Source organism: Diceros bicornis, chromosome 17 (assembly GCF_020826845.1).
Source record: "Diceros bicornis minor isolate mBicDic1 chromosome 17, mDicBic1.mat.cur, whole genome shotgun sequence".
In the NCBI taxonomy this organism is placed as follows: Eukaryota; Metazoa; Chordata; class Mammalia; order Perissodactyla; family Rhinocerotidae; genus Diceros; species Diceros bicornis.
In genome coordinates, this window is record NC_080756.1 from 32,458,653 (window position 1) to 32,525,179 (window position 66,527).

General features: G+C 38.0%; 1 protein-coding gene across 16 annotated transcripts; it reads left to right on the plus strand.

The window, feature by feature from the left end:
* Nucleotides 1-15,188: 15,188 nt before the first annotated feature.
* Nucleotides 15,189-57,984, plus strand: CAPRIN2 (caprin family member 2). Of its 16 annotated transcripts, none has more exons than XM_058558562.1 (19): nt 15,189-15,285; nt 16,440-16,705; nt 18,678-18,740; nt 27,767-27,853; nt 31,741-31,979; nt 33,227-33,309; nt 35,348-35,515; nt 36,761-36,804; nt 37,701-38,378; nt 41,151-41,273; nt 42,300-42,381; nt 43,729-43,784; nt 46,227-46,331; nt 47,627-47,773; nt 50,525-50,693; nt 52,274-52,456; nt 53,244-53,344; nt 55,831-55,894; nt 57,018-57,188. In XM_058558562.1, the coding sequence occupies exons 2-19, from the start codon at nt 16,454-16,456 to the stop codon at nt 57,086-57,088; spliced, it is 2,715 nt and encodes a 904-aa protein (XP_058414545.1). In that variant the 5' UTR covers nt 15,189-15,285; nt 16,440-16,453; the 3' UTR covers nt 57,089-57,188. The 16 variants fall into 16 exon arrangements, with proteins under 16 accessions (XP_058414545.1, XP_058414546.1, XP_058414535.1 ...); XM_058558563.1 differs by having other exon boundaries at nt 52,334-52,456; XM_058558552.1 differs by having other exon boundaries at nt 15,190-15,285; nt 57,062-57,984.
* Nucleotides 57,985-66,527: the final 8,543 nt, after the last annotated feature.

Here is a 66,527-nt window from a genome sequence, read left to right on the forward strand (position 1 = left end):
ACTCAGAATTGAGTTTCTGATTGATAAAGCCCACTGAGTGCACCAAGGCACCTCCTCTTGAAATTTTAGAACCTTGGAGCTAAAAAGAGGATCATAAAAGCTTCCAGGTTGAAAAAAAAAGTCACGTGTAAAGGATTCAGAATCGTAATGGTGTTGGCTACTCAATAGCAATACTGGAAACTGGAAGACAGTAGAACAATGTCTTCAGAATTCTGAGAGAAAAGATATTATCAACCTGGAATTATAAAGTAGGCCCTCTGTCAATCACTTGTGAGGATAAAGTAAGTTTTTTTTTTTTTTTTTTTGTGAGGAAGATCAGCCCTGAGCTAACTTCCATGCTAATCCTCCTCTTTTTGCTGAGGAAGACCGGCTCTGAGCTAACATCTATTGCCAATCCACCTCCTTTTTTTTTCCCCCAAAGCCCCAGTAGATAGTTGTATGTCATAGCTGCACATCCTTCTAGGATAAAGAAAGTTTTAATCTCTAATAGTTCACCTCTCATGTTCCATTTTTCAAAAAGTTACAGAAAGGAACTCAAGAAAGGGATAACATAAGATACAGAAAACAGGAAATCCATCATAAAAAAAACAAAAAAAGAGGCAAAGGGAAGTCCCAGGATGTGGGTGAAGGTAAACCTCACATAACACCACCAGAGAGCCAGCAGTCCAGACTGGGGCTGGTTAGAAAGCTCTGACAGAGCGCTCCAGGAAAATGGAATCCTAGAGAACGTGTAGTGCTGACACGTATTGAAATAGAGGCAACTGGGTGAGAGTTTAGGGATGACATAGTGACTGAAAATTAAAGGAAGTCACCAAAGAAAAAGTGAAATATAAATTTCTTTCGTTTGCCTAGAAAACTAGACAAACAGAAACATTGGGCAGTTTTTAATTCCAGAGCAAACACACAGATATACAAGAAGAGAAATATAATAAAATTATAGTACATTACATGTAATTAGTCCACTACACGGCTCAGCTGTGCCTGGCATATAGTAAGTGCTTACAAGTTGAAACTTTGTATAAGGTGCTAAGTGATGTAATAGAGAAATGTAGAAAGTTGCATAAGAACACTGTTGAAAGTAGAACTTAATTCTGTCAGGAGGAGACAGGAAATGATTCATAGTAGTAGAAAGCCGCCGCTGGGCCCATCACTGAATAGAGTTTGGCAGGTGACAAGTGGGAAGGACATTCCAGGTGGAGAAAAGTGTAAGCTGAAACATAGAGGTCTGAAAGTTCATCATGTGTTAAGCAAAGAAAATGTGAGCCAATGATTTATATTCTGCCAAATTGACTTTTTTTTTTTTTAATTTTTATTTATTTATTTTTCCCCCAAAGCCCCAGTAGATAGTTGTATGTCATAGTGCACATCCTTCTAGTTGCTGTATGTGGGACGCGGCCTCAGCATGGCTGGACAAGCGGTGCATCGGTGCGCACCCGGGATCCGAACCTGGGCCGCCAGCAGCGGAGCGCACACACTTAACCGCTAAGCCACGGGGCCGGCCCTGCCAAATTGACTTTTAAGTATAAAGGCTACAGGCAAACTGTTATGAGCATTTAAAAACTCAGAGAATATTGTTCCCGTGAATTTTCCCTGAGGAGTATACTAGAAAATTAGCCTCACATAATCAAAATGACTAAAGAGCCCTGAGACAAGGACTGTGCCATAGATCATTACTAGCTCTAACCTCACACAGAGAGAGAATCATGTTACATGCTTCCTAATAGAAGAGCATGGCACTGCCTGTGAAGCAGCAGTGTCAAGAAAATAGAAACTAAGTCTAATCATGATGGAGACGCAAGGGAGGTGGAGACTAACTTAAGAGAAAATTTGGAAGGGAGAGGGAAAGTTAGTCAAGAATGACAGTGAGCTTTCTAGTGTAGGTCACTTCCGAGTATTTAGTGCAACACTTCTTATCTTTAGGCTGGTGACGCTTTATGATGTCTCCTGTGATCTCTGATTCACACAATTTTGTTTGGTCTTAATTCTGCTTCTCAGTTTCAGAAGATTGAATTAATCATGGAGCCCAATTCCTAGCACATTATCATCATTAGTTTGTGCAAGGTCCTTGTCTTGTTTTATTTATTCCCTCGTAACCTCTTTTCCTACTTTCATCTCCTTCCCCTCCTGTAGGAAAGTATCTAACCTATTTAATGTGGTTGTATTTGTTTGTATTGTTCTTATAAAATATGTATCTTTGTGTGCACAAATATTTTTGTTTACAAAAAATGTGCTTCTTATACATCTTAGTCTTGGGTACTATGCTTTCAGTCCAGCCATGTTTCAGTGTCTACACCTGATCTGTTGCTTGTAATTGCTGCACAGTACTCCATGTGTGCCTCTACCACATTATACTAATCTACTCTCCCAGCGACAGACACCCAGATTGTCTCCCACTCACTGTACCACAAATATTGTTTCAAAGAACATCTTTGCATATGTCCCTTTATGGACCTGAGATCATTTTAGCATGGATGGAGCTTAAATATTGCCCAATGCTCATTTAATGATAATTAACAAGTATTTTCTGAATATTACTATAGTACTAAGCACTGTTTTAGGTTCTAGACATACAGTGGGAAACAGGATAGACAAGGTCCTTGCTCTCAAATAGCTCACATTCTAGGGTAAGGAAACAGAATAAATAAATTTTTACAGGTAGTGAAAAGCTCTATGCAGAAAATTAAAACAGCATGATGTGCTAATGTCAGAGTGGCTACTTAGATAAGAATGAACATTAGATAAGAAGATAAGTAGATGATGAACTTTAGATAAGTAGATAAGAATGTACATTAGAACTAAGACCCGAATGACAAGAAAAAGTCAGCTAAGTGAAGAGTTGGGTTAAGAGCCTTCTAGGTAGAGGGCATGGCAGGTGTAAAAGTCCTTAGGAGGGAATAACCTTGACATATGGAGACAGTAGCCCAAAGGCCCAGTGTATAGACTGTAGAGGATGATGAATGTGATGGAAGATAAGAATTAGGTATTGCTGCATGACAATATTACCACAAATTTAGCAGCTTAAAATGACAGTTTCTGTGGATCAGGAGTCCAGGCACAGCTTAGGTAGGTCTTCTGCAAAGCTGCAGTCAAGGTGTTGGCAAGAGCTGGGTTCTCATCTGAGGCTCTTCTAAGGACCTACTTCCAAGCTCATGAAGCTGTTGGCAGAATTCAGTTCCTTGCAGGCTGTTGGACTGAGGGCCTCCATTTCTTATTGGCTGTCAGCTGGAGGCTGCCCTCAGTTCCTTGCTATGTGGGCCTTCCCAACGTGGCTGCTTGCTTCCTCAAATCCAATGAGGGAGAGAGTCTCCTAGCAAGGTGGGCTACAATCTTATGTAATGTTATTAGGGAAGTGACAGCCCATCATCTTTGCTGTATTCTATTGGGTAAAAACATGTCCAGGTCCCACCCACTCAAGCAGAGAGGATTATATAAGGTGTTAATTCCAGGAGGTGGGGACCACAGGGCCACCTTAGAGTCTGCCATCCACAATAAGGTAAGAGAGGTTCAGATGGGGGGGGGGCGGTTGGTATCATGATGGCCATCGTTAAGTAATACGGTTTTTTTTCTAAGTGGGGTGGGAAACCATTAAGAGTTTTGAGCTGTTTTAAAATTCTTAAATATTCCTCTGCTTCAGTGTTTAGGATAAATTGTAGTGGGGCCAGCAGGGAAATAAGAAATCCAGAGGAGGCTGTTGCTATAGCTTAGTGGTAGTATACACAGAGAAAAGTGGACAGAATTGAGATATGCTTTGGAGGTGGAGTTGACAGCACTTGCTGATGATTTATTGAAAGGCTGTTCTCAGACAGATTAAGTAGTTTGCCCAGGTTCACACACTCTGTCACAGGAAGAGCCAGAATTAGAACTCTGCCTGCCTGGGTCTTAGTCCAGCTCTCTTTCTACTATGCCACTATGCCACCTTAGATGCCGTGACATATACAGGACATATTCTCCCTGCTGACTCCCATTTCCTACCCTCTACCTCTCACCCCCAAATTTCACTTTTGACGAACAAACAAACATAGCACAGGTTGCTTTGCAGGAGAGGTGGTGTTGCTGCGACACTAAAAGATGTTTTAGGCATTGGTAACAATAATGCTAGTGGTAGGTAGGGGTTGCAAAAGCAATGGTCTTAGAGAGGAGGATATGCCTGCTCCAGTATTGGCAAGAGGCCTCATCTATTCCTATACGTTGCAACTCCTGTGATGCCCCCCACTACACATTCGTAGTAGAAGTCTGGACAACCTGAGCGAAGCAAAGTGTGGGAAAGGAGACTGTGCTGTCTTCTGATTTGCACTCTCCTGAGATGTGGGGTTTCTGTTGTATGAACACTTTGTGTAGTGCCCTACTTCCTTTCTCTAGGCTGTCCTCATGGTCAAGAACTCTCATCGGATGTGTTCTTCTGAATCCTTACTAGTCTTCTAGAGTAGACAATGGCATAAGAGTGGAAACTGTTTTCGTAGAATAACTACCAATAATTGAGTCTTTACTATGTGACAAGCAATGTGCTAAGTACTTTGCATCTATTAGCTCATTTAATCATCAAAACAACCCTGTGAATTACTTTCCCATTACTTTCTAAGAAGCTGACTTACACTTAGCTAGTGCTCTTACCTACCTGTGTCTGAAGAAAAAAAATTGCATCAATGGAGAAACATTTAAGTGAAGTTCACTTAGTCTCTTTTCCTCTGTGTTGTTTATCTTGTAGCTGTTAGGCATTTAAAAAAGCTATTAGGAAAGTTTTAAAAGTCTATATCTTCTTTAAAATTTCCTATTAAAATCAACATGTTTTTTTCTCTTTCTTCTCCATGGCCAAGAATCATGTCATTGCCAACCTCCAGGAAGAGAATATTCATTCTCTCAGGATTCCTCCTGAAATTAAGGTAAATATTCTTATTTTTAAAATAGGTAATTCACTGAATTTATTCTGGCACAGACATCTGCTTTAAAGCTTTCATTATAGCAGCATGGTTTTAAAGAGGCTGGTTTCCAATAGACTGAAAAATATCAACATTGTGATGAGTGTGAAACAGGTGTAGGAACATTCGGACCAAACGACAGGAAGTAGCTCAGTTGCCTTAGGGGAGTGGAGCTTGCTCACTCCACTTTTGCCCTATTTTAATTCCAAACGAAAAGAATCCAAGGAAGGCACTTCAAATGGGGCAGCTGGGAGAGGACACTGGAAAGGGGAGTAGGAAAGTGACACAGAAAAAGTAAGGCAGCTAATGAAAGGTACATTATTAAGCCAGCTACCTTGTGGGAAAACTCTGGAAGATAATGGAACATACAAACGTCAGAATGATCCCACCGGAGGGATGAAGCAGCTGAAAAGTCATGGGTTAAGCCTGCCCCTTGTGTGTGTGTGTGTGGGGGGGGTAATTTTCTGTGCTTTTGACCTCCCCCACAGAAAATCTTCTGCAACTGGGGGTGGGAAGGGTGGGCCCTCGGGCACCAGGATGCAGATATTGACAGTTGGAAGTCACAGGAACACACTGACAGGTCTGCAGAATGTGAGCCAGGCACAGGTGGCAGTGCTACATGTTGATGAGGGTGAGGATAATCTGGCCTCGTTGTATGTTGCTGATGGGAGTCTAAATGTTACTGCTTTTATGGAGGGCGGTTTGGAAACACCTATCAGAAACACAATTGATTCAGTAATTCCGCTTCTAGGGATTTCTCCTCCAGATACACTCACAAAAGTGCAAAATGATATATGAATAAGACTATTCATTGCAGCACTGTTTGTAACGGCAAAAGGTTGGAAATATCCTTCGCATTCTTTGCTAAAGGTGGTTAAACAAATTGATACAATGATACATTTATACTGTACAATACTATGCTGGTTCGAAAGAATGAGGAAGCTCCCTGCATAATGATATGGAATGATTGCAAAGATACACTGTTAGGAGGAAAAAGCAAGATGTAGCAGTGTTTGTATGCAAACATTTGGCTAAAAAAGATGGTGGTGGTGAGAGAATATATGTATTTGTTGTATGGGCATAAAAATCGATGGAAGGATACACAAGAAACAGTTAGCACTGGTTGCCTTGGAGGAAGGGAACTGAGGATAAGAGTGAGGGAGACTTTTTTCCTTCCGTAAAGTCGCTGTATTGCATTAGCTTTTCAAAAATAGAATTTAAATAATTTACAAAGAACATTTTATCTTGACGGCAGTTGTGAGCTACTAACATTTTGTTTTGACCTCTCATTGATGATAGAGGAGATGATCAGACCAGTTAGGACAGACTGGCAGTTAATTGGGAGGGATGTAGGGTTTCAGGGAGCCTGAAGGGGGAGAGAATGCCTGGATCAAGTAGGAACAGTTTAGTTCCCAGGGCCAAGGCTCCATACAATCAGGGAATATTATTTGGCTGTTAACCTCCCAGGCAGTGTACTTGAGTAGATATGGGACTCTATCTGAAGGTAAAAAGTAACAGGGTACTTGTTCTAACTGTGTTTTCTCAGATTCTATTATGAGAAAGTCTCACAGTAGACTTTTGGCATCCATTAATCACGGCCAAAGGGTTAAACTTTCTCCTGCAAGTCAGCTTGTCTGAAACTCACACACTTTCTGATCTAACTCTCACACACCAAGCCAATATTTCTCCTGCCCTAAATCATCCCACAGCAATGAGACTACCCCTACAGCACAGACCCCACTGAAATTATTCAAACCAGCCAATCCTAAACTGTTTATTCTGCTCTGCCTTGACTTTCCTGAAGAAACCCCAGTTAAGGCTCTGGCCTATGCCTTCCCCTCGCTAGTGCTTCTGCCTCCTTACCAAAATCTGTTGCTTCCCACGTGGCCCTGCATGGTGTGGCACGCCCCACCGCTTGGGAAATGTAAGTAATAAAAACCTTCTTTCAATGGCATTGACCTCTCCGTGTTGTCACTCAGTCACCCCCATAAATTAAAATCCCATGGTACAAATGAGACAGTATCCAATTTTGGATAATAAACATTATTTGGGGGAAATATGTCTTCCTAGGAAATCAGAGAATCTGTAATAAACTGAGAAAATAAGTGAAGTAAGAAAATGGAGAGAACCAGATTGCTTTATTTGTGGCCCAGTTACAGAAGTAAACACAGGTGGGAGAAGGGGTTCTGAGATAAGAAAGAATAAAACCCCAGGAACCACACTGAATTATACTGCCTGGCAGCTAAGACAGTTACATATGCATAAAACATAAGTTCATGTCCCCAGGGAGAAATCTGCACGGTTAGGGCCTTTCTTTTGTCTTCTAGACTTTCAATGCTCTCTGCCATGAGTATATAAATTTCCACTTATGACAGAACCAAACCAAGAGCCCTTAAAAAAACAAACAAGTAAAACAGTTTTATTAGGATATAATTCACATACCATATACGTTAGTTTCCTAGGGCTGCCGTAACAAATTACCACAAACTAGGTGGCTTAAAACAGAAATTTATTCTCTCACAGTTCTGGAGACTTAGAAGTTCAAAATCAAGGTGTCAGCAGGGCTGTGGTCCCTCCAAAGGCTCTGGGGAGGAATCACCCTCATCAGTATGACATCATCTTGACTTGATTACATCTGCAAAGACCTTGTTTCCAAATAAGGTTATTTTCACAGGCACTAGGGATTAGGACTTCAACGTATCATTTTGGTGGACACAAATCAACCCGCAACACCATACAATTCACCAATTTAAAGTGTACAATTTGAGACAGGCCCAGTGGCCTACTGGTTAAGTTCGGTGTGCTCTGCTTTGGTGGCCTGGGTTTGGTTCCGGGGCATGGACCTACACCACTTGTCTGTCTGTGGCCACGCTGTGGTGGCAGCTCACATACAAAAAAAAAAAGAGGAAGATTGGCAATGGATGTTAGCTCAGGCGAATCTTCCTCAGTGAAAAAAAAAAGTGTACAATTCAATGTTTTTTGGTATATTCACAGAGTTGTGCAACCATCACCACTATCAACTTTAGAACATTTTCATCACTCCACAAAAAAGCCCTGTGCACATTAGCAGTCACTCTCCATTTTCCCCTAAAACTTCCTCAAAGCCCTAGGCAACCACTAATCTACTTTCCGTCTCTATATGCTTGCCTAATCTGAACATGTCACATAAATGGAATAATACAGTATGTGGCCTTTTGTGTCTGGCTTTTCTCGTGCAGTATGTTTTCAAGTTCATCTATGCTGTAGCATGTTCATATTTCATTCCTTTTTATGGTTGAATAGTATTCTTTTGTATGGGTATACCACATTTTTATTTATCCACTCACCAGTTGATGGACATTTGGGTTGTTTCTACTTTTTGGTTATTTGAATAATGCTGCTATGAAAATTTGTGTTCAAATTTTTGTGTGGAGATATGTTTTCATTTCTCTTGCATATATACTTAGGAGTATATACTTGGAACTGCTGGGTCATATGGAAACTGTATGTTTGACTGTTTGAGGAACTGCCAGACTGTTTTCCAGAGTGGCTACACCATTTTACATTCTCACTAGCAGTATACCAGATTTCCAAATAATTTCTCCACATCCTCATCAACATTTGTTATTATCTGTCTTTTTGATTCTAGTCATCCTAATAGGTGTGATGTGGTATCTCACTGTGTTTTGATTTGCATTTCTCTGATGACTAGTGATGTTGAGCATCTTTTAATGGACTTATTAGCTATTTGTATATCTTCTTTGGAGAAATACCTAATCAGATTCTTTACCTATTTTTAAATTAGTTTACTTGTCTTTTTATTATTTAGTTTTAAGAGTTCTTCATATATATATATATGAAGAATATATATATATTTTTTGTGAGGAAGATTGTCCCTGAGCTAACATCTGTGCCAATCTTCCTCTATTTTTTGTATTTGGGACGCTGCCACAGCATTGCTTGATGAGTGGTGTATATGTTTGCACCTGGGATCTGATCCCGTGAACCCCAGGCCGCCGAAGCAGAGCACACAACCTTAACCACTTCGCCACCGGGCCGGCCCCCACATATTCTTATAATATATAAAAATGTATAACATATTGTATACATAATATATATTATTGATGAAACAAGTACTTTATCAGATATGTGATTTGCAAATATTTTCTCCAGTTCTGTAGATTGCCTTTTCTTTTTTTTTTTTTCTGAGGAGGGACCAGCCCTGAGCCAACATCCAATGCCAATCCTCCTCTTTTTTGCTGAGGAAGACCGGCCCTGGGCCAACATCCATGCCCATCTTCCTCCACCCTATATGGGACACTGCCACAGCATGGCTTAACAGGTGGTGCATTGGTGCACACGCGGGATCCGAAATGGTGAACCCTGGGCCACCGCAGCGGACCACGCGCACCCAACCACTTGCGCCACCCGGCCGGCCCCTAGATTGCCTTTTCATTTTCTTGATGGTGTCCTTTGAAGCACAAAAAGTTTTCAATTTTTTTTTTTGCTGGAGAAGATTCACCCTGAGCTAACATCTGTTGCCAATCTTCCTCTCTCTTTTTTTTTTTCCTCCCCAAAGCCCCAGTACATAGCTGTATATTCTAGTTGTAAGTCCTTCTAGTTCTTCTATGTGAGCCTCTGCCACAGCATGGTTGCGGACAGATGAGTGGTGTGGTTCCACACCCTGAAGTGGAGCGCCCTGAACTTTAACCACTGGGCCATCAGGGCTGGCTCAAAAGTTTTCAATTTTGATGAAATCCAATTTACCTATTTTTTCTTTCATTACCGTGCTCTTGGTGTCACATCTAAGAAACTGAACTCTTTCAAGATGTACGGGTTATTAAAAATGAGTAAATAATTTATGTGAGAAATTCTGGGGTAACAAAGTGATGGTAGATAAGTATTTTTTCAAATGACAAAATAACTGGTACTATATTACTTTTTCATCTTTCATTTAGGATTCTTAGCCTTTTATGGGAGAAAGAATTATGCAGATTACCTTTTTTTGGTGTGTGTGTGTGAGGAAGATTAGCCCTGAGCTAACATCTGTTGCCAATCCTCTTCTTTTTGCTGAGGAAGATCGGCCCTGGGTTAACATCTGTGCCCATATTCCTCTACTTTATATGGGATGCCACCACAGCATGGCTTGATAAGCAGTGTGTCGATCTGCGCCTGGGATCCAAACCCATGAACCTTGGGCTGCCGAAGTGGAGTGCAAGAACCCAACTGCTACACCACTGGGCCAGCCCTGCAGATTACCTTTTATTCAAATAATTACTATTATATATTATTGTTGTGGTTCCCATTTGGACAATTAACATTTCTGTTAAATAATGAGGTATCACTTAAAAGCATTATTTATTATTTTTCTAACACCTAACTTGTCCACAGGAAAGTAAAGATAATTAAAATCATATGAAATTCCATCTCCCAAAGCTAACTCAGAGTTAAAACTTGTTTTAATAGAAAGATGCTTACTAAGTTTTAGGTGAAAATTTGTTTTTCCAAATTACCAAATTACCAAATTACCAAATTACCAAATTACCAAATTACCAAATTAGTACATTCTCATTTTTTGTAAAAAAAGTTATATAGATATTTGGAAATAAGTCTGGAAGGATGTAAGCGAAAAATTAATAGTGGCTATCTCTGGAGAGAGTAGTTTTCATGTTTTGGGGAAAATTTTTTGTTTCATTTGTTATCTAAAATAAACATATGCTGTAAAAAATAAAGAGGAAAATATCTTCTAGCCTTTTTAATATATATTTAAAATTAAATTTTTACAAAATCACAATTGTACTAAATAATGTTTTCTATCATGTTATTATCCTGCCTTTTTTTTACTTCATATAATATCATGTCATTGAATATTCATTAAAAAACTTATTTGTACTGCCTGAATTATAATTCATGGGTTAGAGTCACCTTATTTAGCTATTTCTCTATTGTTGAATGCCTAGGTCGTTGTTTACAATTTTTCATCAGTTAAAAAAATGCTATGATTAGCATTTCCTTTTTTTTGTGGTGAGGAAGATTGGCCCTGAGCTAACATCTGTGCCAATCTTCCTCCGTTCTGTACGTGGGTTGCCGCCACAGCATAGCTTGATGAGTGGTGTAGGTCTGCCCTTGGGATCTGAACCTGTGAACCTGGGATCCGAACCTGTGAACCCTGGGCTGCTGAAGCAAAGAGCGCCAAACTTAACCGCTATGCCACCGGGCTGGCCCCATGATTAGCATTTTTATAAATAAATTATTGTCTGCATCACTGATTATTTCCATAGGGGAGATTCCTATAATAAGGACTATTGGGTCAAAAGATATGACTATGTTAAGATGTCTTATTGAATGAATTCCTTTGAAGATACAGTAACACTGAATTGTGTATTCTTTTTGGTTCCAATTCTGCCAGTGTAATTGCCTATCTCTACACTTTATGTATTCTCTATGGAAGCAACAAGGAAAAGGGTTGAAGCAGCTTGGAATGTACATAAGGAGACCTGGATTCTTTAGGTCCTCGGAAAACTCACAAATGTCCAGAAGCTTTATTTACCTTATCTTCAAAATAAGAGGAGGGGTTTCAGAGCCCTAAAATTTCTCTAGTTCTCCTCAGGCTACCAGGAGAAATGTTGGAAAAGAAGCAAATGAAGATACCTCAGTGGAGGATATGTTTTCATGGCTCATTATCCAGAGATAATAAGTCTGGAAGGATGTAAGCAAAAAATTAATAGTGGCTATCTCTGGAGAGAGTAGTTTTCATGTTTTGGGGAAAATTTTTTGTTTCATTTGTTATCTAAAATAAACATATGCTGTAAAAAATAAAGAGGAAAATATCTTCTAGCCTTTTTTAAAATAATTTTATTTATTTATTTATTTTTCCCCCAAGCCCCAGTAGATAGTTGTATGTCATAGTTGCACATCCTTCTAGTTGTTGTATGTGGGATGCGGCCTCAGCATGGCTGGAGAAGCGGTATGTTGGTGCGCGCCCGGGATCGGAACCCGGGCCGCCAGCAGCGGAGCGCGCACACTTAACCGCTAAGCCACGGGGCTGGTCCTCTTCTAGCCTTTTTAATATGTATTTAAAATTAAATTTTTACAAAATCACAATTTACAAAAAGCTTTTTCATAAGTGAAATGAAGTCCTTCTCAACACTGTTAAGCAGGTATTATGTCTGTCTGTCTTTTAGCTGAAGGAGCTGAAGCCCAGAGAATTTAGGTCACTTGCCCAAGGTCACTCAGCTAGTAAGGGGCAGAAGTAAGAATCAAATCCATGTGTGTGTGGCTCCAACATCTGTGCTCTTGACACTTTACAATACTTCAAAGTTGGACGGAAATCATATTTTTATGGGCTTGCTATTATTAACCACACACACATTCACAAGTTCTACACTGACCATTTCTCTCCTAAGAACTTTTATTTCAAAGGGACTCCATGGTGAAGCACTATTAATGCAGTAATTCCCATACCAGAAGAACAGTATAAACAAAATCACTGGGAATAGGGTACTATAATTTTATGAAAAAAATAAGCCCACAAAAATATTAATCTTAGAAATTATAGGAATTCTTTCAAAAATGCTTCAAACTATTATGGCAACTTTTTTTTCTACCTGAAGTCTATATTATTTAATCCTTTACTTTCATAAGTTTCTCTCCTCAAATATTTGAAGAGACACCCTATGCATCTGAAAGTATGTGAAGGTGCAATATTTTTAAACAACTTTATTATGTTCACTCTTCCCTGGGAATCTCTCTCTTTTTCAGCCTTCTTGTTATTTTTCTTGGTCTCTTGTCTTTTTTTGTGGCAACACTCCATAAAGATTTGTAGAGCCACTGAGAAGCAGATTTCTATCACCCATAACAAAATATCGAAGATAATTTCTCATATCTTTACTCATATGCTACTAGCTTCAAAATCCTTTGGTGAATTAATCTTTCCAGTTTCAACAACATGAAGCTACATTAATTTTAAGTGACTACAGCATAACCATCCCTGCAGGAACCATACATTTGCCAGACAATGCATATTTAAAGGCTTCACATTTTCAAGGGATGTAAAGTTTGGCTGTTTTTACAGAAATCAAACCATCCATTATAAGTCTTAAGTATTTTTGTTTTTCTATTTTACTGAGTTGGTTGTTTTTGCTATTTATTCCTGCAGTTTTATTGAATTCCCACTCAGCTCCGTGATGGCAGGGGCTATGTTTGTCTCCCTCACCATTATATTTCTGTCACCCAACACATAGTGTGACCAATAAATATTTGTTCCCACTAGCTTTATTGAGATATAACTGCCATATAATAATATTTGTCGAATGAATGAATGAATGAATGTATTCTTTTCTCTTGATTTGAAACAACACTTCTTATCATATTTTAAATATAGCAATTCCTTGCTAAGCTTGGAGGTGGCTTTCCACAAATACTGCCTCACAGTCGGCAAGACAGTCAGGTGTTGGGGGAAATAGTGAGTAGGGGAGGGGAAAATAAACAAAACCTCTGACAAATAAAAATTTGGAGGCCATGTGCTTTCAAAATAAGCCAGATTCATTAGCTTTAAAGATCTTTTCTAGCAGGAAAGCTTTTTTCTGAATCATCTTTTTCATTTTTTCAGAAGACATTGCTGCAATATTATCTACTGAGGTACAATCTCCTACAGATGTTACACTATGCTTATACAGACTGGATCCTACCGGACTCGAAATTTAATTATTTTTGCTTTTACATTCTTTCCTGATTCATTTTCTGAATCCATGTTGAGAAATAATTCTGTATAGATTTATTCCGCATTATTCCATTTGGTGGAATATTTAGGCTCTACGGCCAGATCTATATGACCCAAGGGATAGTTTTTTCTTAGTTAGAAGGCAAACATTTCAAGATTAATATGACTGAAATAACATTCTCAGGTTCATTATTAGCTCAGGCTACAACAAGTGCTGTAACTTGGTGCCTACTTATTGATCCACATTTTTTTATTTCAGTTTTTTTTTTTTTTACTAAGTTCACTGTTTTTTGTTTCATCAAGGTTGAAGGCATAGCCCTCCTCCCCTCATGTTCGGCCGTTTCTGTTCTTTCTCTGGTTATAAACAGTGAAACAAATGGACACTCTAATATTTGTCTGACACTCAAGGTCATACATGGGATTGAGAGATTCAAAGCTAAAATGCAACATTAAGGTACATTATGTCACCAGGGACTGAAAAGAACACAGATAATAACTGGCAAATTACTGTATCAAAAAGTGTTAAAAATCAAGATAATTTTTGTGTGGGCTCCACCAACACTTTTTAAACTGAAACTTTGATTCCTTGAGTATACTTCTAATTTTTCTCTGTTCTTAGTCTAGATAACTTTTATCAGAGCTTCAGGGCCAATGCTATTTGGTGTAATAGCTGGACACGTGTTGGGGCTGAGGTATTGCTGGGTGTTTTGTGTTTTTTTCTTTCTCTTAGTCGTTTGGGATGAGAAACACCGTCCTTTCCTTCAGAAACATTGATGTATTTTCACCTTTTTCCCTTAATTTTATACAACCTGACCAAGATTTTTATCAGCTTTTTCTCTGAGTACTAACGAATTCATTTGTGTCAAAGCAACAAATAACAGCCCAAACAAACACAATCTTATTATTGAAGGTTGCGGAGTCACCCACTCCGTTTTGATGGCAACGCTGATTTGGGGCATTCTGCTCTTACAGGCTGAGTCCTTTCTGAGGAAACGGTGATTTTCCTCATCCTACTGTGAAGGATGGAATCTGGGGGGCAAAGGCACCCCTGCGTTTCAAGAGTGCCCACTTACACCACCAGAGGCTCAAGCTCGGTTTAACTGGCAATTCCACAAAGGGTGCGCTGCCCTTTTCGAGTGATGGAAATCACCTGTTCAAGGTGGCACATCCAATTGCAAACGGATGCAATCAGCAAGGTCGGGCAGCGCTGCGGGGTCCACAGCGCTCGGCTCTTCGCGTCACACCCGGCCCACCTGGTGCCCCGCCATCTGCGCAATCGCGGGGAGAACGCGCCCTCTCGCGACCGATTTCCCGCCGCAGCTGGGCCTGGAACATACGCCCCCCTGGCCGGAGCCCGCGGAGGCCGGGGCACCGGAAGGGGGCGGTGTGGGGCGGCCCGAGGCTGCGCGCGCGGGGGGAGGGGAGCGAGCCTACATAAGCCAGGCGCGGCGGAAAGGGCGGGCCTGGGCGAGAGCGGCTGAGTCGGCGGAGCGCCCGGCGCCGCAGACGCCGCCTGCGGGGCCAGGGAGGGGAGAGGGGGGGAGACGGGAGGAGGAGACGCAAGTGCGGGGTGGCGCCGGTCCACCTCCGCAGCTCTCCTGGCTCCCGCCGGCTTTCGAGGGCGGGCCTGGGCTGCGGCAGCGGCAGCGGCCTCGGTGGCCTGCGGAGGTGAAGCCGGGCTGCGGCGGCGGCGGCGGCGGCGGCGGGGGGAGGCGACCGGCCCGGCGAGGGCGAGGGCGGGCAGGGCTGGGCGGCCGGCGCGGCGGGGAGGTGGAGGGGCGGCTCAGCATCCCCGGGGAGGGGCGGGGCCTCGAGGGCCGGTGGGCCGTGCGTTTTCCTCCGGTCGGCCTCCCCTGCGGCACCTGCGGTAGTGGTCCAGGCCCGGTGGCTCGGCGTCCGGAGGGCGCCGGGAAGGGCGGGGGTCAGTGCCCTCCGGGGCCTTAGTGACCGCCGCGGAGAGGAGCCTCTCGCGCGGGCCCCTGCGGGGACTCGGCATCCGCGCTGGGGTGCACGGGGCCTGTTATGCCCTTGCTTTGGGGCGCTCCCAAGGGGAGTGGGATGGATACCTCCGATGTGAGGGCCGCTGACTAGGGCGTGTAAGGCTCCCTAGCATGAGCCCTTAAACCAGTGGGGTTATAAGTGGTTACGGGTTAGTCTAACACAACAGAAACCCAACTCGGGGCGCTCGCATCTTCCGAGAGTGCCTCACTGCAAATGTCCAGTAGTGACGGAGTGGCGTTGTAGGCCCCAGAGCAATCAAAGGGAAGTTAGCCTTCTTCACGAAGCTACCCTTCAGTTAGTGAATCAGAGCTCTAGAATTGTGTGTGTTCAGGATTTTTTTGTAAATGTTGTTGTTAATGATTGGGGTTGGGCCTGGTGGTGAGGGGTAATGTACAGAGGTTCGAGTGGCTGCCTCAAGGTCCCAATGTGGAAAGCTTATTTTTGTGTGTCATCACTTGACAATAGAAATTATTCGGAATGTGGATTGCCCTCATGAGAAGAGAGGAGCTGTAAAGCCATTGCTTGATTGGTAGTTCCTTCTCCCCGTGTGGAAAACTGAATTTCTGGAAACGTCTCCCGTGTTATAGATTTTGGCTACGTAAAGGCCGTAAAGGCGCTAGTGCTTGGCACTAATTGCCTTAAAAAGTAGGGAGATGGAAGCACGGTGTCTAAAGCACCATTGGGGTTTGAGCTCACTTCTGTGGAAGAGAATTTTGAGGGAGAGGGTCTAGACTTTCCAGCGAAGTTAAAGCCCCAGTGTGTCCCTCTAGACCTAATTTACTTCTATGTTTACAAACTTCTTTTTTTCTTCCCTCCTTCAGCCTCATCTGTTTCAATGGTGCAACTCTCTTCATCTCCTTTTGGTTACCAGTCACCTTCAGGCGGTTCAGAGGAGGGAAGAGAGGGGAATATGAAGTCAGCCAAGCCCCAAGTGAACCACAGTCAGCATGGGGAAAGTCAGCGGGCCATGAGCCCCTTGCAGTCTGCTCTCAGTTCCGCTGCTTCTCCTTCCCAAGCATATGAGACCTATATTGATAATGGACTCATATGCCTTAAACACAAAATTAGAAACATCGAGAAAAAGAAGGTAACTTTTTTTGTTCTCCCGGCCGTCTATATGCACCATCTTAAAGGGTTAAGGAACTGATGTTTTTGCTTTCTAGCTGGCTCATAGGTTTTCCTTCCTAAAGATTTAACTAACCGTGGGATTTAGCTGGCTGAAAACATACAAGCAGACTAAATCTTGGATATATTAAACATTTTCTGTTTGATTTGTCAGCATAACTGAATAAAAATATTCTTCATAGTAAAATTATTATACATGCTACTGTTGAAATACTTGAAAAGTATTGATACTTGGGGTCAGATGAATTCCTTGGGTGTAATATTAATGTTTCTTTTCAGAGATGAGTAATAGCCTGATTTTTTAGCTTGTTTTCCTTGTGACTCTGCAGCAGTTGATAATGCAGTATAGCTGCTGCAGTCATTGGAAGCTTTAATGATGGTAGAGCCAGAAAATGTTTTAGCACTAATTTTTGTGTTGCTAGGTGATCATTTAAGATTGGAAGGTGAAAGCATTGTAGAGAGCCTTGTAAAGAGACTCGGGGTTATAATCAACCTAACATTACAGTAAATGCTGATGTAAAGATCCAAATCATTCCTCATTTCCTGAGTCATGTAGCCTGTGAGACAGTATTGCACCTTGCTTTGTTGTGTCATGATTCTCTTTTGCTTGTGAGTGTAAGTTGAGTGATTAACTATCTGGACCTAGGAACTCTTCAATATTTTTATGCCAAGACCTAGTTAAACCTTAGGAAAGTTGCTTTTAGTGGAGGAATGTGAAGAGATTTTTTTAAGAGTCTAGTTGATTCTGTTTCTTTTCCTTTTTTTTTTTTTTTATACAGTAGGAAGGTAGTGAAGAAGGGCTAGTAACTAGTAGCTTCTCTCTAGCCCTAGCTCTCATCAGTTGTCTTTTGAATGCTTGCAGTTGATCACAAGTATGATAAGGTGAGTGTGCCTTGGTCAGCACAAATTCCCTGCCACTGTGGGAAACTAGTCAAAGCAGGATCTATTCAAAGCAGGGTCTATTGATGGAGGCTCATTGATGTCTTTCCCCAGCTGGAGAAGCTATATGTATATGTATACTTAAACTCACTGGCTTAACTATAGTACATCTTTAGTTTTGAATACCTATCTGACAGTAGCAATGCTTTTGTTTCAAGCATCTGAGATAGTGTTTTAAAGCTATAAAGCATATGGAAGGAGCCTAAACATTAATTTTATAATACCATAGTGGGTGATGTCATTATTATGGAGACAATAAATGCAATTTATTTGTCATGTATTTACTTAAACATCAAATTTAATATGAAAAATAGCTTCAAGTTGGGGCTAGTATAATGCTAGAAAAGAAATGCTTGACATTTCTGTACTTCATTAGGAGGTTTCCTATTGGACAAATGCCGCATAATTCAACAGGTAACAGTTTAAGCATGAGGTTAGAGCAGGATTTCTCAGCCTCAGCACTATTGACATTTTATGCTGGATAGTTTTTTCTTCTGGGGAAGTGTCCTGTGCATTGTAGGATGTTTAGCAGCATCCCTGGCCTCTATGCACAAGATCCAGTAGCATTCTCCACCTCTCTTCCATCTCCCAAGTTGTAATTTGGAGGTAACCAAAAATATCTTCACACATTGCCAGATATCCCTGGGAGACAAAATTGCCCCTGATTGAGAACCCCTGGGTGAGGAGCATATGATTGATTAGTTAAGTCCCTATGTGTTAAGTAGTCTAATTATAAATAGAGGCCAGTAAGAGACAAGGGTTTTATTACTGTGTAACTTTTCTAGTTCCAGACTAATGTTGATTGTGTTTAATATTTTTTCCCCTGACTAGAACTCACCGACAGTTGCTGCCTGCCTTGTACTAAGATGTTATTCTTACAATTTGGTAGCTTACTTCAAGAACTTTGTTTTCATAAGAAACAAGGACTGGTATTTGTTTTTTTTGCTTCAGAATTTTATATCAGACTATGGTAGATACAAGTGTCTTTTTTGTAGCTCAAACTGGAAGATTACAAGGATCGCCTGAAAAATGGAGAGCACCTTAATCCAGACCAGTTGGTAAGTGGTTTATGATCCTTTGGTCAGACTTGCTGGTTTCCTTTTCTCAATAAAACTCTAGATGGATTTGGTGAGATCAAAGATTTGATAGGCCAGAAAAGAAGAGTGAGAATCCACTGGATTTTCCAAAAGACTTTGTCTTCTTTGCCTGTTAGATCTCACAAATTTGACTCTACTTCTTTTACACTAGGAGATGGTATGGTTGGGGGTGCAGGTTGTTAAATACGAGTGAAAATGTAGACTATCACTAAGAGTTAACATATGGATTTAAATTAAACTTTTGCTAGAGTGAACTGAAGGAGAAGAGGGAATACCTTAGATTTCTGCTGTTCTCTGGTATATTCTAAACCTGACATCTTTCTGCTCTAAAATGTAAAAGAATATTTACTCTAGCTTGCCTTGGTTTTCTCCAGTTGCTTCCCCTTTATTCCTTTCATGGTTTCTCCCAAGTTTTCTGTTGTGGATTGCCGTGTCCCCTCGTAGGAGGCATGTTTATCTGATAGATATCTGGCCTTTTATTTTTTTAAACCTTACTATAAATATTAGACTATTTACAACTTTTTAAAATATTGTTCAGCTTGTCCATGGTATACCTGATAATGCAAATTTTATCTAATTTGGTGAAGGAGAGTTTTTGCAATATGGAATTAAAAAAATGCTTCATTGATGTTTGACATTTTGGCCTGATCACATCTTCTGGCTAAGAAGGGACAAAATTAATCTAAAAGTTATTTGATCTAGCTTGTAGATCTCTTGTCTTGCATCTTTTCCAACTAAGATTTTTAGTTGTGTATCATAGATACTGGCATTCAAGGACTTGTCCCTTGCTGTATTGGCTCTTCTTCACTGACCTAGAATTTTTGTGATGTAGTAAATTATAATTTTGCTGAGGCACAGATTTGAATTGTGTGAGCTCTGAGCATGATGTGCTCACATAGCTGGTGAGAGGACTTAGCTGGATATCCAGCATTTCAACGTGGCTTTGTTTTCAAGTAGTCATGGTATTTTCAATAACTTTTAAAGTGATAAAACTTTTGTATGTGTAAATATTCTTGAAGGAAGTGTTCTATTATAGTAGTGTTTTGATTTTTGGGAAATATGGGGGATGGGGTGGGAAGGTTGATGGTTCTCATGGTAACTCTCTAAAAAATGTCAAGGACACGCTATATTTTAGAGCTCCAGCCAGGCAAACTTTTAATCTCAATATTTCATTGCTGTCTTCATGAACCACATGTTTCTTCTATAGTATTAACTCTGATTTCTCGAGTAATGTGCTGACAACTGCAGAATGTATATTGCAGTAGATCAGTCCTCTGAACTCGAGATTCCTGAGTCCAGCTGCCTAGTTGACATCTCGTGACTTCACCCTGACCCCCAAACCTGTTCCTCCCTTCATCTTAGCTATGTCAGTTAAAGGCTTGATGAAATAGAAAGATGGAGTTGCCAGAAACCTTGGAGAATTTCTCATCATACGTCACATCTAGCCCGTCAGCAGGTCTGGTCAGTTCTACCTTCAAAATAAATCTAGAAACTGACCATTTTTCATAAATTCCATTTCTGCTATCCTGGTCTAAGCCACATCTTTCATCTGCATTCCTGTAATAGCTTCCTCACAGGTTTTTCTGTTACTGTGCTCTCTCTCTCCCCCTCCCTCCCCAACATAGTATGTAGCCTCAGTAATCCTGTTCAAATGTAAGTCAGATGGTCATTCCTCTGCTCAAAAGTTCCCATTGGTTCCCATCAAGGTGGCACAATGTCCTTACTATGGCCTATAAAAAGCCCTACAAAATATGCTCCCCACTTCCTTTTACATCTTTATTGCTTTTCCTACACTTCTCTCTGTTGCTAGCTTCATTCCAGCTACACTGGCCGCCTCGCTGTTCTTCAAACATCGCAGACACAGATCTACTTCAGGGCTTTTGTACATGTTGTTCCTACTGCCTGGGATGCTTTTTTTCCCAGATGTCTAAATGGCTCAATTCCCAACCTCCTTCAGCTTTTTATTTGAAGGTCATCTCAGTGAGGCTTGTTCTGACAACACTATACCTCCATTTCCGCATTCACACTCTTTAGCTGCTTTCCTTGTTTTAATTTTCTTAATAGAAGTACTTCTCTGACAAACTGTAAAGTTTTATTTTGTCTCTCCTTCCCTTACAATGTAAGTTCCATTAAAGTAGAAATTTTGTCTGTTCACTGCTGTTTTCCTAGTACTTAGAATAGTGTATAGCATATAGTAGGAATGTAAAATATTTATTACATTTAGATTTACTAAATATAAAACGATTGAATATTAGGTTTTTAGATGTGGTTAAGCATATAATTTGTGGTACTTTTGAGAAATAACATCTCATACAAACAATATATGTTTAAGGTAGAAATTTAGAAAATGCAGCTATGTCAGAAGAAAGAAAATCTATAATCTGTCCCCTCAGAGAACTGTTGTCAATAGTATAGTATTTAATTAAAAAGCTCTAAGTTTAGTTTTTAAAATTGGTAATCATTCACATAGTTCAGAAATTAGGAAATACTAAAAAAGATGAAACTTTTCTTTCACCTTGTTCTTCTTCTGTTCATTTCTCATCTTACAAAATAATAATTGCTAATAGAGTCTTGTATATCCATCCAGAATTTCTTTAACCTATATAAACAAATATTCTTCTCTCTGCCTCCTCTCTCTCCATTTTCCATACAGCTTAGCTTAATATAGATACTTTTTGAGCCTTTATTTTTGCCCCTTCCTATTTTTTGAGCAGGTATAGGTTCACAGCAAAATTAAGCAGAAAGATAGTGAGTTCCCATATACCCCCAGACTCCACACATGCACACCCTCCTCCGCTAACAACATTCCTTACCAGAGTGGGACATTTGTTACAATCAAACCTACATTGACATATCATCATCACCCAAAGTCCATAGTGTACATTAGGGTTCACTCTTGGTGGTGTACATTCTGTGGGTTTTGACAAATGTATAATGATGTGTATCCACCATTATGGTATCATATAGAACAGCTTCATTGCCCTAAAAATCCTCTGTGCTCTGCCTTTTCATCCACCCCTTCCTTTTTTAATATCATGTCAGTGTTTCCATAATACATGGTCTTTAAAGTTTGGTGGAATTGTTTTGTGAAACTATGTGAGCCTAGTTCTTTTTTGGTGGGAGCTCTTTGAAAATATTCTCTATTTTTTTCTTTGGAAATTGATTTGTTGAGTTTTTTTTTCTTTTTTTGAAGTCAAACTTTTCAGACTTTTCCCTAAAACACTTATTTCATCTAGTTTTAAAAATTTATTTGCATAGATTGGGGCAAAGTAATTTTTTATAAAAGTCTGTGGGTTACTTCTGTTTATTTATAATTTTGTGTGGTCGTATTTCCTCAATTTACTCTTTTTTTTTTATAATTTTATTTATTTTTTCCCCCAAAGCCCCAGCAGATAGTTGTAGGTCATAGCTGTACATCCTTCTAGTTGCTGTATGTGGGACGCGGCCTCAGCATGGCCGGAGAAGCAGTGTGTTGGTGCAAGCCCGGGATCGAACCGGGCCGCCAGCAGCAGGGCGCGCGCACCCAACCGCTAAGCCACGGGGCCGGCCCTCAATTTACTCTTGTTAGTGGGTTTTTGTTTTCGTGTTTTTTTTAAGCCAGCTTTTGGATTTATTTTTTTTCTCTTCCATTCCTTCTATCTTTCTGCTTTCCTTTGGTTTATTTGCTTCATTTTCTAACTTGGGGTTGAGGGCTTAATTTATCCCCCCCTCCCCTGCTGTGAATTTTCCTGCAAGCACTGCTTTGGCTGTATACTATAAGTTTGATATTGTATTTTCAATATTCTTGGCTGGAAATTTTGTGATTTCAGTTTGTATTTCTTCTTTAATCCAACAGATATTTGTAATATTGTAAATAAGCTTTCTATGATCTGCTTGGCTATTGTAACCTCTTTTAGTAATAACTCTTAAGTAACCTGTTAAGACTAAGCTACAGACTTGTAAGATTTCACTAAGATTGCTAACATAAACCTAGATTTCTTCTTTGAAATAGTAAAAAGAATGTCTTAATGAAGTTTTTTTAGAGTCCCATTTGTAACTTCAGCATCTGTTTTGGTTCAAATCTGGATTTGAAGTGGAGACCTGAGATTCAAGTGAGTGCTTGAGCAAAAGGCTAGGGGCACTTGATGATTTCAGCTCCACTGAAGTTTTCATCCTTAAAGAATTAGGATTTGGGCCAGCCCGTTGGCGTAGTGGTAAAGTTCACGTGCTCCACTTCGGCGGCCCGGGGTTCACAGGTTTGGATCCTGGGTGCAGACCTATGTGCTGCTTATCAAGCCATGCTGTGGCAGGCGTCGCACATATAAAGTAGAGGAAGATGGGCACGGATGTTAGCCCAGGGCCAGTCTTCCTCAGCAAAAAGAGGAGGACTGGCAATAGATGTTAGCTCAGGGCTAATCTTCCTCACACACACACACAAAAAAGAAATTGGTACCCATCCCTTGTTGTTCAACTCTGAGCTATGTTATTTAATGCATAATGCTAAACTCATTACATAATACAGAATCTTTTTTCCTTTGTAGTCCCACTGCTGTTGGCCTAGTCAGGGCAAGCCACTTAAATGTTACATAAGCTTCCTAATTAATCTTGTTGTGAGACCTTCCTTTCTAATTCACCAGTCCTATTCCCTCTAGTGTTTTTTTCTTGAAACAGAAATCTCAGTGTATGATTCTATTCAAATGTTTTAAATTCTGTTCAGAATCTTGAGGATATTTGAGGCTCTCTAAGATCATTTTCTGAACTACCTTTTATTTGTTCAACAAAAATACGTTAAGTACCTACTCTGGGAGGTGCTGTGCTTAATGCTAGGGTTATAGTACCTAAGGGACAAATGTGATCCTTGCCTTCGTGAATATAATGTGATGAGGAAGAGAGGCAGGAAATAAGCAAATGTGATGGTTGCTAAGGTGAAGTACAGAATGATAATGGATTGTAATGAGGAATCTAACCTTGTCTGGAGAGTTGAGGACAGCTTCCTTGCGAAAGAAGGGGTTTAGTTACGACCTAAAAGATGAGTAAGACTTAGCCAGTTAAAGTGGGGAAGGAGGAAGAGTAGTAGGCCTGGCAGGTGCTAGCATGTGTGAAGGCCCTGAAGAAGAAAAGAATGTTTTTACAAAAAGCCTTTCTAAGAAACTGGAAAAAAGACCAGTATGGATGGAGTGATGAAGCTGGAGGGGGAAGCCACATTATGCAGATCTTTGTATGCCATTTAAAGACTTTGCTTTTTTGCCTAAGGGCATCAGAAATCATATAGATATGTTTTAAGTGGAGAATAACTACAGATTTATAGTTAAGAAAATCACTTTGCAGTGTGAAGAGTGGTTTGGAGATGGTAAATCTGGATATAAAGAGACTAGGTAAGGGTTGGCTGTAGTTTAGCTCAGAGATTACGGGAGCTGGTACCGAGGTAGCGGCAGAGAGGTTTGAGTAAAGTAGCTGGATTTGAGAGGTAAAGTCAACATAGCTTGGTAACTGGATGTAAGAGTAGAGGGAAGAGCCAAGAGTGGTTTCCAGGTTTCTGGCTTGGGTGGTTGGCAAAACCATTTATTGAGCTTGGAAACACTGGGGGAGAGGAAGGCTTTGAGGGGATGGGATAAAGAGCTCAATTTTCGACCAATGATTTTAATGTGCCTGTGAGATACTAGGGGTGATGTCTAGGAAGTATTTAAGATACCGGTCTGGAACATAGAGAAGTTTAGTGTATAGATATATTACCTATATGGCTGCTAATTGAAGCCATGAGAAATGATGAGACTGTCTTGGGTGAGAGTATAGAAAGCAGAAAAGAAGCCTAGGACAGAGTCCTGAGGAACTCTGACACTTAATGTTTGGATAATAATGGCTAAAAATATTTATAGTGAACTTACTTTAGGGTCAGGCATCATTCTGAGTGATTTATACATATGAAATCACTTAAATTGCACAACATCTTTGTGATGTTGGTCCTTATCTTTATTTTATGAGTGCTAAAAACTGGGGTGAGAGAAATTAATGGAAAAATTATTATTGCAGCTGGAGAAATGGGAGAAAATGGAAGTTTAGTGTTATAAAAACAAGAGATATTTGTAGAGCAGGAGGGTGCCTTTATGTTGAAGTCTGAGACGTGACCTAAAATGAGAGCTATAAAAATCCATAGGTTTAAAGGATGGGATTGACTTTGCTGACTTCATCCGGGACAGTTCTGGTGGAATGGTGCAAACAGAATCCAGGTTGATAAGGGCTGGAGAGGGAATGGAGACTGTGTAGACATTTTTGAAATTTGTTTGAGACTGGAAGGAGGTGATTGCCAGAAAGGCACTTTTAATTTTTCTTGGTTAGGGGAGACTTGAACTTTTTAAATGCAGGTTTAAGCATCAATGGAGAGGGAGAAGTTCAAGACATTCGAGAAAGAATCATAGAGTAAGATTTCCTATGAAGACAGAATGAAATAGGATCCAGGGCACAGGTAGAAGGATATCTCCTCCACTATGTAAAGAAAGGATGGATCCACATTTGATGATGGGAAGTTGAGGTAGTTCCCATTCCATCCTGCTTTTCTGGAGTCAAAGTTAATACCATTTGGGAGTAGATGTGGAGGGGTATTCCTTTCTAGTTTTACATCCCTCCGAGGACTGTATATTATGGTTATGTTATCTGTGCATTCTTGGTTGTGTATTTGGAAGGCCTCTCTGTGTTTTTTATAATGAAATATATAGTGCAAACAAAATGTTGCATGTAAGTTATAATGCCTAATAAAGTAAGCATCAGAACCCATCACTTAACTCAAATATTGCATTACCAACAGCGTTGAAGCTCCTTCCTAGTACTTTCTTGTTCTTATAACTTGACCTGAACTTTTTTCCCCTTGTTCCCTTGCTTTTATTTTAATAGCCCTTGTTTGTTGCCTTTAAATCCGTTAGAGTTGCTTTTTTGTACCTTATAATAAATGTTACCATACTATATGTTCTGTATTTTTGTCTTTTTCACTCATTATGTTTAGGATTTTTAGTGATGCAAGTAGCTGTATTTCGTTTGCTTTTCTCTACTCTGGAGTTGTCTGTAAATAGATGGGTGTTTGCATTGCTAGCTGTTTTTTGGTATTCTACTTTGATCAATTGTATATGTGTTATTGAGACACAGGTGCAAGATTTTTTCAGGGTATATACCTATTATTGGGCTGTAGGGTATGCCCATAGTCAACTTTGTAGGTAAAAATGCCAAACTCTTTTCCAAAATTATTGTACCAATTTATGCTAATACTGATAGTACATAGGAGTTCTCTTTGCTCTATACCTTTGTAAAGACTTGTTATTATCAGACTATTTTTAAAAACAGTTTTATTGAGGTATCACATACATACAAAATTAACCCATTGTAAGTGTACAGTTCAGTGATTTATAGTAAATTTGTAGAGTTATGAAACTATCATGACAATCCAGTTTTCGAACATTTCCATAACCCCTCCAAGTTCCCTTTTATGTCCTTCTTTGCTTTCTAGCTCTATAAATTTGTCTTTTCTGGATATTTCATATAAAATAGTCTTTTGTGGGGCTGGCCCGGTGGCTCAAGCAGTTACGTGCACGCGCTCCACTGGGGCGGCCCAGGGTTCGCCAGTTCGGATCCCGGGCACGCACCGATGCACTGCTTGTCGAGCTATGCTGTGGCGGCGTCCCGTATAAAATGGAGGAGGATGGGCGCAGATGTTAGCTCAGGGCCAAGCTTCCTCAGAAGAAAGAAGAGGATTGGCATCAGATGTTAGCTCAGAGCTGATCTTCCTCACAGAAAAAAAAAAAATAGTCTTTCGCATCTGGCTTCTTTGACTTAGCCTTACGTTTTTGAAGTTCATCCTTGTTATAGCATGTATCAGTAATTCATTTCTTTTTATTGCTGACTAGTATTCCTTTGTATGGTTATACCACATTTTGTTTATCCATTTACCAGTTGCTGATATTTGGATTTTTAAAAATTTTGGGCTTTAATGAAGAATGCTGCTATATGCATTTGCATACAAGTCTTTATGTGGATATATGTTTTCATTTCTTTTGGATAGATACCTAGAAGTGGAATACTATACTAATTTAGTTATGGAGGCTTCATAATATGTATTTATCTGGTTGGACAAGTTCTCCACCTTGTTCTATTTCATATTGGCCCTTTGTTCTTCTGTGTAGATTTGAGTTAGTGTAAGTCCCATAAAAAAACCACCCCTTCTCTGGCTGTTGACTTTGTTTGTCTGTGAAATCTTAAAAAAATTTGCCCCTTTAAATTTGCAATATTTCTGTTACAATACTTAATTTTATCTGTTGTAGGTAATTGTTTACAAGTCTTTTCTACCATAGTGTAAACTTCTTGTTGTTTTTTGTGAGGAAGATCAGCCCTGAGCTAACATCCGATGCCAATCTTCCTCTTTTTTGCTGAGGAAGATTGGCCCTGGGCTAACATCTGTGCCCATCTTGCCTCTACTGTATATGGGATGCTGCCACAGCATGGCCTGACAAGCGGTGCGCCAGTGCATGCCTGGGATCCGAACCTGTGAACCCTGGGCTGCCGAAGTGGAGCGTGCGCACTTAACCGCTGTGCCACCGGATCGGCCCCTATAGTGTAAACTTCTTGAAGTTGCTTCTTCATCTGTGTGGTCCTCACTATGCTACTTGTGTAATACCTTTGAGTAGTGAATGAATATTGACAGAGGAATCCTATCGGCTCACTGCTGTTAAAACCCAGAGGCCTGTCTGACATTAGACTTTATAGATAAGGACTTAGCCCTATTATTATTATTGTTATTATTATTATTATTACTACTACTCAGATTTCTAGTATAAAAATTGAATTTTTAAATTTACCTTTATATAACTTTTACTAAATACTTTTCTCCCTACTTTTTTGAGTATGTATAGTAATTGGCTAGTTCATAAATCTTAAATCTCCTCTACTATTTTTAAGGAACACTTATTTGACATATTTTTACTTAGAAGTTCACAGAATTGATGTTTTCTTATCTTATGTGTCAGGAAGCAGTAGAGAAATATGAAGAAGTGCTACATAACTTAGAATTTGCCAAGGAGCTTCAGAAAACCTTTTCTGGACTGAGCCAAGATGTAAGTATGTTTTCTGTGCTTTTCCTGAAACAAGTTTAACCACTGATGTTGCAGAAAGTGTCCATGTCTAATAGTGGTGCTTGGTTACCATCCAGCTAATTCCTGCTGATATTTTATTGGGGATAGGAGGTTGAGGATAGTTACTGATGAACTAGTGTTTTCAGATTTCTGGAGTCTCAAGAGAATACAAATGGTATCTGAATATGAGACATTGTGCATGAACTATTAGTTATCTAATATATATTATTTCACTGTGGAATTATAGAAACCGTCAAGAAGGAGAATAAAAAATATTTGATAGATACATTTATTAAAGATATTTTAGAATATAGGCTTATAAATTTATATAATATAGGCTTATAAGTTTAGCATTATTTAACATATTAGGAAACAGAATTGGCAGACTCTTCTTGAGACCATAACAGTTATTAGGAAAACTTAACGATTCATGTTAAATAGAATTAAGTCTGGTCTCACTGCCTGTCAGGTTCTCTATGTTGGGAATTCAAATTTTATCTTTGCCAGATTTAATCAGTAGTAAATATGAGGTCTTAAACGTTCATTAATGAAGTATTCTTCACTTTTTCTGAATCATAGTATTAGAAAGCCTTTTCAAGACCGTGTTTTAACAATTGAGGAAATATTTTTGTAAATTCCTTTCTGGGATGGGGACCATGCCTCATAAGGTTGTCTCTTCTACTTTTTGGATATTTTCTTCTTGTATGGTGAACTGAAATTTTCTTCTCCATTCCTTTGGCATCAAACAAACCAAAACAAACCAAAACATCATTTCTAGGCTAAAAACATTTGCCATCTTAATCCTTATAATATAGTTCTGAGTTGCTCTCTTCTGGATGTCTGATGTAATTAAGTCTTAACAGATTGTGTGTAAATCTAAAATAGCCTAGTATAGCGCCACTACCTTCTGTTTTCTGGGTACTTCTCTGAATGCAAGTCTAAGATGATATTAGCTCTTTTTGTCAGTCATAGCATATTTTAACTCATTCATGCATTTATCACTTAATTTTGGTAGTTTCTGTTAATTCCACAGTTATTAAATACTTTTAGACTATTTTAGATATAATAGTTTTAAGTCAATGTTTTTCTTATAGTTGTATGATTGATTCCCCCCTCCTGCCTTGCTTATGTTTGTTTAGTTTTGGTGCATTTTACTATGAAAAGATCTTTCATATCTTCCATCTGGTTGGAAATATACTCCTATAATACTTAAAATTTTCCATCAACTCTCTTTACTCCAAGTTACTCTATCAAATTTTATTTTTCCATTCAGGTGTTTATTTTTTCAATATATGGTGTTCTTTTCTTCTTCTTTTTAGATTTAAATCTTTTTTAAAACACCTTCCGTGTGCCAGGCGCCTGTGTAAGTCCACTTGATTTTTACAGCAATCTAGAAAGTGGATATGAATAGCCCCATTTTACAGATAAGAAATTTGAAGCTCAGAACAAAAGGAACTTCTTCAAAGTCATATGGCCAATAAGTGGTAGTGTGAAGATAGGGCCCTAGCTACTTTTTGCCCCTAAAAACTGTGTTCTTTTCTTTATACCATGGATACGGTATCTCTGTATTTACATGGTCTTCCACTGCTGTAGTCTAGTGGTAGCTCCCAACCCACCAAATTTTGTTGGTATCCATGAGGTTATTTTTCCTTATTTGTGCTGTAGATTTACTTTCACTTTAGGTGAGGTACTAAAGGACTTGGAGCTTGTCTTGATGAATCAAGACCCCAGAAGTGCTTGCCAGTACCTTCCAGCCTAGTAATTTTTGGACTCTTCTTTTACTACAGTCTTTTGTCAAACCTCTTCTTTGATAGCCAGTTTTGCAGTTTGTGTAACATTTTCTTCTTTCCCTTCAAATTAAAGTTGGAAGCCTTCCTATTCAGCCCAGCCACATCTCTCTTTGTCTTTATAATATGAGCTCTGTGCCTTGGAGAGGATTTATCTTTCTAAGGCAAGGTTCAGAAAAATAAACTTATTCGGTACTGTTGGTTGATAGTGGTTTACTTCATATGTTCTCCTTTTTTCCAATCTGGTCCTTCCAGACTGGAAAAAGAGGAGATGTAACTTGACTTCTTAAGTTCCACATAAATAAGGAGAAATAGGCTGTTGTCAGTGGTTTTCATGACATCTGAATATGATCTAGGAGACACTATACTTTCTTACTTGATACTTGATTGATTCAACAAATATTTCAGGTCCTGTTGTGTGTCAGGCTGTATGCTGGGCGCTAGTGATATATTGGTGAACAACAGAGATCTAGTCCCTGTCATCGTGGAGCTGCAGTCTAAAGGGGATGCAGATAAATAAAAGGATAACCATTTAATAGATACTTTGATAGGGGAAGTTCAGGGTAGCATGGGCCCGTAGGAACACCCAAGCCAATCTTGGGAAGTGGCTAAGGAGAGATCTGAGGAGTCGTGTGATAAAGTTCTGAAGATGCCCTCAGCATCAGGTGCCTTGCCCTATACCATCGTGAAACTGTGTCCAAGAGAATCCCACTGTCTCGGAGAGCAGTTGTCACCTTTCTCCTTTCCTCTTCTCAAGCAGAAACTGAGAATCCTGTAGTTTTGGTAAGTGTTATTGGTGTAAGTCCCTATTGAGGTCTTGGAAAAAGCTTTTCTGATCCTTTGCCATCTTGAAGAAAACATCCTACCCACATAACCCTCAACCAGTCTTTTTCACATTCTCCAAATTTTATCTTTACCATTGTCTCTTGTCCGTGGTGGTAGCACAAGTAAATTTACGACGTTGCTTTCATACCCCCTAGAAAGAAAGTAATAATGCCGTAACGAATCTTTTTCTTGAGGTTTTTTCCCCCCAATCTTAACCTACTAGGATTTATGAACTAGAGTTTTAAATATTGATGCTATATGGCTCAGAGTACTTTAACCTATCTATAGGAAAAATCTTTTAGATTTTTTTTTTTGTTCTCAGTCTTCATGCCTTAGAAACTATCCAATATGATGGAAACATTACAATCAGAACAAAAGCTATGGGGAAAAAAACGTTTTAGGTTTCTTAGTGGAAATGGATGGTACTTTTTATTATTGGTATTTTATAAATGGGAAGCCACTTCTGGGACCCATGTATTATGTGAGACTTTAAGGTATTGTAGTTCTGAGCTTTAGAGTAGACTTCAGTGCTGCTCACTTTACACACACACATTTATTTGAGGGAAACCTTAGATTCCACTAATTTTCCTTATGTGTTTTGTGAGCTAAATATTGGAAGATACAGCTGCATCCAGACTGACAAACTATTATGAAAATATCTGTTAATTTTACTCAAAAAACCCCACAAAACCTGTTTGTCATGGCTGTTTCTTGGCGTTACATTTATAAGACATTTTATTTCTATTTGGTTTTCAATGCCTTATGCCTTAGGCCAGTCTTCTTTGCTTAGTTGAAAACGGACCATTTTAGTTTAAATATTCTTCCCCTGGAACATGAGATTTAAAAAAACCCCAAAACTAAACTAAAGCGTTTTCTTAAAATATTTGGCCTAAAAAGGCTTGATATGCGTAAATATGGAAAAGTAAAACCTTGGAATTAATATGGACATCAGTGATAGGTACTTTGCTTCTCATCATGGTGTTATCAGAGGTACTAGATTCAGCCTGGAGTTGGGAGTCAGATATTTGGACTCCCTCGGTTCTGGTTACCTGAGACAAACCAGTGTATTACTCAGTGACTTCTTTAGCTGAACGAGGAAGCAGGGCTTAAATGAATTGGTCAGTTTCATAGTCAGTGTTTTGTATCTGAGATTTATCATCTAGTCTCAACACTTTGGGATGAGACTTTTGTAGACTGTCAGTTGCTAATACGGGGTGGTGGAGAGTTGTCAACCTTAATTAGCATTTGTTTTAACAGCTCCTTAAAGCGCAGAAGAAGGCCCAGAGAAGGGAGCACATGCTAAAACTTGAGGCCGAGAAGAAAAAGCTTCGCACTATACTTCAAGTTCAGTATGTATTACAGAATTTGACACAGGAACATGTACAGAAAGACTTCAAAGGGGGCTTGAATGGTGCAGTGTATTTGCCTTTAAAAGAACTTGACTACCTCATTAAATTTTCAAAACTGACCTGCCCTGAAAGAAATGAAAGTCTGAGGTAAGCTAATGAAAATATTTTCCTGAAATAGAACACATAACACTTTAGTCTAGCTTTGTAATTATATGTATATTTAGTAATTAACTAAGAAAACCTTAATTTGATTCAACATAGGAAATGTTGGCCAGCACAGACCTCTTACAGGGTTGATAGACTGTCTAGAAGGAAAGGGAATTCGAATGACTTCATTAACATGCTTCTTTATTGTAACGCTGATTTTTAAAAATAATGTCTGAATATCAAATTTTAATCTTATTCAAGTATTAACCATAATACCAATTAGATATATTCTTAAAATTTTTCTTTATAATTATCTCAGGCTCTTTATTACCTGAGAGTCTTTGCCTTCTTACTACTGTTGTACTTAAGTGGAGGTAAATAAAATTTAACTTGGCCAGTATCATTAAACGTGCAAAGTCAGAATTATTTGGTGTTCTTATGCTGTGAATAAATACTGAGAAACAAATCTGATAATTTAACATACAAAACCAGCAAATTGAGTCTACTCAGTTTTTTTCCCCTATAATTATCCATTTGCTGTTTTTGGTCTGATGGAGTAAATCAGCTAATGAACAGGTAGATCCCTATGCTTTTGCTTTGTTAGGTACAGGTTGTTCCAATGTTGTGTTCGTTAGCTGAGGTAGAGCAGAGTCAGATTTCAGCTGTTATTAGAAATAAGCCCTGTATCAGGAAGAAACCTATAAAACTCTTTATTACCTATATATAGCCATGTGTATATTTTTTATTCCCATTCTGATAGTCTGCTCTATCATCATTACCTATTTGGTTGCTTGCTTCTCCTACTTCACTTTAGTGGATTCAGGGAATGTAGCTTACTTTGATATGTGAAATGTAAGTGAAACATAATTTGAAAAATAAGCTGCTCTCTTTAAAGTCAAATGCAGCTCTTAATATTTCCATTCCACTGTTCTTTCATCTAGAACATATACTTGATAATAAATGATACTGCATTGACAGCTTTAAACTCTTTTTGGCCTATTCTTTAATAGCTGCATTTGGTAAAATCTTTATTTTAGTAGTTTTAAGGAAAAATGCTTATATTTGAAATCCATAAATGGGCATTTAGTCGTCTTTTAGAAAATTTCAATTTTTCTAGTAAAAGGACAGAATTAACATTGAACGTCTTGACTGTTGATGGGTTATACTGTATAAATTGTACTGCTCCATATACATGTATATATGTACGTCTAAAGCCACTTTGTTCTGCTGCTGCTTTTCCTTGTCAGTGTTGAAGACCAGATGGAGCAGTCATCCTTGTACTTTTGGGACCTTTTGGAAGGTAGTGAGAAAGCAGTGGTAGGAACGACATGTGAGTTTTCTCTACTCTGGACTTATGCAGTGAATACTAAACTTTATGTTAGAAGTTTAGTATGATATTGAGGGCTGAAACTGTGTCAGTCCATCAGAACTTACATGTCTGACAATAATATATTCATCGGGAGAATGATCTCTTTGTTTAGTTCTGTTAAAAGCAGCTATTGTATAATTATACTCACTAAAATGGAACCTAGGGAGAATTTTGAAGTGGCATGTCACTATGATTTGGGAACAAGAGCTAAGGACTAGTGCTAGCTTCAACACTAGCGTGACCATTTTGGGGTTCAGTACTCTATTCTGCATAATAGAACCTACTCTATTTCGGAATCATAAATCCACACGTTGTTAATATCAAGGCTTATCTACCAGATCTGCCTAAGAAAATATGAATGGTTTGGCGTATAGTCTGAAGCATTGTTGTCTAGCCATCTGGAAATGATCTGGAGAGAAAGAGTCCTTTTGGCTTCCTAAATAGACTGTGGCCAAATGACCAAGTACAAATGGCCGGACGTGAAGTACATCGTTATGTGTACTAGCTTAGGATAGTGAAAACTCACTAGAAGCTGGTAAACATTTTTGTTACTAGTTATTGCTTCCTTTTAAAAAATATCTGAGTATGTATAATTGCAAAATTTCTAAGTCCTTTAAATCACAGAAATTTATTTCTTGGTTAGAATGCAAAATAATACAAATACTTTGGAAAATAGTTTGGCAGTTTCTTACAAAATTAAGTGTACACTTACTAGACAACCAAGCAATTACATTTCCAGTACCCAAGAGAATTGAAAACATATGTTCACATAGGTACTTGTATATGAATGTTCATACTGGCTTTATTCATAATAGCCCCGAGTGAACCCAGCTCAGATGTACATCAACTGATAATTGATAAATAAGATATGGTATATCCATACAATGGAATCTGCTCAGCTATAAAAAAAGGAATGAACTATTGATACATGCAACAACATGGATGAATCTCAAAATAATTATGCTGAGTGAAAGAAGCTAGACAAAAAATGAGTACATATTGTATCATTACATTTATGTGAAATTCTAGAAAAGACAACTAAAATGATAGCAGGTTAGTGGTTGCTAGGGAATAGGGTGAGGGAATTAATTACAAAAGGGACATGAGGGAACTTTTTGAGTTGTTGAAAATGTTCTGTATCGTGGTTCTGTTGGAAGTAACACGACTGTGCATCTCTTAAAACTGTACCCTTAAAATAGGTGAATTTTATTGTTTGTAAATTATATCTCAAAGTTGATTTTTTTTTTAAAAGACAAAATCTATGTCATAGTACTCTGTGAAAGGAATAATAGACCCAAATCAAGTATGGGAACTCTGCTTGATTTGGGAATTATATTTTTAGTGGGTATTAAAAATGAAATAGACCTTAGACCTATTTATGGTGCAGCAACTTTAACATCATTTTAAGATTTTTCTTGATCATCAAATAATGATGTGCTAGGAGTGACGTATGGCATAACTCAAGAGTAAAATCTTCATCATGGAATTTTGTAGTTTAAAAATCCTTTAGAGATTGTTGAAGATAGGGTTTTCTAATGGTTATGTTTGGGGAACTGTTACTTCTCTAAAGCCTTAATTACTTGGGGGAGATAGAGTAATTATTGCTAGTTGTGATGTCTTGGGGATAGATGGGAGAAATGACTTTCCTCTCAGCTTGGGGAATAGGTGTGTGCTTTTGTAACATATTAGAGTCTTTGATTAGTGATTCTGAGTTTTAGTCGTTTTTCAAATGGTGGAAATGGAGGCCCACAGAAACTTAAGAAACTTGTTAAACTTTGGGATTCTCATCTTTAAAATTTGTATCGATTCAGCATGACATAAAGATGGACTGCATGTTTACTTTTCATGGTGCTGACTAGTTCTTTGAATCCTCCCTAATGTGGAATACTATAATGACATACTATAACTAGGATAAAATCGTATTAGGATTTCTATTTCAAATAATTTTCCATGAACTATTAGTTTATGTGATAACTAAGTCTTAATTACTCTTTCTTAGACAAACACATGAAAGATCTGCTGTCTAAATTGCTGAACTCAGGCTATTTTGAAAGTATCCCAGTTCCAAAAAATGCTAAGGAAAAAGAAGTATCATTGGAGGAAGAAATGCTAATAAAATCAGAGAAGAAAAAACAATTGTTGAAGACTGAATCTGTCAAAGAGTCAGGTTTGTTGTGACCTCTGAAATTCTTTACAGTGGTTGCATTTTTAACACTTAACCAAATGAGTCAAATCGTTGTGTTGGGCCGGCCCCATGGCTTAGCGGTTAAGTGTGCGTGCTCCGCTGCTGGCGGCCCGGGTTCGGATCCCGGGTGCGCACCGACACACCGCTTGTCTGGCCATGCTGAGGCTGCGTCCCACATACAGCAACTAGAAGGATGTGCAGCTATGACATACGACTATCTACTGGGGCTTTGGGGGAAAAAAATAAAATAAAAATAATTAAAAAAAAAAATCGTTGTGAAATGATTACCTTTTTTTAATTTGTTAGATTCTACATGCATGGAAATCTTGTTGCAGGATAAGTCTAGGTGTGGAAAACATCTCTAGGCTTTATCACCATGATTTATAGAGTGAAGCTTAATAGAAACATTAGGTTATACTTTGTTGCAAGATAGTACACTGGAATTTGAACGAACCTCTTTGTTAAACTATAAGATAGTTCCACTTAAAATTGTTATTTAAAATGTAAGTTCCAGTAGAATCCAATACTGTAGTAGAACGAGAACGTAAACAACTTAAGGTTAACATATTGACTCGGGAAAAATTGCCAAAATCAGTAAAAGAAATATACTTTTCAAAATTCTACTTTCTTGGGGAAGAAATACTTTTGTTTTTGTTTGTTGAGGCTGGATTGATTTAAGAACTATCACTTCTAAGGAGGTGGTCCATGCAGGGTTTTGATATCTGCTAGCAAGATTCAAGTCACTTTTCATGTTCACTTCCTCTTAGTTCCTAATACTTTAAGTCCAGTGCTTCAGTATCTCCGCTCCCCTACCCTGCTCCCAGCCGTAAACTGGCTTGCTGGAGAAGCCTTTATGGGCTCTATTTCAAGCTGAGATGACTAATTTTTACCCCATGGGACCGCAGCTATAATTCCAACTTAAAAGAAGCTGTATTTTTGGATAAGAGGAGATAGTCTTGTTTTCAATCAGAAATCAGGTTTTAACTGCAACTTGACTTTAGAAAAGTGTCTTATATAAGGAGAGCTACTGGCTTCAGTTGGCCTCGGACTACATGCTTTGACCAACAAGCAGTAGTGAGAATTACTCCTGCCATAAATACACTTAATTGTACTATCCTTTTTCTATTACTCTTCTGAAATATGTTGCTAAAATGAATTATGGTTGTATTCAGTCTACAGACTTATAGTTTACCTAGTATTTATTTAATATTCCCTTTATCTTCCCAGAGTCTCTTATGGAACTTGCACAGCCAGAGATACAACCACAAGAGGTAAGATACTGAAAGGTAATTTGCTGAATTGTTTTTTGAGACTTGCGTATAGTGTTGTGGTGAGGAGCTGAGGCTCTGAAGCTAGATCGCTTATGCTTGAATCCTGGCACTGCACCTTACTAGCTTAGTGACTTTGGGCAAGCTATCTAGCCCAGCTGTGTCTGTTATCCTCATCCATAAAATGGGGATAATAATGTGGTTATTGTGGTTATTGTGGGGATTAAAGGAGTCAAATTCTAAATTACTTAGAATTTGACCTGGCAGACAATCACTGCTCAGGTGTTAGCTGTTATTGTTATTTTTGGCCCCTGTGTTAGAATTTAAGATGGGTATGATTTTGCTCTTGCCAGAATTTACTCACATTGGTAATTGAAGAGGGTATTTGTTCTCTTTCTAATTGACATTGAAATTCATGGAAGCTGAAAAGAATGGAAGAGGCAAAACCACAGTATGATTGATATACAGTGGAAATAAAGAAAAGGCTGGTAATTCAGGAAACATGAGGCTTAAGGTTAAACAGTATAACTTTGTGTGGTTGAACTACCCGGTGCTTTAACACTTAAGCAAATCAGGTGGGTACACTGGTCCTAAGGCTGGCAGAGGGGGAACAACCTTGGTAAAAGAGCTTGGATCAAGCAAAGGTGGCACCGTGACGTGCAGTTCTGAACAGTCTTAGGTGAGTCAAGTATAGATTGCTACTTCTGAAGTGTTGAAGTTTGTATTCCATTAATTTGAGGGGAAAGGAATAGACAAAAAGGACGGTCTTTTCAGGTAGAATAAGGACAGAAGTTAGCACAGGGGCTCAGACCAATGGACGTAGGAATATTAATAAAGTTCAGTGTTCCCCTCAAGGTCTACAAATTTTATGACTCAAGCACATTTTTTCTCTGATCTAGTTTCTTAACAGACGCTACATGACAGAAGTCGATTATTCAAGCAAACAAGATGAAGAGCAATCTTGGGAAGCAGATTATGCTAGAAAACCAAATCTCCCCAAATGTTGGGATATGCCTACTGAACCAGATGGTCAGGAGAAGAAACAGGAATCCTTCAAGACCTGGGAGTCTTCTGTTAAGCACCAGGAGGTATCAAAGCCTGCAGTTTCCTTAGAACAGAGGAAACAAGAGATTCCAAAACTCAGGTCCACTCTGCAGGAAGAACAGAAGAAGCAGGATGTCTCCAAACCTAAGCCAAGTCCCAGCCAGTGGAAGCAAGAAAATCCTAAATCCAAAGCAGGATACATTCAAGAGGAACAGAAGAAGCAGGAGACACCAAAGCCTTGGCCAGTTCAGCTGCAGAAAGAACAAGATCCAAAGAAGCAAACCCAAAAGTCTTGGACGTCTTCTACGCAGAGTGAACAAGACATCACCAAGTCATGGACCACTCCCATCTGTGAAGAACAGGGTTCAAGACAACCAGAGACTCCAAAATCCTGGGAAAACAATGTTGAGAGTCAAAAACACCCTTTAACACCACAGTCACAGATTTCTCCAAAGTCTTGGGGAGTAGCTACAGCAAGCCTCATACCAAATGACCAGCTCCTGCCCAGGAAGTTTAATACAGAACCCAAAGATGTGAGTTGATCTGTATCAGTCTGCTTCTGTCAGTGTAGGCATAAATAAGGAGTTGTGGTAATGATAACCTTTTAGTTATCTTTGAAAAAAAACCTACAAAACCCTTGTAAATTAATGTATAAAGTATTTCACTTAACTCTTTAATGTATAATTTATTCTTTTCCTAGAAACTTGGAAGTAAACGTAGTTGGTCTTTTGAGCCTAACCTGAGATGAAATTTCCACAATTAGAGAATATTGTTTTAATGGCAAAAATTTTTTTTTTCCTTATTTTTTTTTTTTGTGAGGAGGACTAGCCCTGAGCTAACATCCGATGCCAATCCTCCCCTTTTTTTTGAGGAAGAGTGGCCCTGAGCTAACATCCATGCCCATCTTCCTCTCCTTTATATGGGACGCTGCCACAGCATGGCTTACCAAGCGGTGCGTCGGTGCGCGCCCAGGATCCGAACCTGCGAACCCCGGGCCGCCGAAGCAGAGTGTGTGCACTTAACCGCTTGCGCCACCTGGCCAGCCCCTTAATGGCAAAATTTTAATGACATATGACATCAAAATAGTGGATAGTTCAGGCAAGACCATAATGTGAGCAAGTGAGAAATGTGAACGCATGTCACAGGGTAGGAGACTTGTTAGACTGTATCTCGTGTTATCTTCCACCTGGCACATGTGTGACTTTTTCTGACAGACTTCACATTTTTCTGTATTGTCTTGCTTCCCTCACACTCATTTGTAGTCACTGTGATTAGTGTGTACTCTTTGAAGAAGGTACATGGTGGTTGCAGACATTCCAGTAGTCAGGGAAGGATCTGAATTAGTTCTCTATTTTTGTTTCAAAATAAGAATTTTCTGGAGATGGAAACTATAGACATTAGATATTCTGTAATTAGGTTTTAGAGTATGAGATTTAGTTCAAATATAAGGCCTTATTCTGTTAATGACAAACAACCTATTTCAGGAAGACAAGAAGGCTTATGATGAATAATTTTTGGATGTGATGCTAGTTAGTGTTGCCTTTTATTAAATTATAAATTATTTACCACCATTTAAATGCAAACTTGTTACCACGTTGTTTGCTGAGAAATGTGAACGTCTTTTCCTCCCAGTGTTCTCCATCTCTGTCTGGTAGTGTTCCTTGCACTTCCATGCCTTTTTAGCTAAAGGCCTTCTGATAAGTCTTTGGTCCTCTAACAGTGTGAAAAACATTTTGCTTGGGGAAGTCAAAGCATTGCATTTTATAAATAAATTACCCCTACTTCAGTTCTACCTTATGGGAAGAGAATTGAAGAGTTATTTGTCTCCTTTTGCTCTCCTTTCTTTCTCTTTTCTTCAAGTGCTAATATTAATTTTAGCTTCTTCCTGACCCTGCGGAAGATTGATAGCCTTATTTCATTAACCAAATATCACACAACAGTAATTGTAGTATGACAACTATTTTGACAAGCTTACACTTAAAAACCCAATTTAGAGGCCAGCCCCGTGGCTTAGCGGTTAAGTGCGCACGCTCCGCTGCTGGCGGCCCGGTTTCAGATCCCGGGAGTGCACCGACACACCGCTTCTCCTGCCATGCTGAGGCCGCGTCCCACATACAACAACTAGAAGGATGTGCAGCTATGACATACAACTGTCTACTGGGGCTTTGGGGGAAAAATAAATAAATAAAATTATTTAAAAAAAAAAAACCAATTTAATACCTCAATAAAACTTTTTAAAAAACCCAATTTGAAATTCCACTAGGTATAGCAATGCTGAGCCTTTACCATACCAGAATTTTGATGCCACGCTATTTGTTGAATGGTATTTAAAATCAGAGGTGCTTAGTTGGAAAGGTCGGAACTCATATTTAATTTGCTTTTATGTCACAGACAGCATTATTTTAAAGTTGCAAGTTCTTTCAGTGACTGAGAAGACACTTCTCTGTATAATACAGTATTTGTCTTACAATCTCAGCTGTCTGGAACATAACTAAGTACAGTCAAGGGCAAAATAAGGTTCAAAGCCTAAAGACTAGATAACATGAAATTAATCACTGAAGCTTGTGCTTTTCTCCTAAAAGAGCTTTTCATGTATTAATTTAGGGTCTGTTAACTCTTATTTTATATGACACTCTTGACAAGCTTAACTTAGGATTTCCCAGTGAATTAGAAGGTGGAGAAGAGGAGCTGGTAGTGACGGGCACGTTGACAACTGTAAGAAGTAAACATGAGGTCTAATTCAGGGTGGACAGCAATCTTAAGCAATTTAGCCTGAGGGTTAACCACTTTATAAACATCAGTAGTCCCCTGAAGTATACTTTCTTTATGACAAAATATAATAGTGTATTTTCTCAGTATTTACATCTTAATGTTTCTGAAATCAGACACATCTTAAAAATGGGATGTATGTTTAATATGGTAGTAGTAATTTTTCCCCTGGAAAAAACCCACATCATTGGTGTGTCTTACAATCAGTGGCATCTTATCATAGAGGACATATGGTAACTGATGTTTATAATGAAACAACTTCCTATCGAGGAAATGCTGTTATTCTGGGTCTTCCCTTTAAAAAGAGGGTGTTTTAGAAAGATTTCCATTAAAGTTGTTCTGAAGGAAAAAAAGTGCTTAAAGTTTATTTAAATTATGTAGAAAATGTATCTATGTGGATATTCTTTACCTGAGATAAATCTGATAAATGAGCATTGCTGTGTTTTGATTTCATTAAGATGTAGTTATAAGCTGAGTTTCCTGTATAGGCTGTTGAATTTGAACTTCACTCTTATGCCTTATGGTTTATCTTGTAGGTGCCTAAGCCTCTGCATCAGCCTGTAGGTTCTTCCTCTACCCTTCCAAAGGATCCAGTGTTGAGGAAAGAAAAACTGCAGGATCTGATGACCCAGATTCAAGGAACTTGTAACTTTATGCAAGTATGAGTCGTTCTTAAGTGAATCTTAAATGATATTCATGGAGCTACTAGTTTCTGATCTGAAGCATTATAATAAAGTTGTTGTTAGCTGTGTCACTTCCTAGCTCTGAGAATTTAGGAAGCTACTTAACTCTCTACCTCAGTTTCTTTTTTGAAAAATGAGGGTAATAGTTCCTTTCCTAAGTTTTTGGTAAGGAATAAAGTGAATTAAACATATAAAAAACTTAAAGTGCTCAAATATTACTGCTGTAGATCATCAGTAGTTTCTGCTTAGATTGTGAGACCCTACTCTATGCCTGGTATTTCGGTAGGTGCAATTTCATTCATGAAATTCTGTTACAGAATTTCAGAATAGTGTAATATTACTGAGAGATGAAGTAGACAAATAAGATATTTTTGTGTACTAAAAGAAATCTTGAGCTTTGGAATTAGACCTGTGTTTAAATCACATTTCTACCATTTACCGTCTGTATAATTTGTGACAAGTTATTTAGCCTCCAACCCTCTACTTGTTTGTAAAATGAGGGAACTGTTTACCCATTCAGATTATTTGAAGATAAATAAAAGAACTAAAATGATCACTACAAGTGTGTGGTTTAAGTACTCAAAATGTTGGAAACATTTCTGGAAGAACCAAGATAGGCAGATGGGAGAAGAGAATGGCTTCTCATCATGAAAGTGTTTCAAAGCATGAGCTAGTTTAGTGGTTGAGATAAAATAATTAGACCCTCTCATTGGTTGGGTATAATAAAATAAGAGTTTAGTCTACACCAGGATTAATGTTTATGTTTAAGACCTCAAGTCAGGAGTTTTCCAAGTTAGGCCTTACAGTTACTGTTATAGTTTAACACGAGGCAACCTTTAAGTTTGACAATTACTTTAGATTTTATTTTTAACTCTTAATTTCTTCTCCTATAAAGACTAAGTTATTAACATCTTGAGTTAGTTATTAGCTAGATTTCTATAGCTTATAAGCTATGGACATTATTATGAATAATCTTTGTTTCTACTCGTTTAAAATCTCTAGGAATCTATTCTGGATTTTGACAAACCTTCAAGTGCAATTCCATCGTCACAGCCGCCTTCAGCTACTCCAGGTAGCCCAGTAGGTATGTAATCATTCTTAAGACTTGGAACAAACAGCTGTAGGTCTAACAGTTGTTTCTTTCACAGATAAGTTTACTCTAGATATTTTAAGGATTGAACTATATCTGTGTTAATTTATTCTGAATGTATCCGTATGTTATCAGTTACCCATATCATATATGGGTAAATTACCATTGGGATATTAGTGTACTTAACTGACCTGTTTGCATTTTAGAGTAAGTTTCCAGATGGGTGAATGGAAATGTCCAATAGCTGTTTTTGCAACTTTTTATGTTCTACTTGGAGTGAATTCTGACTAGAACTTGCTTGACTCCTTTCCACTCTATAAATCTAGCACCGAGGCTTTTGGATCCTATGAGTGAAATTACCTCAGTGATATTTAGCACACTGATTAACACAGTGGCTAACGCTGGAGCTTAGATTTGAATCTGATCTGATGCTTTGAACTTTAGGCTTTTGCTCTACACTAGTTTATCTCAGGAGAGGAGTGACATAATCAAAGCTGTAGTCCAGCTGTAGTGAGCAGTGCTCACCAGCTGGAAGATTGGTGTAGTGATACCTGAGTGCAGTAAGGAGAATAAATACAGAGTAATTAACAAAAGTGGTAGACATTAATTAGAAGAAACCAAACTGAAACTATGTAATTGAAAAGTATATTAATAAATACATGATCAAAGAGGAAAAAAACACCCAAGAGACAGATGACCCAACTAAGACTTACTTTGAAATTTGAAACTTAAGTATATCAGTTAATTACTATTCATGATAGCTCAGATTTTATCTTCTGGATGACTATTACCACTTTTTTTTTTTTTTTTTTTGGTGAGGAGATCAGCCCTGTGCTAACATCTGCCAATCCTCCTCTTTTTTTGCTGAGGAAGACGGCCCTGGGCTAACATCTATGCCCATCTTCCTCCACTTTATATGGGACGCCGCCACAGCATGGCTTGCCAAGCAGTGCGTTGGTGCGCGCCCGGGATCCGAACCAGTGAACCCCGGGCCGCCGCAGCAGAGCGCGCGCACTTAACCGCTTGCGCCACCGGGCCGGCCCCTATTACCACTTGTTTTTAAAAGTCATAGTTCCTTTATTTTGGAAGCCTTGAAATGCTGCTTTTCCCTGTTTACCCTTAAGAAGTCATTATGTATCACAGACGAAACTAGTATCCTATTCTTCTACAATTCTCTCTGACTCTTTTTAGAGCTCTAAGAGAAAGTTCGTGATGGACTTGAGACCTAGTCCTTCCAGCTACTGCTTTTTTGTAAAGTATAAACTTTAGTTTCCACTCAGTTGATGTGCATAAACTTTTCTCCTTCCTTAGTGATTTTACTGTTGATTTCACTCTCTGCAGCATCTACAGAACAAAATGTATCCAGTCAAAGTGATTTTCTTCAAGAGCCATTACAGGTAACTTGTCCAAAGTAATCTTTCATTTATTCTTCTTTGCTCATCAGGGAAGAAACTCTTGCTTTGGCAAGGAGGATCAGACTTACTGATTCTAATATACCTAACTGAATTATTGAAGATGTTCTAAGGTTATCTAGTTTTTTAGATTAAGTACAACTGGTCCTCAAAAGATTCTTTAATGACCATAGAGAGGATATCTGTTATAATAGAGAAGGTTAGCTAACTTTAATAAGGAAAGAGCAAGCCTGAAGAATTCAGAGGTACCTTATCTGAGAATTTTACTTTGCTGTTGAGCTAAGTCAGTTAGTGTATCAGCATAGTAAAGGGTCTAAAGAAGGAAACTAATTTTGTTTAACCCATAGTTAACCAGTCTTCTCTCCCTTCCCACATAATAGTTAACACTCATTTTCACAGAACTAATTTTCACAGAACACACCTATAGATGTAAAGGGACTCGATCATTGAGATCTGTAAATGCCACATTGCATTTCCATCAATAGTGAGTTCAAGGTTTGCTAGTTTTCTGATCACTTCTTTTTAAAAAAATTTGTCAGGATCCCTCTGTAAACCTTACGGCAATTTTCTTAACAGTAGCTGCTTTGACAGTAGGTTAAATATTTTGACCAGGTGGTTCAACAGTTGTTGCCTTCCCTTCCAAAAACTTCTGAGTAAATACCATTTGTTTACAGTGGTTTATATTTAGTTTGATAAGGTGTGGCTCAATTTTCAAAATGTATTTGTCGAGCAAGGTCCATCACCCCACTTACTGCTATAACTAAAGAGTTCCATTTTATCTGTTTCAGCTGTTAGGGTTCTACATGAGACTTGCAGTTGACAAATTAAATTTTTTTTTGAAAAGCTACTGGTCTAATTTAGCAGTTCTAGGGGCAGGCTTGTGGATGGCTGCATCAGAATCACTTGGTTATTTTAATAAAAATAGATACTCCTAAATATCACCTTAGACCTATTGGTTCAGAATTTCCAGGGGTGTTATCTAGTCGCCTGTATTTTTAATAAGCTCCCTGCGGGCATCTGCACATCCATTTTTTTGAAACCACTCGTTTCCAACATCATGTTTACTCATCAATTCTTAAAACTACCTCCAGCTGGTCTATTTAAAGAGCTGTAATTTGGAAGCAAAAACTGCCATAACTTCTAAATAAGTACTAAAGAATGTATCTTTATCTTTTTTGTTGTTAATTAAGTTCAAAAGTCTTTTAAAGCTTAACTATGAAGTGGCCTGAGTTGCCTGAACTTAGCATCTGAATCTTTCTGCGGCAAGAGAGGGTTAATGTCCCCACAGCAGCCAGTCCCACTTATTTTGGGCAGTTGTCTCATTATTTTAATGAGAGAGCCAGAAGAAAGGCCTAGTTTTAGAAACACTCCAATCTTGTAATAGTTCTAATATTTTGGTCAAATCTAAATTACGCCTATTTATTTAGGTATATAAAATGTTCTAAAGGATTTCAAAATTTTTTTCCATAGGACTTTTTAAAAACTGGGTCCCTGTCTCCTTCCCAGGAAGTGACATATCATGATGACCCCTTCTAGAAGGTCACTGAAACATAACTGCTCTGATATTTGGTTACCATTAATTAGTTTCCAGGTCACCCATTTTATCACTTGGGCTCTGAGAACCACATCCATGCATTTAGATAAAAGTAGTGGATTCCCTGACTTCTCAGACTTTGTGATTGCTAGATTTTTCTGGGTCTCTCTGTTGTATTTTACTACCTGTTGTGCCATAGAATTCCTTCCTAGCCACTCTCTTAGCTTTTTATTGGTTAGAGTTGTCATAGCCTTAGTTCCTATTGTGCTTTCTCCCAATTTTTATTTTATACATATTATTAGCTTCATTTTTTTTGTTAGAATTTTGGTGCTATTGTGATTTGTGTAGAGCTTATCCTTTCTGTTTATACTACTTCTTCCTACCTCTTTAAGACACTGAAAGCACTTAGAGTAAAAGCATAGTTATTATGATCCCTGGCAGAGCTGTGCCTAGAGTGTTAAATGTACCCTGAGCTCATCTTCCAGTGAACTCACTTGAGTGCCAGATGGAAAATCTGGCCCCAGGTTTCCAGGACCAAGAATCTTGGTAAGTGAGGATGGGATTAGATATGTAGCTTTGGTGACCAGGCCTGGAAAGGCAAAGTAGCTGACTTCTTGGGTTTGAATCTCAGCTCTACCACTTAATTTTAGTGTGATCTTGGGTAAATTACTTAACCTTGCTTTGCCTTTGCCTGATTTTCAGTCAAATGGGGATAGTTGTACCAACCTCCTCATTGTTAGGAGTAAATATATTAATATGTGTGAAGTGTTTAATGCAGTGTTTAGCACTAGTGAGTTCTCAGTAAGAGTAACATTTTGAGAAGCCAGGGGCCCAAGAAATACGAAGTGAACAAAATGCGCCTTTTACAATGCTTTGTATCTTCCTGTGTCTAGGCTACTTCTTCTCCAGTTACTTGTAGCTCAAATACTTGCTTGGTTACTACCGATCAGGCTTCTTCGGGATCTGAAACAGAGTTTCGGACCTCAGAGACTCCTGAGGTAAAGAGAGGCCATTGTCTTCATTTCTTTTCTGTCTTAAAGAATAGCAGAACCAGCTTATCTTACGAATTACAGACATGATCAGTTGAATGATTTAGTATTTATACTTCACTAATGTATTGCTTTCTATTGATGTTGTGGTCCAAGAACTTTTATACAGGTAACTTTTTTGTGACTTTGCCATACAAGTAGACTTAATAGTGTATTACCTTATCAGATACAAGAAATATGTCCAAATTGCTAATGTCAAAAAAAGATGAAAAGCTCTAGGTAGGATTAGGTCAACTTTCTCACTGTATTTATATTGAAGGAATCCTTACAAGAAAAATCTTTTCATTCATGTAACTGAAGACTCAATAACTTTATAGTGTTAATATTAGCACTGACTCAATTGGAATGAGTTACACTCTCTTTTTGGCTAATTTTTTCAAAAGCATTTTGACAATACTATGTTTGTGCTTTCAATTCTAAAGTGATAATTTTTGCTGAGTTTGAGCAAATCCTTGAGATATAGCAAAGTAAGATGATTTTTTGGATTAATTTAGCAACTCGTGTGTTTTATTATCTTTTGTTAACTATTATGCAAGAATATATATATATTCATTATAGACTGTAAGAATATAGATAAGCATTAGTTTTTATGGTGCTGACTTGGTCTAAGTTGAAATTATGAGGGTCCTCATTTTAAGAAGAGGAGGTGTTTGTTACCAAGTGAGTCATAGCTGTCTGCTTCATAATCTGATTAGGATTGGTCTTTGCTATCTTTTTAAATCTTTGGATTTATATTCTGTTATATCAAGGACTTGCTTATTCCCTTAAATAAGGATTATTTAGATTAGATCAGGTTTGGTTTTCTTTTTTAGGCAGCTGACTTAGAAATCCACTAACGAGACTTTAAAATAGAGAAAAATTAACACTGACTAAGCAACTAACCCAAAGTTTTTCTTAAGCCTAATTCTTATGTATAAACTTGGAATAAAATTAGATTCTTAACTGGAAAATACCATTACAGGGTTTGAAAAGGACTAGGTACTCATAAAAGTTCAGTCCCTCATCCGTTAGACTGATTGATAGTAAGACTCTCTCACATAGTCAGCAAGCTGTGCAAAGCAAATGCTAGTGTGCATGCTCAGCAGTTGAGATTTGAAATTGTAAGCAAAAGCTATTCTTTTGCATTTCTATGTCCAAATGTCATCCTATAGAACTTGCTGACTGATGCCAGTCTGGGGTTTAGTATAAGTTAACTGCTTGTTATATGGCAGGTGATTGGCTGATGCTGCATTTCTCCTCCCCAGGCAGCAGTTCCCCCAAGCAAGCAACCGTCTTCACTAGCTTCTCCAAATCCTCCCATGTCAAAGGGCTCTGAACAGGGCTTCCAGTCACCTCCAGCAAGTAGTAGTTCAGTAACCATTAACACGGCACCCTTTCAAGCCATGCAGACAGTGAGTATGAAACGTGAATGGTGATTGTAGTTCTTTATTCCTGTTAAAAAACCATTATTTCTCTTACGTCTATTTTTGGGTACTATGTGAAAAAATTTGCCATTTGTATTACTCTTATTTGGGCTGGTAGAATTTGCATTTGTCCAATGGAAATATTGTTTGTGGCGGAAGAGTATTAAATCCAAAGCTTTGAGAATTTTGAATGGGTTATCTTATCAGAACATATTCCCCTCTCTGAAAATTAGTAGCAGGCAAAGCTAAGGACCCATATTAAACAAATGAAATGTGTGGGTGAGAAACATAATTTTCTATGAACAGCTTAATATAATACTAACCATTACTAATGTCACACTAGTGATATTCCATAGCATCAGTAACCCAAAATACAGGACACATACTTGGTTGTTCTATCGTTGTTGAAACTTTCATTTGATTTCATCTTGATCTCATGCCGGTTTTTGGAGAATAGTTCAGATTTGTGTGGTATTTTGAATTACATATTCCTCTACAGATTGTAGTTTAAAACTTTTTTTAAGGTAATATTACAACTAGATTTGTATGTTTATTCTCTAAACACAGAATAGTATAAACACAGTTCTGTAGAAAACGACAAAAAGTCTTAGTCAATAAGTACCTTTCCTGGGGTGCTTAATGTCCTATTCCAGGTACTTTTGAGTGATGGCGGGGCCAGTGGAGTGGCAGTGGAAAGCAGGCACAGTGCAAGGAGACAAGCTGGTGAATTCAGACACCTGCATTCACACGTCTTACCGCTCCCTGCTTGGCCACTTCAGACAGCTCGCTTTCCCTCTTTCCTTGTCAGTCTATCCTGCACAGTATTGCCACATTGGTTTTATTAACTTCTTCTTATTCCTAATTAAAAGCAAACAGTGGTCCATTACAGAATGAAATTGCAAGTCCTTTGCCTGACACTCAATAACTTTTGAAGTCTGGCATAACCTGCCAGACAAGTCCCCTGTGCTTGCCATGCACATTCTCATCATAATACTTTTTTTGCTCATATCAATCTGTCTTCTCTACCTGTTTGAATCCTATCCAGTACAAATCGGTTCTTGTTTGTTTCTTCGTTTGTTCATTCATTCATTCATTCAACACAGGTAGTTATGAAGCCAGGCACTGTTCTTAATCAGTGGAGTTGTAGCATTGAAAAAGAGACAAGTCCGTGTGCTCAAGAAGCTTACATTTTGTTACAGAGGTGGGAGGGCTAGAGAGAAAAACACTCATATATATATAATCAAGTGCTATGTGTTGTGAGGAAAAATGGAGCAGGAGAAGGGGGCTAGAGAGTAATAGAAGTGCTATTTTACAGACAGTGGCCAGGGTCTGGACAGGTCATTGCCTGTCGTATAGTAGAAATTCAGTAAATGGCAGATTTTTTCATTCATTTTTAGTTTTTGAAAAAGTACCTTCTTCCCTTATTTAGCTTTCATTCTCAGTAAGCATTATTATGATAGCATAATAGCAGGAAGATTAACTTTTGTGCTTGGGTTTAAATTCTGTCAGAAATCAAATAGAAATTTTTTTTTTACTGTGGTAAGATATGTGTAACAAAATTTATTTTAACGTTTTTTTTTTTGTTTTGTTTTTTTGGCTGAGGAAGATTTGTTCTGAGTTAACATCTGTTGCCCAATCCTCCTCCTTTTTTGCTTGAGGAAGATTAACCCTGAGCTAACATCTGTGCCAGTCTTCCTCCATTTTTTTGTATGTGGGTCGCCGCCACAGCATGGCTGATGAGTGGAGTAGGTCCTCACCCAGGATCTGAACCTGCGAACCCAGGCCACCAAAGCGGAGTGCATGGAACTTGAACCACTCGGCCACGGGGCTGGCCCCAATTTTAACCATTTTTAAGTGTATAATTTAGTGGCATTAAGTACATCCACAGTGTTGTGCAACCATTGCCACTATCTATTTATAGGACGTTTTCATCATCCAACAGAAACTCTGTACCCATTAAACGATAACTGCTTATTCCTCCCTCTCACCAGCCCCTTGTAACCTCTTTGCTACTTTTTGTCTCTATGAATTTACCTATTCTAGGTACCTCATATAAGTGGAATTACAATGTTTGTCCTTTTGTATCTGGCTTATTTCACTTAGCATAATGTTTTCAAGGTTCATCCATGTTGTAGCATTGATGACAATTTCATTCCTTTTATGGCTAAATATTCTCTTGTATTTATATATCACATTTTGTTTATCCATTCATCTGTTGATGAATACTTGGGTTGTTTTCACTTTTTGGCTTTTATGAGTAATGCTGCTTTGAATATTGGTGTACAAATATTTATTTGAGTCTCTGCTGTCAGTTGTTTTGGGTGGATACCTAGAAGTGGAATTTGCTGGATCATATGGTAATTTTGTTTAACTATTTGAGGAACTGCATACTGTTTTCTACAGTGGTTGCACCATTTTATATTCGTGCCAGTAGTGCACGAGGGTCCAGTTTCACCACATCCTCGCTGACACTTAGATTTTCTGTTTTTTTGAGAATAGCCATCCTAATGGGTATGAAGTGATCTTATTGTGGTTTTAATTTATATTTCCCTAATGACTAACATATTGAGCATCTTTTCATGTGCCTGTTGGCCATTTATCTTCTTTGGAGAAATGTCTATTCAGGTCCTTTGCCCATCAAATAAAAGTTTTTGAATGTTGCCGAGTTTTGCTGGGTGTTACCCTTAATCCTTTTCTATGAAGCTTCACAAATAACTCAATGTACCCTTGTCTTTTAAGGTATTTAATGTTAATGCACCTCTGCCTCCACGGAAAGAACAAGAAATAAAAGAATCCCCTTATTCATCTGGCTACAATCAGAGTTTTACTACAGCAAGTACGCAAACACCACCCCAGTGCCAACTGCCAGCTATACATGTGGAACAGACTGTCCTTTCTCAAGAGTCTGGTAAGATCTTTGCGTTTGATATTTTGAAGATCTAGATGACAGCTAATTGAAAGGAAAGCAAGCCTGTAGTGACACTTTAGAGGTTCTTTCCTGACTACTTAGCATTATCTCTTCAAAGGTTCAAGTGTTAAGAAATACTTAATGCCTTTTCCTGTATTTAGTTAAATTCACTTATTAATTTTAACTTTGTAGAAGTAGAATTTAGATGGTTGATTTAACCTTGAAGTAGGCTCATGTTTTTAAATCTGATTGCTTTGATTCCCATTGACAGAGAAGTAGATAGGGCACTATCCAGCTGCTTTTATGAAGGTTGTGAAACCATTCTGTTAAATCTTTTAGTACAGACAGATGACTATTGGGCTTTTTCTCTTTTCTTCCCTCTTATAACAAAGCAGTGATTAATGAGAAGATATAACTTAGTGCGCTTATTCCACTCTTTGCTTAGAGATGGGAGACTATTTTGATCTCTTATGCTGTTCTAATACATGAAAGAATAGGCAACTTTGTAGTTATTTCCTAATTTAAGAAGCATTTGTAGATTTTATTGTTGGTATTTCAGACCCCTATTAAGTTTTCTAAAACTTAAGCCTGAGCAGATGAATTAAGGATTCTGGGTACTTGGTTATTCATAGGAGGTAGTAAATGTAAATCCCTGGACCTAGCCACAAATGACCTCATTCTGTTCTCACCTGTACTGTGAAAACATAGGGCAGGTGATTTACATAAAGGATATTTTTGTCATATGCCTTCTCAGTTACAGTATTAATTAAAATTCATTATCTTTTACTCCTTGATCTGGAGTAGTTAGCCTGTTTTTTCCTTTAATTGTGGTAAAATATCCATAACATAAAATTTACCATTTAACCATTCTTAAGTGTACAATTTTGTGGCGTTACATACATCCAGATTGTTGTGCAGCCAGCACCACCATCCATTTCTCAAGACTTTTTCATCTTCCCCAACTGAAACTCTGTACCCATTTAACTCCCCATTCCCCTCTCCCTCTAACCCTAAGCAACCACCATTCTACTCTGTCACTAAGAATTTGACTACTCTAGGTATGGTTGTGTGCCGCCTAACGACGTTTTGGTCAGTGACAGACTGCATAGATTACTACCATATAGCCTGCATGTGTAGTAGGCTGTACCATCTAGGTTTGTGTAAGTACACTCTGTGATGTTTGCACAACAATGAAATCGCCTAACGATACATTTCTTAGAACGTATCCCCCTTGTTAAGCGACACGTGACTGTACTTTATGTAAGTGGAATCATACAATATTTGTCCTTTTGTGAGTGGCCGTTTCACTCAGCATAATGTCTTCAAGTTTCATCCATGTTGTACCATGTGTCAGGATTTCCTTCCTTTTTAAGGTTGAATAATATTCTATTACTTATATATATATATATGGAGAGAGATCTGTATCTCTCTCTATATGTATACATACATATATATAGCACCTGTTTTGTTTAAAAGGGAGAAAATTATATTAAAGGTTTTTGATATACAGTGACTTTAAAGTACAAAGAATATTAATTTATTACCGTTTAACTCTTGGACTCTAAAACTGTTTCCTTAAGCAGCAAGTTATCCCGATGGAACTATTCAAGTAAGCAATGGTAGCCTTGCCTTTTACCCAGCACAGACGAATGTATTTCCCAGACCCTCTCAACCATTTGTCAATAGCCGGGGATCTGTTAGAGGATGTACTCGTGGTGGGAGATTACTAACCAATTCGTATCGGTCCCCTGGTGGTTATAAAGGTATGCTCTGAATAAAATTTAATTATACTGAATTATTTTGTCTATATATTTACTTGACTCAAACTATTTTTACTTTACCTTGTTCCTTTTTGTAGTCGCCATTTATAATGGAGAATTCCCTATTTCTGCAAAACGCAGTATTTTTAATATACCTATCGTTTATAACAAAGAAACTTTTTGTATGAAAAACAGATTGATCCTGTAATTTATTGAAATGAAAGATTGAGCATCTTGTTTTTCCAGGGATGAATTTTGGTTTTCATATTTGAATAATGTCTTTCTTTTGTTAATTGACTTGACTGCTCAAACTACATTATAATTAGACAATGTCCATTTTCTAGTTATTTGTCTATCAGAGTATATCACAGATGAAAACTTAAACTTTGAGACTATAACTGTGATAGTCTCTTAAGTTTTAGATGTGGTTCCAAGTATTCTAGTCACTGATTGGTATTAGCAAAAGTGCTCTAGACAGAGGCCCCAACTACCTAATTGCCCTACCACTTCCCTTTCCCACCCCCACCCGCATCCCAGCAATAGGAAATTTCTACATATAAATTTCTGAATAGTCTACATATGTTAGCAATATTTTATAAATGTGTGTTTTATTGTGGAAGCAATATTAGTATAGTTTTCTTAAAAAAGGCAGAAATCTAATGATTAAATTATAGGATCAATTTAACTTTTAAAGTGGTATAGAATTAGACTATTTAAAAGTTTAGTTTTAAACTTTAAATTTAAAAGCTTAGTTTTGCCCATAATTTTATCTAAGTTGTTTGTTTATTAGGTTTTGATACTTATAGAGGACCTCCTTCAATTTCCAATGGAAATTATAGCCAGCTACAGTTCCAAGCTAGAGAGTATCCTGGAACATCTTATTCCCAAAGGGTAAGAATAGTTGTCACAGTTGAATAGTAGTACAGTTGTTGATGTTAAACTGGTGATTAAACTGTAGCAGAGTCGTAATTTGTTTTGTATAAAGGCACTCTTCGTTTTGGAACTACTTGTAAGTACTATGGGGAGTTGAATTGGAAGCTTTTCCAATAACCCTAGGAGGATAAATGACTACTGCCCTTTATACAGAACTTAGAAGGTCTTAAGGACTTTATTAATCATGTTGTTTGCATTAACTCATTTACTCCTTCACCCTATAAGAGAAACTGGGGTCCAGAAATAAGTTAAATAACTTGTCTAAGGTCACTCAGCAAGTAAATGGTAAAACTAAATTAGATGCAAGTTTCTTAACTCCAGAGCCCATGATCCTAACTCTACTATATTGCCTTCAATTTAACTTTTCTAGATATCAAGTACAGCAAAGCCCTTCTTTATAAGTTTAATTTTTGTTTATTCTGATTTGAATAGCTCAGCAAATTTTCTTTGCTACATGTGATAAAAGACCAATAGGAGGATGTTAGACATTCCACTTAAAAGACCTTGGGAACTCCCTGTCGTTGGTCACATGTGGATATGAATTTATACTACATCAGCATTTTCAGTTTTGAAGTTCTACAAGCCTTTAAATATATATATGGTATCATGTTGAGTTCCGTTAGTAACATATAAAGTACCTGTGCTTGAAGAGCTTAGTTACGTGAGGTAAGATAGATGTCTATACAGAGGCAGTATTGAAAAGGGGTGAAGAACATATCTTGAAGAATACACTAGGTCACATGAATGACTCGGGTTTGACCCCTGATTTCACCACTTCTTTTGTTGTGTGACCTTGGACATGTTACTTAAACTTTTGAGCTCTAGTTCCTCATCTGTTAGATAAGACTCATCTGTTCAAGTTAGTCATCTTACTCTGAAGTGTTGTGAGAATTACTTTATGAGATATTTTGAGGATTAAGTGAACTAATACATATAAGTGCTTGGCACCATGATGCCAGGTGTATAACAGGCATGCAAATGTTAGCTGTTATTACACGATCATCAGGTACTGTGTGTGCAAGGAGTGCATTGATTGATATAGACTTCAGTAATGGAGCTGTCTGTTGTTAACACCAATATTCGAGTGTTTTTGTGTGCTGCTTTGCATTTCTTCCTGCAGAAATGTAAGATATTAATAATAGTGCTTGCTATTGGGAAGAGGACTAGGCGTCTGGGGTAGGAGACTTAATTATTGTTTTTATTGCATACCTGCTTGTCCTGTTTAAATTTTTTTATTACATGTGTTAATCTAATTACACTACGAATAATTCTTTTCATGAATTGTAGGAGGCTGACTTTCACCATACTTGGGAATCAGTTTGAAATGTTGCCTCTTGAACTTTTTTTCTTGAAGATCTTAGGTTGTGTTTCCAGGCAATAATACATTCATGCAATATAATTCTTCTTCTTTTTTTTTTTTTTTGGTGTGGAAGATCAGCCCTGAGCTAACATCCGTGCTAATCCTCCTCTTTTTTTTTTGCTGAGGAAGACCAGCTGTGAGCTAACATCTATTGCCAATCCTCCTCCTTTTTCCCAAAGCCCCAGTAGATAGTTGTATGTCATAGTTGCACATCCTTCTAGCTGCTGTATGTGGGACTCGGCCTCAGCATGGCTGGAGAAGCGGTGCGTTGTGCACGCCTGGAATCCAAACCCAGGCCGCCAGTAGCGGAGCATGCGCACCCAACCACTAAGCCACAGGGCCGGCCCCATGCAATATAATTCTTATCAAGTCTCCTGTTAAAACAAAAAAAACCCTACCATAGTTTGTAATTGTCCTCACAGTTTGGTTTAAGATTGAGCAAGATTGAAAAAGTCTGTGTTCTTGCTTTATTATCTCCTTTTGTATTGAGATGAGGGACAGAGGACCATGCCTGAATTTCCCTCACTCTCTGGCATTGTATCTTTTTTTTTTTTTTTTTTTTTTGGTGAGGAGATCAGCCCTGAGCTAACATCCGCCAATCCTCCTCTATTTTTTGCTGAGGAAGATGGCCCTGGGCTAACATTGGTGCCCATCTTCCTCCACTTTATATGGGACGCCGCCACAGCATGGCTTACCAAGCAGTGCGTCAGTGCGCGCCCGGGATCCGAACCAGCGAACCCCGGGCCGCCGCAGCGGAGCGCGCGCACTTAACCGCTTGCGCCGCCGGGCTGGCCCCTGGCATTGTATCTTTTACATAGTGTTGTCTAGATGCTTTATTGTTTTTGCAACTATTAACATATCTAATTGGTCAGGTTAATTAACCAATGAAGCAAGTATTGCTATTGTTGCCCTTGGTTTGTTTTCCTTGGTGTTTGGAGACATCTGAGCTTTGGTTGCTGGAGAAGCCAAATAAAGGGCTAAGAGGACTTGAATTTCACAAATTTACCAGCCAGTAATCCTGTGTAATAACTAATTATCGTCTTGCATTTTTGATGTCAAGGTAAATATTATGTGTTCATTTTAGGATAATTTCCAGCAGTGTTACAAGCGAGGAGGGACATCTGGCGGTCCTCGGGCGAATTCAAGAGGTAAGGATAATTAACTGAGTAGTCTGTGTACCCAGAACATACCTCTAGATCTTTCTTCATCTTCTCTCAAGTTCTTCCCAAAGTACATTGTTTTCAGTACTATCTTTTGAGGCGTTCAGTTGCTTAAGTGTAGTGCTGAAGACCTCAGGAAGATATTAGACTACTAGAAAGGCTGCAGAAATCAGTTGTTAGTTTAATTAAAAGTGTATGGGGGGTGTGTGTTTAAAAATTTGCTTGACACCAGAGCATAATTTAACCTGAGATATGTATTCACTATGCTGACTTCAAATAATTTCCTGTGATGTTTCAGGATCATGGTTTTTGTAGTAATGGGCACTTGTAGATACTCTAGTGTCATGACATTGATAGATTGGAATAAACAACAATTAAGACACAAGGACTTGAAGCAAAAGCAGGATACTTGTAATACTTCTTAAAATGTAAAGGTACTATTGAAAGATTCAGGGTAACTGAGAAAATCAAGAATTACTGAAGATTAACTAACTTTGTCACAGGAAAACAGAGTTTTTTTCATTTTAAGAAAGTAGCCAATATTCTCATTGCTTTTGCTTTATATCTGAGCAGTGTTTTCTTACAGTACTGAAAACATTAAAATTTCATGATATCACATTAACTTGGAAATAAAGAACAAGCATTAATCATGGGGAAATGTCTTTGAATGGCTAGTGGCTAGTAGTTCTAAAAGTTGGTTCTTTTATGTTACCTCAGTTTTCTTGAGTCCTTCTACATTAGATACTTTGAGTAGATTTATCACTGAGGAATTAAGAACTGAATGAGAATTATGGGAGAAAGATAAAGAAGTAAAAAGAGTGTTCAAACCTGGGTTTTAGACTTGGATCACCTTAACTAGTGGTAAGTTATCCAACCTTTGAGGGCCTCATTTTCTTAATCTTAAAAAAAAAAAAAAATGAGGCTACCAGATAAAATCATCTAGTCCCCTTCTGGCTTTAGAATAGTAGTATAAAAGCCTATTGCCAGAAAAATCTAGAAAAGTATACTGCAGCTATACGTTATTGGGTTTTTTTTTTTTTTGGAATTTACTATAAAATGTATCTTTGTCTGTGTTTCAGTAGCCGACTAATGTTAAATATTGTGTTCAAAGCTAACTGCTTCATTATGAGAAACTCACTGTTGCTAATAAAACAGCAGGGTGGAGTGATTCTTCTCAGGTGAGCAGCCCAGAGAGAGACAACGAAACCTTTAACAGTGGTGACTCTGGACAAGGAGACTCCCGTAGCATGACCCCTGTGGATGTGCCAGTGACAAATCCAGCAGCCACCATACTGCCAGTACACGTCTATCCCCTGCCTCAGCAGATGCGAGTTGCCTTCTCAGCAGCCAGAACCTCTAATCTCGCCCCTGGAACTTTAGACCAACCTATTGTGTTTGATCTTCTTCTGAACAACTTGGGAGAAACTTTTGATCTTCAGCTTGGTAGATTTAATTGTCCGGTGAATGGCACTTACGTTTTCATTTTTCACATGCTAAAGCTGGCAGTGAATGTGCCACTGTATGTCAACCTCATGAAGAATGAAGAGGTCTTGGTATCTGCCTATGCCAATGATGGTGCTCCAGACCATGAAACTGCTAGCAATCATGCAATTCTTCAGCTCTTCCAGGGAGACCAGATATGGTTACGTTTGCACAGGGGAGCAATTTATGGAAGTAGTTGGAAATATTCTACGTTTTCAGGCTATCTTCTTTATCAAGATTGAAAGTCAGTTCAGAATTGACAATAAAAGGATGGTGTTCTAATTAGCGGGATTAAAGGAAAAGTAGTCCTTGCCCTTGTGACTGATTGGTTTAGGAAAATGTTTTCATTCCTAGAGGAAGGAGAAGGTCCTTAGTTTTTTGTTTTCCTCTCCAAGGTGAAAAATTTCAAGCTGAATGACAATTAGCACTAATCTGGCACTTTATAAATTGTGATGTAGCCTCGCTAGTCAAGCTGTGAATGTATATTGTTTGCACTTAATCCTTAACTGTATTAACGTTCAGCTTACTAAACTGACTGCCTCAAGTTCAGGCAAGTTATAATGCCTTGTTGTGCCTCAATAAAAAAGTTACCTGCACCTTCAGTGTTCTTATTTGATTAAACATTTAGTTGAGAGGTAAAATATCTAATTTATAGTATTCATCACTGATAACTCTTGAATGGGTATTCATGAGTTCATGCTATTATTTTAAAATAAGCCTTTTATATATAATAACTCCTTTTAGAGTTAACTTTTCTCTCCTATTTACATGTCATTTCATGAGAAGATTTCCTCTGTTTTCCATTGGCCAAATCACATTCTCCTTGAAGCTGTTTGCAATAGGGCATGTGCTATCCTTTAGTTAGCTATCTTCAGGTACCTACTACATGTGTAATAATACAGGATACAATAAGAGATACACAGGTGGGACTACTGGTCCACCATCATTAAGTCTTAACGCTTTCTAGTGGGTTCTCAGTTTAATTTTTGCAAAATGTTTAGTCATTGAAAGCATAGGTCTGTCATCAGGCAATGCTGTGTTTGAGTGCTGATTGTGTTCTTGGCAAATTATTTTACCTCTAAGATCTCTATTTAGTAACTGATCTTGGGCAAGTGATTTTAACCTCTAAGATCTTTTTTTTTTTTTAAGACTGTTTCCCCAAATGTAAAATGGGGATGATGACAGATCAACCTCAGAGTGCAATTTTGAAGTTCAACTAAGAATATATCTAAAAGACTTAACACAGTGCCTGGCACATAAGCATTTAATAAATGTTAGGTGCTATAATTGTTTTTTTCTCATTCTGAAAACTTCAGGGTTCTGTGTGTGAGTATATATTGTTTTATGCAGTATAGCAGGCACTGCCAGAGTTTAGTATCCATTCTAGACATGTAGCATTTTCTCACACTTCACACTTTAAGCTTGTATATGTTTCTCATTAATAAAAACTTAATATTTTATTTCTCAGTTACTTTAAAGAACAGTTTTTAAAAGTAAGCATTTCGATTGCAATATTCTGGAATATATTAAGGGTTGGAGGAGGGCATTCTTACTCTGCAACCAAGGCAAGTCACTTGCTGAGGCAGAAAGTTCTTGTTTTCATCCTCCTCTCACTCTGAGGTGTTAAATAATCTCAGGAAGATGGTATAAGAGCATTAAATTATTATAGTTAATATTTTTGAGCTGGATTAAACCCTGAAGCCATGTTTAACTCTCCATGATGTTAAATGTTGGTATAGTGTTCTAAAGATAGAGAATGAATGTGATTCACTGTTTAACAGAACTTTTTCAACTCATGGTAGGTACTTTGTGGGTTAGGGACATTAGTATTCCAGTTAAATAAATTAGTTCGTGGCTTTTATATCCAGAACACAAACTAAAAAGTATACAGGAAAGTAGAACTATGATTAAATAATGAGGGGAAAACTTGATGTTTAAGAACAGTTGTTATCAAGTTCTGGGAGGCCCTTTGTAGCCATTATGTTTTCTACTGCGTTAGAATCTTGAGCTTAGTCTTTTCTCCTGCACACAATCAGTGTTTACTTAAAGTATTGTAAGTGATTCTTTATATTTTTTAAGGTAAGTGTCCAACAACAAGAGTATCCTCTCCTGATAATAGTCACATTTTAGGAGAATACTTTTATTTTAAATTTCTGGACTCTCAATTCTATTTCATTGATCTATATATGTCTATCTTTTTTTTTTTAATTGAAGTCATATTGGCTTATAACATGTAAATTTCAGGTGTACATTATCATATTTTAGTTTCTGTATAGACTGCATCATGTTCACCATCAACAGTCTGGTTTTTATCCGTCATGTGTGCCCCTTTATACCTTTTGCCCTCCCGCCACCCCCTTCCCCTCTGGTAACCACTAATCTGTTCTCCTTGTCCATGTGTTTATCTTCCACGTGAGTGAAATCGTATGGTATTTGTCCTTCTTTGACTTATTTTGCTTAGTGTAATACCCTTAAGGTCCATCCATGTTGTCACAAATGGCATGATTTTTGTCTTTTTTTATGGCTGAGTAGTATTCCATTTTGTATATATACCACATCTTTATCCATTCATCTGTTGATGGACACTTGGGTTGCTTCCACATCTTGGCTATTGTGAATAATGCTGGGATGAACATAGGGGTGTGGAAATCTCTTTGAATTGTTGATTTCACGTTCTTTGGATAAATACCCAGTGGTGGCATAGCTGAGTCGTATGGTATTTCTATTTTTAGTTTTTTGAGAAATCTCCATACTGTTTTCCATAGTGGCTGCACCAGTTTGCATTCTCATCAACAGTGTATGAGGGTTCCCTTTTCTTTAGAAGAGTACTTGAAGTGAAATACTATTTTTCTACAGGTAAAGATAACTAGAAATTAACTGTTCTTAGACTTACAAGAATGAATGGATAAATCTTTCATTCTGAAGCAGTATAACTTTTTGAAACGAGTTCTTCTGGAAGCTCTTAGTAAAAGTCCAAATGTCTTTATAGAAAGATATACACATGCACAGATTTTAGATACATTTGCAAGAGATGGAGTGGGGATCCATAGATACGTAAAGCCCATTTATGGACCTTGTGTAAAGAATTTGTATTTTATTGGGAAGATCTTGTTGTAGATATGACTGAAGTAGAAAGGCATTCCCTATGATTACTATGTAGTCCCTGAATATTATAGATACTTAGTTGTCTTACTGGAGGTGGAGATGGGGGAGGTAAAGTAAGTTTTTCTATTTACTAAATTCTTCCCCAAGTCTTTTTCTTTCACTTTAAATCTTTTAGTCTTTTGTTAAGTGAATTCTCCCCGCAAAATTGTGAGCTGCTGACTCTTATCTCCTCTAAAATGATTTAGTGAGTAAATGCAGGTGTTTAAAGCAGGAAATGTTTTTTGAGAGGTTGCTCACTTGTTTCCTGTACCAATTATCTGTCAACCATGCTATTTTTTTTAACTTTCTCAACTCCACAATAGCTATATTTTTACAGTGCTTTGACATCACATACTATGTTTTTATATTTTAATTTTTCCTATTTGCCAAGTTTAATTCCTTAGCTTTAATCACTGATGTTCTATTGTGATGCTTGTGATAACTAGGATATTTTATAAGGTGAAAAAATTGTTGGCATATAGACGTTGAAGTTTTTCCATATGAATTCCACTCTGCTCCCCTGCCAAACACTTTATTTTGATGAAAAAAGTTTAGATTTGTCTATCTAGGTCCTCTATCTGCTAATCTGTCTCAGGGGTATCTTAGTCACCACTTCAATGATTAGGCCAATAGCTTTGTCCTCATTTTTCAGCTTTTGGGCAGGTGTGGACAACTGATAGGTATAGCTTGCTTGCTACCAGTGTAAGACGTTGCATGGCAGATTGTAAAATATTGTTGTTACCTGTTATCGATACCAAGAGGTTTTAGGCTCACGAATTCTAGGTTTCTCAAGCCTTTTTCTTTTATTCATTTTATTTCAAGGGCCTCATACCTTGAAATAAACAATTAGTCTTTCAAATATGTGAGTTATGTAATTTGTACCTAGCTCTGGGGTTGCAAAGATGGATGATATTCAGATGTTCAGACACGTCAGGCATGTCAATTTCATCCATTTCATCTGCTGAGAGCAAATCTCTTGTTGAGTTATTTCTTTGATTTCTATCATACCCTTATTTTTTCTGTTCTACGTCTGGCACATTTGCTATTTAGAAGCTAGACCTCCCTGGACTGGTAATTTAAGTTTCTCATCTTTTCTCTTGTTTCTAAGTTTTACTTTCTGGGAGATTTCCTTGATTTTATCTTCCTACCTTTTTACAGAGTTTTAAGTTTCTGCTACATTTAAAATTTATCAGTACACTTCTGTTATCTGAACATTCCTTACATATATGTATTCTGTTCTTGTTTCATGATTGCATTATTTTCTAATTCTACGGATAAAGGTTTTTTAAGTTTTCTTCCCTTTGTAGTCTGTTTCCTACACTTTTTCTCTTTGTTCTAATCTCGTATCTATATTGTTATATTTGCTCAGAGTTTTGTGATAATTGGTTGACCATATTTAAGAATGGGGCACTAAAAAAATAATTGGAAGCTTTGAATGTGGAGGTGGGACTTGTTAACTTTGTGTTCATGGTAGCATGATTTTTTGGGGGAGAACATCAATGTGGGAGTAGGGAAGAACTTTCTAAGTGGGACACAAAATCCAGAAGCCAGAAAGGATGGAAAAATTTGACACATAGATTTTATTCCCCTAAGACTTCTGTTTAGGGGAAATAATCTCAAAAGACAAATGACCACCTGCAGTGGGAGGAAATCAATAAGAAAAAGATGGCCAAAAAAAAAGGCAACATGTGAAGAGGCAGTTCATACATGCATACAAAAGAATGATCAGTAAGCATATGTAAAGTTTTAAAGTGCATATTTTGGTAAGCACGTGGGGAAATGGGCACTCATAGTGTAGACGGAAATAAAATTGGTACATATTTGCTGAGTAAATTGGCAATAACTGTCAAGATAACGTACATCCTTTTGGACCCAGAAATTCCACTGCTAGGACTTTACAAATAGTTACAGAATTATGCCGAGATACACGCATACAGGTATTTTGTATAGCATTGATTATAATAGCAAAAATGAGAAAGAACTTAGATGCCCATCACTAGGGAATTGGTTAAATAAGTCAAAAGGGAAGATACAGAGCAGAGTGTGCAATATTGTTTGTGTAACAATTTCTAAAAGCATGTATATGTCATTACTTGAATCATTTTTTTCTGGTGGTATATACAAGCAATTTGGTAGTTTTGGCTTTAAGGAAAGGGGGTTGTAGTAGGAGGGTGGAAGAATTTTACTTTACATTCTGAATCTTACTGTAGAACTTGAAATGTACATATCACTTTTTTGTTAAAAATTTTAAAGTAAAAGAAAAAATAGTAGATGGCTGTGGTACTTACCCTGCCTTGTCTTTCCTTGGACAGAGCTTGAGGGTTTGTTTTAATTATCATTAAGCCTGGGATAATGTCTGAAAAAGTTTTACCATAAAAACCTAAATACCTTTCATGTTTTACTAATATTTGCATTTCACTTCATAATTTACAGAGTCCTCTCATCTGCGTAATCTTATTTGGTCCTCACAATGGCCCTGGAGAGGTAGATACTGTTTGAAGGGATAAGAAAATTGAGACTCTTGGAGATTGACTTTCTAAGGCCACAAGCGGAAGTGCCTGAGCCAGACTTGGCTCTCACAAGTCCAAGTACAGCGTAACGTTTTCTGCAGTACTTCTTCCTCTTTAGTTCTTAGGTGCTGTCGCCTTCACCATATTTTCCATCGCTCTTTTGCACACATACGTGTTAGTGGTGCACTAAGCTTTGCTATGGCAAACTAAATACTTTGTGAACTGAACAAAGTGGACTCGCTTGAAGGCTGTCATAAGTTACAGTTTCTCACAGGTCCTGAAGCTGAGGCAGGATGACTCCTTTTCCAATGAGAAACGTGGAAAGCCTGAGGAAATGAAAGAACAACATTTTGAGGAAAAAAGTGACTTGAAAGTAAATATTTCTTCTTTAGTCCTAGCTAATACTGTCTTGAGCTTCTCTCCCTCCTCCCACCCCCCCACCACTACCGTTTTGGTCTCTTGGAGAGTGAAGTTTCTGGCTTTTGTTCAGAAACTTCCTAACCGCCTATTACTTTAGCTTATATATCACTGACTTTTTTTTCCTTCTAATTTCTCTTTAACTGAGAGGTCTGTCACATTCTTTTAGAAAAGTCTACTCAGGGCTTTTGGTTATGTGACATTTTAAAGATTACTGCTGACTTCTATTAACAAAAGACTAAAGATCTTAAATTTACAAGGTAGATGCATATACTCTTGCATATATTTCAGGTGACATGATGTAGAGCTCTGCCAGTATAGACACTTTTGGAGTAAAGGTGTTTAATCACGAACTTTACAGTATTCGCTTACAGATTATTTAACATGGTTTGAAAGATGTATTGTTAAACTTTCAGATAGGGATTTTTGTGCATTGGGTTTTAGCTTCCATTTCCTCTTTACTGTATGGACTAGATTCAAGCCTACTAACATCGACCAGCAGATGAGCTGGGACCAACAGATGGGACGACAGCTGTGTGATATTGCATTTAGAAGACTAAAATGTTAAATCTCAAAAAAGGCCATAGTGGCAGTGCTTGGATTAAGAAATTACTTTCTGTAATTTGAGCTGTAATCATGCCAGTTATTCTCTATGCTATATTTCTAGGGTAATGTCATCCACTTCTAGGGTGTCAACTAACCTATATAGTACACAGATGACTCACAGTTCTCTAACTCCATCCTTTTATTCCTTCTTTCCCCTGCCATACTTCCTGCCTTCTAACCCAGCTCTTTTGTGAGTACCAGATGGGGATTTCCAGTTGTCACTGGCAATCTCTAGCTGTATAACTCATAAGCACTTGTAGTTCAACATGTCCAAAGACAAACTCATCCTTCCTCTAAAATCTAACACTCCTTGCATTTTCCCTTGCTAATGACTTCTATAGGTCAGCAAAGCTTGAAACTTGGAGAATCATTCTTGATGTCTCTTTGTTACTTTGTATATCTAATCAGTCACAAATTCCTGTTGATTGAACCTGTGAAATGTCTCATATCTGTCTTTTTTTATTCCTGCTGTGGATATCCTATTCCAGACCCCTTATTTTTCTCTCACATGCATTCATTTATTAATTCAACCAGTACTTATTTATTGCTTATTATGTGCCAGGCATAGTGGGAGACTATGTCGTACTATGTCACATTCATCAAAAGTTGAATAAGGTGTCTCTTCTCTCATGTTAAATAGAATACAATGATAATAGTTAACATTGAGCATGTATATAGCATGAGCAATGTGCTTATCTCATTTAGTTGTCATGACAGCTTTTGGAAGCAGGTGAAGAAACAGGCAGAGAGGTAAGGCATATGCAAACCATGATAATACAAGACAACATAGCTGGCTCAAATTTCTACCTTAAACATGGTAGAGGATATCAGTAAATATAGACATCCTCATATTAAGCAAAGTAATAAAAAAAAAGGAGACTCAAACAATGAACCATTTGTAAGTTAAACATAAGTTATAGTTTAGGGAAAGCTATTTTAAAACACTTGTAAAGAAATCTGAGAGCAGAATGGTAGATGCTTGTAGGTGTTTTCCGGTTGTCTTGGACACTGCTAATTTGACAGCATTGTTTTTTAGTAACTTGTTTTCGCTGAGTCTTTCCAAAGCATATGAAGTTTGCATGGGAATATCAATTCTCTTTTTAATTTTGTTAAAGTTTTTCTTTTGAGATAATTGTAGATTCTCATGCAGTTGTAAAAAATAATACAGATGGATCCTGTATACTCTTTATCCAATTTTTCTCAATGATACATCTTGCAAAACTGTAGTACAATGTCACAACCAAGATGTTGACGCTGATACAGTCAATATACAGAACGTTTCCATCACACAGGGATCCTTCATGTTGCCCTTTTATAGTCACACCCACTTCTCTGTCTTGTCCCCACCTCCACTTTAACCCCTCACAACCACTGATCCGTTCTTTCTATGATTTGTCAATTTAGGAATGTTATATAAGTATAATCAGATAGTATTTGACTTTTTTGGGATTGGCTTTTTTCACTTAGCATAATTCTCTGGAGATTTATCCAGGTTGTGTGTATCATTCCTTTTTATTGCTCAGTAGAAGTCCATGGTTATAGATGTGCCACAGTTTGTTTAACTGGTTTTCCACAGAGGCTGTACCATTTCACACTCCTACCAACAATATGTGAGTGATCCAGTTTCTCTGCATCCTTGCCAGCGTATTTGGTGGTGTCACTGTTTTTTACTTCTCTCCTTTTACATTATTGGAATGACTGCATCAAGTTTGTCCCTACTCCAAACCATCTTTAGTGCTACCAGAGTTCAGTTTTAGACATGTGCCTTAAAGGATTTGGGTACATCCAGGTAGAAATTTGGATACATCTAGTTTAAGGAAAGAGATCTTGGTTAGAAGCAGTTTTGTAAATTGTCCCTGTTGAGTTGATGGTTAAAGTTATATAGGTGGATGAAATTACTAAAGCAGAATGGATGGAGGAGAAAGAAAGGAGGGCTGAGGACAGAGTCCTGGGAAGCACCAGTGTTTAAGAATTGGCCGATCAAGTGAGTAATCAAAGGGTTAGGAATATATTCTTTAAGAGAAATAAGGAAAGAAATATTTTTTTAAAAGCATATAATACAGTGTCAGATATCTCTCTCTGATATCTGAGAACTGAAAATGTCTCTTGCATTTGGTATCTGAGGGATCAGTGTTGATTTTTGCGTGGCAATTTCAGTGGAGGAAATGAGGGCAGAAGCCTGGGGATAGCTGATTGAAGCATGAATAGGAAGTAAGGAAGTAAAGACAATGACCATTCTTTGGAATGAAAAAGAATGAACAATAATTAGAAAGCATTACTGAAGAAAGATAGTTTTTTAACTGGGGGGAAATGTTGTTAGGCCGAGGTTGAATCGAGGGAGAGAAAGAGGCTTAAAATATAGGACAAACTTTTACATATTGTCAACATGTAATAATACCTAAAATTTATTTTAATGAAAAAATACATAGAAGAGAGGAGAGAGATTTATGGAGCAAGGTCCC

What these genes read in the sequence shown, in the direction of transcription:
- CAPRIN2 (XM_058558552.1), top strand. Translation starts at nt 16,454, where the DNA reads ATGGTGCAACTCTCTTCATCTCCTTTTGGTTACCAGTCACCTTCAGGC. An exon ending in TGAATCTGTCAAAGAGTCAG is followed by an intron (nt 35,516 to 36,760) that starts GTTTGTTGTGAC and finishes TTATCTTCCCAG; the next exon opens with AGTCTCTTATGGAACTTGCA. An exon ending in GAACTTGTAACTTTATGCAA is followed by an intron (nt 41,274 to 42,299) that starts GTATGAGTCGTT and finishes TAAAATCTCTAG; the next exon opens with GAATCTATTCTGGATTTTGA.